The sequence below is a fragment of the Nicotiana tomentosiformis genome, chromosome 7 (genome assembly GCF_000390325.3).
Source record: "Nicotiana tomentosiformis chromosome 7, ASM39032v3, whole genome shotgun sequence".
Lineage (NCBI taxonomy): Eukaryota > Viridiplantae > Streptophyta > Magnoliopsida > Solanales > Solanaceae > Nicotiana > Nicotiana tomentosiformis.
The window spans coordinates 6702211-6774299 of record NC_090818.1 but is presented as its reverse complement, the minus strand read 5'-3'; the positions used below and the strand labels follow the sequence as shown (position 1 = coordinate 6774299).

Below are 72089 nucleotides of genomic sequence, written 5' to 3'. Positions count from 1 at the left end.
ATATCTATATGCCAACTAATTATTTGCATTTTTTCATATAATAACAACTATAACCATTAAATATGCTATTTTTAATAATAATTAACATGATGCATACATGATATATTTTGAGGTAATCGCTTTTATGAGATATTTACCCTATCATTCATAGAATTTAAGACTTCACAAGAAAATAATAGGCCCGTAATAGAGAAACAAATAATAAATAAAGTTAAGAAAGTAGAACCCGGTATAACGACATCAAATATATTCAAGCTCTCCAAATTTTGCGTCGTCGCCTTGACTTTGTCTCTTTGATTACCTCAATAATCAAAACTGCTCTAATCTGAAGGAACGGATCAAGCAGACAAAATATATTTTCAAAACAGGTTTAGAAAACGCAAGAATCAAAGATTAAAGTCCCACTTACCTCGCTAACGGAAAGTTAACGTATAAAAAACACCAACTAAATCTCCAATGACCTCAATCTATCCAAAATATAAATTAAATATTTAAAAGATTAAAGAAACTAATAACATAACGGTGCACAAACCAAATATATCAGCAATTAAAAAATGAGAAGTGGTTAAGACTATCTTCTTCCTTAGTGTCACGACCCAAAACCTAACCCGTCATGATGGCGTCTATCGTGATACTAGGCAAGCCGACATTTCCAAAACACTTTCAACATTTAACAGAAATGAATTAATATATTTAAAATAACCGGAGTCTTTCATAAAAATGGGGTAAAACCCAAAGCATAAGTGCAGAAAAATAGCCCGACATCGGGGTGTCACTGAGTACATGAGCATCTATACCAGGAGCAGTCTAATATAACATCTAAAGAATAAGAACTGGAATGCGAATAAGATAATGAAGGAGAGCCAAGGCTTGCGGACGCTATGCAACTACCTCGATAGTATCTGGAATCAGTTGCTCAAATATAAACACCTGCTACGACCAGGAATACCTGGGTCTACACACGAAGTGCAGGGTGTAGCGTGAGTACAACCAACTCAGTAAGTAACAAAAATAAATAAGGAACTGAGAAGGTAGTGATGAGCTATACAATTACAGTTCATTTTCAATAATTCCAGCAAAGAATAGACATGTTTTCAAATCCGGCAGTTCAAGTCAAATCAGTTTATACAGTTACAGTGCAGGTAATCCGGATATAGAATCTTTCAGAAATTTCACAACAATGACAGATAGCAACTAAGTGCATCAACAAATGAAAAAAAACAAGAACAGCCTCTCAGGGCAATAGACACTCAACTCATCATAACAGCTCAATCACTCGGCTCTCAACCCTCAGTACTCACACTCAATAGGTACCTGCGCTCACTGGGGGTGTGCAGACTCCGGAGGGGCTCCTTTAAGCCAAAGAGCTATAATCCACACAGACAACTCACGTGCTGCATGGACAACTCACGTACTATAGTATCAAATCAAGATCCGCACGGACAACTCACGTGCTATAGTATCATATCAGAATTCACACGGACAACTCACATGCTGCATGGACAACTCACGTGATACCGTATCATATACCTCACAAACAGGCTCCCGGCCTCACTCAGTCGTGAACCTCTCTAGTCTCTCGGGCTCTCAGAAATCATAAAGATTAGCCCAAATAATAATAATATGATGCATCAATAATAAACAATAGAGACTGAGGTAAAGAAAAAAAAAATTGTGACTGAGTACAAAACAACAATTAAGCAGATAGTTCAACAGGTACGCGACCTCTGTGGGTCCCAACATTACCATCACGTAGCTTAAGCATGATTTCTAACATGATTTGCAATAAAATTTCTATAACACAGGGAAACCATATAGGTAGCAATAAGTTATTCAACTTTACAATTCCACGGAATGGACCAAGTCCCAATTCCTACGGTGCACTCCCACACGTCCGTCACCTAGCATGTGAGTCACCTCCAACATACTCACATAATCTAATAAATTCGAGGTTTCATACCCTCAGGACCATATTAAAACTGTTACTTACCACAAACCGTGCAAAATCCTACTCCGAAATGCCTTTGCCCCTCGAATCACTATCCAAACGCCCCGAATCTAGACACAAGCATTACGATAAAATTAATATAAGCTAAATGAATCAATTCCACAAGAAAAATACGAAACTATAAGCCAAAATTCGAAATAGGCTCAAACATGCCCCTGGGCCCACGTCTTGAAATCCAACAAAATCACAAAAATGTGAACACCCATCCACTCACGATTCTAACCATATTAAATTTATAAAAATCCGACATCATTTGGTCCTCCAAATCCCCAAAAGCCACTCCAATTCCCAAGCCTTAATCTCCCAAATCTCACCTCAAAAACTCACCAACTAAGTGTAAAATCAGTGGGTAAACACCATTATTGAAGATAAATAGGCACAATAAACTTACCTCAGCAAACACTTCAAAATCCTCCTCAAAATCCTATAAAATACGAGTTCCAAAATGTGAAAATGGTGAAAAAATCTCGAAGTCTTCTATTTATAGGTTCTGCCCAGCAAAAACTGCACCTGCAGACCTCCTGTCTCATCTGCGACACCGCACCTGCAGAAATTCCATCGCAGGTGCGGATCCCACTTAAGCTCCCATATTTTGCATCTGCGGTCACATATTCGCACCTGCGGGCCCTGCCCACTTCTGCGATCCTTCCCACTCAGGCCTTTTTACCGCATCTGCGCCTCTCCTTCCGCATCTGCGGTTTTGCAGATGCGCTCCTAACCTCGCACCTGCGCTTCCAGTGCAACCCAGCCTTGCCCGCATCTGCGTCCTCCTCTTCACTTCTGCGAGGCCGCACCTACGGGCTTCCACCGCAGGTGCGAAACACCAGAACACCAGAAGAAACCAGCAATGCCTAAGTCTAAATTTCCTTCCGATGGGCATCCGAAACACCCCCGAGGCCCCCGGGACCTCAACCAAACATACCAACAAGTCATATAACCACATGCGAACTTAGTCGAACCTTCGATTCACTCAAAACAATATCAAAACATCAATTACACCCGGATTCAATCCTAAAGAACTTCTAAACTTCTAAATTCCACAAACGACGCCGAAAGCTATCAAACCACATCCGATTGACCTCAAATTTTGCACACAAGTCCTAAATGACCCCACGAACCTACTGCAATTTCCGAAATCAGAATCCAACCCCGATATCAAAAGGTCAACCCCCCAGTCAAATTTTCCAAAATTCGACTTTCGCCATTTCAAGCCTATTTTCACTACGGACCTCCAAATAACTTTCCAGACACGTTCCTAAGTCCAATATCACTATGCGAATCTATTGGAATCATCAGAATTCAAATCTGAGGTCGTTTACACATAAATCGACATCCGGTCGGCTTTTCCAACTTAAGCTTTCCATTATGAGACTAAGTGTCTCAATTCATTCCGAAATCTCTCCGGGCCCGAACCAACTAACCCGATAAGTCATACAACAGCTATAAATCATAAATTGAGAAGTAAACGGGGGAACGAGGCTGTAATACTCAAAACGGCCGGCCAGGTCCTTACGTTCTCCCCCACTTAAACATACGTTCGTCCTCGAACGTGCCAAGAGTTGTTTCCAAGCCATCAAATCACTATTCCATCTTACCACACACGCACCCGGGGGTGATACCACGCCACTCTATTCCATATAGGCCTGACAACACAATACAACTGAAAATTCTTAATTTAATCCTTAGCCCAAAAATCTTGGAATTCATTTCCCAGCCTTCAGAAATTTCTTTTCAAGACACGAATCTTACATTTACACACTGTATGAGTCTGAACAAGCTGCATCGAGCTATAACTATAACCACGGATATAATCACCCAGCATATTACACAACTCGCATGCCCGTAGCACCATTCCTGATCAAAGTGACTACTCCAAAACCAACCAAATATTAGTATTAAACCCATATCGAACTAAAGCTCATCGCAAAACCTTCGTACACTGTTGATAATAAAGGGAACACGCGAAATTTCATGACCACTTAATAGATCAACAAGTCACGGAGCTTTCCCTCGTTCAACAAGTACCATAGCCAATTATTTAAGCCGCATTCTAAATTATTCTTCCAACCCGCTGTAATCAAATATGATAGTATCCATTCTAGGTCCAATGAACTCATCTCATCCAACACAACCACTCTAGTGAGATGCCACATCAATACAATCTAAAGCCACAACCCGTGCAATCTGTGCACCAATAAGCAACATCTTAGTCATGGAAAATGACCCAAACGAGAGAATCATCCCGCAAGTTCAACAAGAACCACTACAACCGAAATGCTACGAACCCATTATACCTAGTAAAACCAAGACACACGAATCTAACACAAAGGATCATCTCCCGACATAACCCAGCTGCAATGCGTGACCCTATCCAAGTACTGGTCTATATGAAATACCTCAAGCAACAATGCTCAAAATCAACAACCACATGCAATTTGACATCAAGTACACAAAGTGCATGACCATATCCATGGAGAAGCAAATAACATAATATACCACAATCCAGAAAGACCATAACTAAGGCGCAATCAACCATTCCGCACCCCAATCACCATCTCACTCAAATTCCGCTATAAGGCCCAAACAGAACCGCACCATGTGTGAATATAACCAATGAATCTCAACCTTTCGTAGCATGAAAGAGTAACACATAGAACATATTCGATACGAATAAAAATCAATTCTAACCGAATGGCACATCCCTCAACAATAGCAGTTTGGAGTCAGCAAATGCAACCCAGAGTAGAATACACATCCTCATTGGGCCTATCAATGGGCCCCCAAATCAACTCCGTCCATCCCCGAATGGAAAAATAGCCCTCCAAAAATCCACAAAGACCTAACCATAACACATGCTATTATCTGACTAGGTTGGCCACATCTTCACAGTCCACAACCACGAAACAGCCTGCTTATGAGAAATCCCAGTCTCCAACTCCACATAGCAACTCCACCGCATGAATGTCTAACACATCTCTCATACATGATCATCCTGCAAGGAATACTTCTCCCATTCTTTCGTGCCACATAGCAAAACTCTGAATATTAGCAGTCTATCAACTAGGTAAGTACCACAATTCCAATGAACATCCGTAAATCAAAACACTATGCACTTTTTGTAATGCACACCCTTCTCGAGGGATTACCGAGCGTATATAACATTCATCTAAATATTTGAGAATGACCATTATGTCCAAAATTCGTGATCTTCTTTTGAAGAATAAACTGCCACCTTGCACATGTAATCTAAAACCCGCACAACATCCATATCTATCATGCCATCCTATGAAAAATACGAGAGCCTCATAATCATTCTGAGTCACAAGTAGAATACCAATCCGATTAGCCCGAAGCCTTCTATTTGATCCCATCCGGTAGAAAATCACAATACTCAATATGCTCCTCAGGTCGGTAGGAAAATACCCATCTCAAACTGTGGTAGAAATCCTCGAGAATTACTTGGAAATCTATTTGCACGTAATCAAGCCATCAGATTTAAATCACTCTAACTCACCCAAGCCACGCAGGTCGCCAAACCCAAGAGTATTGCTACAAAGCACCTGTAGAAAACCCCCCACATCATAAGCACCCAAAGAACCGATCAAATCCATTACCATACTGATCCAACCTGTTACCAAGTTGTCCTATTTCTCCGAGTCCCTTCCGAATTTGTCTTCAGATTGATACTTCTCCTTGCTAAAATGCCACGATCTTTAACCACAACTCACCCCACAAACCTTAGTATAGAATCACAATGCCCTACAGCCCATAAACAACTTTATTCTTCTTAAGCACCTTCATAAATACCACAACTGTAACACTCACTCTGAAAATACCTTATGTGAATTTAAAATTGTTCTTCTTACCTTCCTTATACTAAAATGTAGGATCCATAGTCAAAATTTCCGCAAGTCCAGGCACCATCAAATGCAAATCTCAGATTTTATCCACACACAAGTCCGGAGAAATTCTCAATTGCTATATATAAACCTCGAACTCATTAGAACTTTCTCGAGAGTCACCCCCTTTGTTCAAATCCAAATTACACCGCCCAAATGGGCCAAAAGACACGTGCCCCATTAGTACCACAACACTCAAAGAAGTAACTCTGCTTTAATACCACTGATCAAATTCATACTCCGTGCATATTACATATTTCGCAAATAACAACTCACTCATCCCATGATTTTCACATACTCATAAAGTACAATATACCCTGTATCCAAGAATTTGTTTACTCGAGTCATCCTCGATCTCAACCTCTGCAAGTCATATCTGATTCACAAATATGCCTCAGACCAACACCAATACAATACATAATCGTGCAGTCAAATCATAGATAGCAAATTTTCCCACTTGTCTTAAAGCCATAAATCAAAACATTCAATAACTCACAATACCCATACTCTATTATTTTGTCATAATCCCGCTGTCGATTCAACGAAAATGCTTCACGAGTTCAGGTAACACAAACCATAAAGTACCTCAATCAACCGCTAAGCTCGCATTTATTATCTTGACAGTCAAGTCAACTCTCTCACCCAAATTCAAGTTCAAATCTCAACACATACACTCCGTGGGTAGAATAGAAACTCCCCCACTCAACATTATAAGGAACACACCTACATAGATTACTCTGCAAGAGATAATCCCCTGCTTAGCCTCAAACTGGCATCTTGTTATCCCCTTTTGCAGCCATAATTACTACATAAGTACTTAATCTTCCTGAGTCCAAACTCATTAACAAGACATGGGAATTTAATTCGTTCCACAATTAAACAACGTTAAAGATCCTTAATACACTCACAACTTGAGACTATACGTCAAATCAAGACAGAAATCAAATACCCCATAGCAAAGTCTTGAGTCACAAGTAAACTTTATTCATCATATTCAACCCACCTGAACACATCCAGGAGTCATGTCATACTCATCATATAGCCATTCGACCACTCATCGAGCCACAATTTAGGGACACTACCGGTCGCATGAGTCCAAACTCAAAAGTTCTCATAACCGAAATTACCGAGCTTAAGTTGCGGTCTAACTCTGGCCTCAAGTCCTCCAGACTAGCCCATCACCAAAACACAGAATACTCCTCTCGAACCTCGTTCATGAAATCACAAGCCGACGATGCACAACTGATACCGAGCGCTTACATGCGCACAAGAATGTGTGGAAGGAATTCAAAGAGTTATGTTTCAAGCTGAATTAATTCTGCACGATAGAACACAAGAAAGTGAAATTTTTCCTAACGGTTCGGCAGCCCCTCGAAGATAAGTACAGACGTCTCCGTACAGATCCGCAAGACTCTACTAAACCTGCTCAAGACTATGAGACCTATGTAACCTAGGCTCTGATACCAACTTGTCACGACCCAAAACCTATCCCGTCGTGATGGCGCCTATCGTGATACTAGGCAAGCCGACATCTCCAAAATACTTTCAACATTTAATAAAAATGAATTAATATATTTAAAATAACTAGAGCCTTTTATAAAAACGGGGTAAACCCAAAGCATAAGTACGGAAAAATAGCCCGACATCGGGTTATCACTGAGTACATAAGCATCTATACCAGGAGCAGTCTAATATAACATCTAAAGAATAAGAAATGAAATGCGAATAAGATAATGAAGGAGAGCCAAGGCCTGTGGACGCCATGTAGCTACCTCGATAGTCTCTGGAATCAGTTGCTCAAATATAAACACCCGCTATGACCGGGAACACCTGAGTTTGCACACGAAGTACAAGGTATAGCGTGAGTACAACCAACTCAGTAAGTAATAAAAATAAATACGGAACTGAGAAGGTAGTGACGAGCTATACAATTACAGTTCATTTTCAATAATTCCAGCAAAGAATAGATATGTTTTCAAATCCGGCAGTTCAAGTCAAATTAGATTATACAGTTATAGTGCAGGTAATCCGAATATAGAATCTTTTAGAAATTTCACAACAATGACAGATAGAAACTAAGTACATCAACAAATGGAAAAAAACAAGTACATCCTCTCAGGGCAACATACACTCAACTCGTCACAACAGCTCAATCACTCGGCTCTTAGCCCTCAGTACTCTCACTCAATAGGTACCTGCTCTTACTGGAGGAGTGCAGACTCCGGAGGGGCTTCTTTCAGCCGAAGCGCTATAATTCGCACGGACAACTCACGTGCTATAGTATCATATCAAGATCCGCACGGACAACTCACATATTAACGTATCATATACCTCACAAACAGGCCCCCGACCTCACTCAATCGTGAACCTCTCCAGTCTCTCGGGCTCTTAGAAATCATAAAGATTAGCCCAGACAACCATAATATGATGCATCAATAATAAACAATAGAGACTGAGGTAAAATAAATAAGTAAACTGTGACTGAGTACAAAACAACAATTAAGCAGATAGTTCAACAGGTACGCGACTTCTGCGGGTCCTAATAGTACCATCACGTAGCCTAAGCATGAATTCTAACATAATTTGCAGTCAAATTTCTATAACGCAAGGAGAGCAAATAGCTAGCAACAAGTTATTTAACTTTACAGTTTCACGGAATGGACCAAGTCCCAATTCCTACAGTGCACTCCTATACGCCTGTCACCTAGCATGTGTATCACCTACAAAATACTCAGATAATCCAATAAATCAGGGGTTTCATACCCTCATGACCAGATTAAAACTGTTACTTACCTCAAACCGCGTAAAATCCTACTTCGAAATGCCTTTGCCCCTCAAATCACTATCCAAACGCTCCGAATCTAATCACAAGCAGTACGATATAATTAATATAGGCTAAAAGAATTAATTTCACAAGAAAAATACGAAATTATAAGCCAAAATCCGAAATAGGATAAACCGGCCACCGGGCCAATGTCTTGAAATCTGACAAAATCACAAAAATGTGAACACCCATCCACTCACGAGTCTAACTATACTAAATTCATCAAAATCCCACATCATTTGGTCCTCCAAATCCCCAAAATCCACTCTCCAATTCCCAAGCCCTAATCTCCCAAATCTCACCTCAAAAACTCACCAACTAGGTGTAAAATCAGTGAGTAAACCCCATTATTGAAGATAAATAGGCACAAGGAACTTACCTCGGCAAACACTTCAAAATCCTCCTCAAAATCTTCCAAAATCCGAGTTTCAAAATGTGAAAATGGTGAAAAAAATCTCGAAGTCTTATATTTATAGGTTCTGCCCAGCAAAAACCGCACCTGCGGACCTCCTATCGCATCTGCGATGCCGCACCTACGGAAATTCCATCGCAGGTGTGGATCCTACTTAAGCTCCCAGATTCCGCATCTGCGGTCACATATTCGCACCTGCGAGTGCGCACCTGTGGGCCCTGCTCGCTTCTGTGATCCTTCTCACTCAAGCCTTTTTCCGCATCTACGCCTCTCCTTCCGCATCTGCGGTTTCGCAGATGCGCTCCTAACCTTGCACCTACGCTTCCAGTCCAACCCAGCCTTGCCCGCATCTGCGTCCTCCTCTTCGCTTCTGCGGGGCCGCACCTGCGGACTCCCACCGCTGGTTCGAAACACCAGAACACCAGAAGAAACCAACAATGCCTAAGTCTAAATTTCCTTCCGATGGGCATCCGAAACACCCCCAAGGCCTCTGGGACCTCAACCAAACATACCAACAATTCATATAACCCCATGCGAACTTAGTCGAACCTTCGAATCACATAAAACAACATCAAAACACCAATTACACCAGGATTCAAGCCTAAAAAACTTCTAAACTTCTAAATTCCACAAACGACGCCGAAACCTATCAAACCACATCCGATTGACCTCAAATTTTGTATACAAGTCCTAAATAACCCCATGAACCTACTGCAATTTCGAGAATCGGAATCCGATCCCGATATCAAAAAGTCAATCCCTGGTCAAACTTCCCAAAATTTGACTTTTGCTATTTCAAGCCTATTTCCATTACGGACCTCCAAATAGCTTTTCGGATACGCTCCTAAGTCCAAAATCACCATGCGGAGCTATTGGAATCATCAGAATTCAAATATGAGGTTGTTTACACATAAATCGATATTCGATCAACTTTTCCAACTTAAGCTTTCCATTATGAGACTAAGTGTCTCAATTCATTCCGAAATCTCTCCGGGCCCGAACCAACTAACCTGATAAGTCATACAACAACTATAAATCATAAATTGAGAAGTAAACAGGGAACGAGGCTGTAATACTCAAAACGGCCGGGCAGGTCGTTACACTTAGTATCGACAATAAAAACTACTGCCGGTCCTTTATTTCAGTGTTTCATATTCACTAAATTAACCCGTTAAACCTTCACATGTAAAAGAAGATAAGTAGACTAATATGCATATGTAATGAGTATGTAGAATTTCACTGCATAAACTTCTCACCCAGTAATCCTTCTGACTTGGAAGATCTTTATCCGGAATTTTTTCTTTAATGTCACGAGTTTTTCAAAACAAATTAAGAATATATAATTTATACTATGATGGGTGAATTCGTTGAGAAAATTGGATGATTACATGTCAACCATGCATTTTTCCAGAGTTTTTTGTTACGTCATAATGTAAAACTCCTAGAGGAAGGAAATAAAATTAATACGTCAAATGCAATCCACATAGATCTCTATCCTTTTCTTAAATCAAGATAAAATTCACAATAATAATAATTAGATGTAAACCAAGCTAATCCCTGCTACTGACTTTCTTTTTTGCTAAAAGCAAAATAATTTGTTTAGTGGCATCATTTATATGTTCAATAAGCAGTCATAAGTATATGACAAAATGTCATCTCCATCAATTTTCCCATGTCTTCATGTACTGGAAAGTTGCGCTTCTATTCTTCCAATTTTTCTGCAATGAGATAATATAATTCAATAGGGGTATTAGTTGAAAAGCAGGCCCTAAACGTGTTGTTTTGGAAAAGCAACGGTTCTTTTCTAGCGGCAAAATGGTTTATTTTAAAAAAAAATTAGTTAGTAATGAAAGAACACAAGTATTTAGAAAAGGCACAATATAAATATATATTTTTAAATATTTCTTTAATTATTATTATAAAATATGAAATATAAATATATATTTTTAAAAAGGGTATAATGATAGTTTAACTTTTTGATTTGGGCTTCCCACTCGGCTCTAAACAGAATCAATGTGAACTTAATTGTGGGTAGTTCAATAAAAACAACTAGCATACTAGGGCGAAACATTGATGCCCACCACGACAAATTGTGAGACTCCAAACAGTGGAGATTTTCCAGCTCATGCTCTTCATCTTCGCAAAGATTCAGAACATTTCAATGCCCCAATCGCACACAAAGAAGACTTACAATTATCCAACAAGAAACAGCTAAACGGAGAAGTGGTAATCCAACTAGCTCAAGACCATAAGCAGACTGCTACAAACATTTCACATCCACACTCTTCTGAGGCAAACTACAAAACAATACAAAAAGAGGTTCCCGCTGATTTGAGCCTGCCAGCTATTCGACAAAATGTCAAAGCCAACGCTACAGTGCCTCTAGGGGATAAAGCCATCCCGTATGTTGTCCAGGGGCATCAGGAGATTAATCGTCAAGTCGCATTTCAAGGTTTAGCTCACAACTGTGGTGAACAATTTCTACCAAAATATGCAGTTATCGACAATGTTGCTCAGGTCCCTCAACCCAACATACAAACCCAAATCACCAAGTCATCACTTGCATCCACATACCTAAATATCTCAACCAATTTTGATAAACCAAAGAACCCACAAACTGTTAAAACATCTGTAATTTCTAGCCAAAGTACCCAGCTCCAGATAAACAAATTACCAGCTCCACTAAACTAGCCTTCAACAACCATCGCCCCAACTACTACGACCACAAACAACAAATCCCCGCCCTTAGATTATAGTAACATTTTGAAACCAGCTCAACAAAACAGTCCCAAGCACTTGAACAATTATTCAACACCCACGGTTTATCCTATCCCAATGCGACGGGTTACTATTTTAAATGGAGACCCTGTTGTCCGATTTACAGAAGCTGAGGTTGATCGCATGAATATAATCGAAGGGTTACAATATGCAATGGTCGGAAAATTGTCGTATGGTTGGCCAGACATCCAGGAGTTACGTACAAGCATTCCAAGCCAATGTGGAATCAAAGGGGAATGTAGTGTTGGCCTCCTAAGAGATCGACATGTCTTGATTAGATTGACATTATGGGAAGATTTCATTAATTTTACGTCCAAAAATGCCTACTATGTTAAAGCTAAAGATGGGTGTGAGTACCAATTGCGACCTTTGATCTATGATGCAAAATTCAAAGTTGGGGAAGAAACTCCAATGGCTAGGGTGTGGATTTCGTTTCCAGGTTTACTGCCGACTTATTTTGTCAAAGAAAGTTTATTATCTTTAGCTTCAGCAGTGGGGAAGCCCCTGTATCTGGATAGGGCTACTATCAACAAGACGAGACCCAGCTGTGCGAGGGTTAAGTTCCTTATTGATCTTTTAGCTGAGTTACCTCAAAAAGTTCGAATGGATATTTTTAATAAGACAACTGGGGAGATAAGGACTGAGTGGGTTAAAATTCAATACGATAAGCTTCCTAAGTATTACAAAGAATGTAAATTACAAGGGCATGATCAAATTGAATGTTGGCATATTCATCCAGAATTAATGGACCACAATGATAAAGGAAAACGCGCTGTGCAAACTGTTCATGGTGGGGAAGGTGCTGAGCAAAATGGAAGGAAGAAGACAAGTAATAACCGTCCAATTAAGATCTTGTCAAGTGGTAAGGTTGTTGGTAACATAGGGGAACAATGGAAAGAAGTAAGAGATAATCGGATAAAAAATGATACAAAGCAGACGGAGGATCAGAGAAAGACTGGCAGGCAAATACTAGAAGTTGATCGATCTGGAAGGGAAACAGATGCATCTAACAAAAAACTAATCCAAGTTGCTAACAAATATGCAGCACTTGAGATGAAAGAAAGTGACCTGGCTGAGAACAACCAGCAACTTTTAAAAGAGAGTACTGGAGAAGGGTTAAAAGAGAATACTACGGCAGCGGCTTCAATAAGCAAAGGGAGTATTGGAGAAGGTTTAAAAGAGACTACTGCACAATAGGTGAATAGAACTTTTAATGGGAACTTACCTACCACTAATAAATCCTGGCCAGAAACTCAGTCGCACACCACAGTTGCAAACTATGTTACTCGGATTCTTCAAAAATGTTGTTGGGTGCGTGTCGGATCCTCCAAATTTAGTGCATTTTTGGAGGATCCGACACGGGTGCGGCAACCCTTTTGGAGAGTCCAAGCAACATAGGTTGCAAATAAAAAATATGAGATGCCTAAGGAGAATGATAAGAACAAATTGAGAGGATCTGTTGCATCAAAGGAGAATACTGACAGTGTCAACAGGGAGAAACAACAAACTTATTGTCACGACCCAAACTGATGGGCCACGACGGGCACCCGGTGCCTTACTCAACCGAGTACCAACGTAACATATCTTTCTTATCGTATTATCATTGGCAAATGGGCCAAACGGGCCGTCATGGGCTAACCAGAATAAACATAAGGGAATACTCAATACAAGGCGACTCAATCTGACATAAAAACTTATACATGTAACATAGGGCCTATAAGACCAAAATTACACTGAACATAGGCCGACAAGGCCGTACAATCTTTCATGTACACGACATATGTCTACAAGCCTCTAAGGATACATAAATATCATAAAGGTCGAGACAGGGCCCCGCCATACTAATCAATACATATCCTAATCATACTGACCACATAAGCAACTCCGAAATAAATGGAGCGCACCAACACCTTCCGCTGAGCTGATAACCTACTTGGAGGACTCTCAACCTTTCTATCAGGACATGCGGGCATGAATGCAGAGTCCCCAACAAAAGGATGCCAGTACGAATAATGTACCGAGTATGTAAGGCGTAACTGAAACATAACAATAAGTCAACATTAATTAAAAACATATAAGAATCAACCTGAATCTCTGAAGTGCCACCGTATATAAATACTTAGTATACTTATATATATAATGCTTCTCTTTGAGATTATTATTCATATCGTATAATGCATGACTGCCCAACTGATCAGTGGTAACTGCCCGATCGGCTGTAGCGCGGTGGTAAATGCATGACTGCCCGACCGGCCGTAGCTCGATGGTAAATGTGTAACTGCCTAACCGGTCGTAGCTCGGTGGTAAATGCATGATTGCCTGACCGGCCGTAGCTCGGTGGTAAATGCATAAAGATACATGTATCACTATATTATAAACATTAACATCTTTATCATATAGCTCAATAGAAACTTAGGAACGTACTTAGACATACTTGAATATAACTTTACTGGAATGAATAACATAGACATCCTTAACTGCTAAGAGTAGAACCATTTATGGAATAACATTATGTTTACGTATCGTTACTTGGATCATGCCAAAAGAAAATAAGGGATAGCCTTAACATACCTGAGCCGGTTCTCTTGACAATCCCTCTAACACACGACAATCGCGACAAAACACGTGACGGCAAGATCGGAGTAGGAAAAACTCCGTATGATATTCTTGAGAAAGATTGCACTGTATTCCTTTAAGATTGTAATTCTCACGTTGCTAAGCATTGTAAGGGATCATATAAATCCTTGAATTCCATCTGTGACTTTGTAGTCTTGTATGAATTTGATGAAGTACGCATGTTGCCATGCCAAAATTTGTATCATACTTGATGATGCTTTCTTTCCTCACTTTGTAAAAGATTCATATGAAATTTTGTTTGAGACTTTCACCCGTTGCTTAGCAACATAAGTGTCTTACTTACAAGATATATGAAATTCTATCCAAAATAGAATTTTGTGGGCCCCACTTTTGGGGATTATTTTATCCAAAAGTTCCCTGCACATACCACATAATTATCAAGACCAAAGAGTCACAGTGACCTAAGGCCTTGCTACCACGTTGAAGCTTATCCAAATGTCTAAATAATTAACTTGCTAATCTCTCATTAAATTGATAATTATCCAATTATTCACATAATGAGAATTATCCCATATTACTTAAAATACTACTATTAAAATATTAATAAATTATGGTACCATATAAAATCAATGCATACACTATTATTTCATTAAAACATCCATGTAAAAATATATATATTTTCTCAACTTCTAATTTTTTTAGTCTCATATAAAGAGTACAAATTTCGGTACGCTTAATTCTTAAAATGGTAAAACAATAACCTTCTTTTCTTGTGAAAAAATAATTTCTATCTTTACAATAAAGAAAATCTCATAAACTTTCTCATATTATGTGTATAATTTAAAGCATATTCAAAAGTAGTAATATTAATAACTATATAAAATTATATTTTTCAAACCTTCTTTTACAAAAATGTTCCATTCAAAATACCATATCAAATGTATATAACGGTATCAAGGTTGTTAAACTTACGGGGTCTTACAATAACATAGTCACAAATCCTCTATAATCTCATGAATGGTCTTAATCCCTTCAAGCTCATATGGATTACTACGACTCATCCTAATATCAAAGTACGGGATGTAACATCCTTCCCCCATTTAGAAATATTCATCCTCGAATGTTAACTCTTAGAGATTTACAAAACTTTTGCTAGGGTATCCTCTGTAAACTAATCTAAAATCCAACCTCTATCTGATGTCTCGACTATTCACAACCTTTTGTATTTGAGTATCTCGTACCTTCTTCACCTTTACGTTACTCACTTTTCAATCTCGCGTCGTATCTTTTGTTTCTTTCATAACCTCCCTTTCACATAGGTGGAAATTACGCCTTAAAGCTCTACTGTGATACCTGCACCTCTGGTGCATACTTGTGAGCATCTAATTTTTGACTATATTTGAATTTTTATCACCTTCTACTATGTAAATATTTTCAGAATTTAATATATATTTTTTAGCTTTGTTACACTTTATATATATATATATATATATATATATTATTAATAATTTAAAAGGTCAATTATTACTATTAGTATTATTTTTATCTTTATTTTTAAATAAAATGAATTAAAAACCGAAAATAAATAAATAAGTAAATTTTAAAACAAATTTCGGATGGGAATTAAAAAATAGGAAAAGTAAAAATATAAAATTAAAAAGTAAAAGTAAAAGTAAAAGTAGGTAAAAATTGTTTAATAAAAAAAGTAAAAGAAAGTGAAAAATTAAAAAAAAATAAAAGTAAAAGAATGTAGAAATTTAAAAATATGAAAAGTAAAATAAATCTGGAATTAAAAAATAAAAGTAAGGGTATCTAATTTTGTTTTTAAAAAAAAGTAAAAGTAAGTGGGAAATAAAAAAAAGAAAAGTAAAATAAGTGGAAAATAAAAAAAAAAGTAAAAAACTGGGATTTTAAATATATTAAAAATAAAAAAAAGTGAGAAATTAAAAAATAAAAGTAAAGTAAAGTGGGGAATTATTTTTTTAAAAAAATAAGAAAAATGGAAAGTGGAAATTCTTTTTAATTAAAAAAATAAAAATCTGAAAATTCCGAAAATATTTTCTATAAATAGAAAAGAAATGTAATGAAAAAGGGGGGAGAGAAAGGAAAAAAGAGAGGAGGGAATTGAGAGAAATATTTTTGTTTATTCTACACTAAGGGAATTTCTATTCGTGTCATTCTTTCTTCGGTTTTCTTTCGAAAAATCTAGCAATCCATCACCAAACTCTAACCCCGAGACCAACTGGAAACCAAGCTAAAAAGAACAAAAAATACGAGCCGAAAACCCAGCAAAACAGTCCCATTTTGTACAGAAAATAACAGCTCTAAAGTTGAGTCGTCGAGTTCGAGCTTCGTTTATCGATTTTGGTTGAGGCTCCATTTGCATCCTTGTCCATTATTCGAGCTTCAAAACAGTCTTGTAAAGGTCCATTTCTCCCATCATTGTTTTGTTAAGATATTGTGCTTGAATATATAATTTGATCTTATTTAGCTTCATGAATATTGATTTTTTTTTTCTGTATTAATTGTTAGGTCTCATTAGCTTTGTTAAATGTTGTTACTTTCTTGTTTGATTAACATGAAGATTTATGAAAAATATGATTTTTGGGTACGTAGTGAATGTTTGAACTTTGGGGATAAAATCCATGTCTGCTAGTTGAAATTGAAAAATGAGGTTTGGACTTTTAAAAAAAAATGATGATTGGGCCCGGTGGTTGGGCTTTGCTTAATGAAACATGTACTACTGCAATTGACTAATGGATAATTGAGTAGCTTGATGAACTAATAACTGGGCATACTCATTAATTAGCTTTTAAAAGCCAATTGTGCTATGATCAATTTTAAATTATCTGGGCTAGAATAATTAAGAGCAAAAGTTGATCCTTTTCCACAATTGATTTCATAATTCATGGCCTCACTAATCTCTAATCTTAGGAGAATAAATAATATCTGAACCTCGCAGCTTGCTTTAGGCGCGATTAATAATAAATCATCGTGACTATGGGTACGGTTCCCGTGGCATAGTCACGATATGTAAACCCCAACTCAAGTGCGCATTTCACGCGACTTGACTTCAACTTTGAATAATAATAAAAATAAGCATGTTGTAAATCGCGGGTGCGTTTCACGTGACGCGATTCGCAATATGTACAAAAATAAATGAGTGTGCGACATCGCGACTTGTTCAAATAAGTTTCATAAATAATTAAAAGCGGTTAAAAGTTAAAAATGCACAATAGATTTTAAGCATGTATTAAATCAGATAATTAGGCCAATCATTAATAGTTAAGCGACTGTGCTAAAACCACAGAACTCGGGAGTGCCTCACACCTTCTCCCGGATTAACAGAATTTCTTACCCGTTCTTTTGTATTCGCGGATCATAAATAGAGTTAATTTCCTTGATTTGGGATTTTAAAATAAATCGGTGACTTGGGACACCATAACTTATTCCAAGTGGCGACTCTGAATTAAAAATATAATCTCACTTCGATTAATGTCACTTTAATTGGAAAAGCTCCCTACCCCCTCGGAAAAAAGGGGGTGTGACAGCTCTGGCGACTCTGCTGGGGAAACGAACCCAGAACTTCTGGTTCAGGGTTCAGAATTCGAGCTTAGATGACTTTTATACTTGGTTTTTATTTATTATCTGATTTTTACGTGTTTGAGCCTAATGTGCTAATTGCTGCTCTTTACCGCTTTGATATTGCCGTGAACTGTATATAAACTGTTACGAAAACCTATTCTCTTTGAGTTTTCTAAATCTTCTGGGAAGCGTGCGCTTCGCGTGGCTTCTTTTCTGTTAGAGTCATACCTTAATTTTAGAACGAGGATCGGACAAGTTGCAAAACTGGTGAAACTTCTGTATTCCCGATACGCTGCCCCACTTCGGCTCGAGTTATCCGTTCGGGTAAGCCAGGTCTAGAATAATACACCCAGGATTTAAACTTAGAATGACATAACCTCATGCCGGATCCCTAGTTAGGTACGTTTGTTTGCATCACGTGCATTTGATTTTGGGGACTCAACACATGGGTTGTGTCCGTCTAGGATAGGTGCACCCAATATAAAAGACCATCCTGATGCATTTTTACGTGCTACTTGTGCATATGTTTGTTTCGGCTTGCATGTTGACCGGTTTCTAGAATAAGGAAAGAAAATAAAAAAAAAAGTGTTAAAGGTAGGTATTTGAAAAATTCTGAAACTCTGCCGAATTGTTTTTTATATAAAAAAGAGCCAATGTTTACAAAAGTCATGTTTTCTTGTTGTGTCAAAAGTGACCGAACTATGCGGGTCTAATTCTTACCGGATGTGAGATACGTAGGCAAACCTCATCGGTTCCGACCCCAATTTTCAAAAATCTAAAAAATATTTTCAGTTAATTTCTTTTTTAGAAGTCTTTCCTTAGAAAATCCAAAAAAAAAAAATTAAAACCAAAAATAATAATAATTCTTTCTTTATATAAGTCTTTCATTTGAAAAAAGAAACAAGTCAAATCAAAATCCAAAAATATTTTTTACCGTTTTTTTAGAAGTCTTTCTCCCAAAAAATTCAAAAACAAATCCAAAACAATATTTTCTTTCTTTTCAAAAATTCTCAAAAAAAACATAGAAATCGAAATCAAAAAATATTTTCTTTCTTCTTTATTAGTATTTCTTTCGGAAATTAAACAAAAAATAAAAAGAAAAAAAAATTCAAAATCCAAAAAAAGAAAAGAAAAGAGTTTGTTTATTTACTTTATTCCTAATCTTCCTAAACTACGCAAGATCTGATTCATGCGGCGTCATGATACGTAGGCAATCCCCATCGAATTTGATCATAAGCATAAACAAATTGAGTGAAAAAATAAACCGAAAAAAATGAGTGAAAAAGAAAGAAAAGAGTGACAAAAATAACAAAAAAAAAAAGAGCGAAAAAAAAAGCAAGAGTGAAAAATCCAAAAAGGAGAACTCTGTGTCGAGATTGACAAAGAAAACCGCGGAATATTTTTGTGAATATGCTGTCATATGGCGCGAGCAAGCCGCTAGAGGAAAGCCTCCAATGGACGAAACAGAAATGGTTACGATCTTCCTACAGGCCCAAGAGGCGAACTACTTCCAGAACATGATGTTTGTTATGGGTAATCGGTTTGCTGAGGCTATCAAAATTGGGGAGATGGTCGAAAATGGTTCAAAAATGGGCCAAATTTTGAGTCATGCTGCCTTTAAGGCCACATCACATGCCGTTCAGAGTGGTTCGGAGGGTTTGATGAACAGAAATTGGAGAGATGAGGAATTTGATACTGCACTGAAGGCCCTTACAGCCCTTGCCGAGACAGAGGAAAAGCCAAAAATGGTCGCCAAGCCTGAAAGTTCCCTATCAGACGGGAGTCTCAGTAGCCAGTCTTGCTATCCTTTCTGCGTCGGGATTATCTTAGGGTGTGATCCGGATGTTTTACTTTATTGTCTTACTTTCCGGTGTAAACCCATCTATCTTTAAAATTCAAAAAACAAAACCAATCGAAATCCAAAAAAAAAAAAAAAATGAAATTAATATTTCATTGTCCAGGAATGTCACTTTTCTTAATTTTGTCACTTCTCTTATTCTTTTTTCAGTTCTGTTAAATGCAGATTTCAATAACCTGGCATGCTTGCGGACTTCATGCCCCGATTCTAAAATGCTATCAGACTTCGAAATAATGAATCAAGAATCAGAATGCAATGAAGATAGGTTTAAGGAAATAAAATAAAGAATCGGAACAACTAAAGAAAAATTGGCTTCAGGTTGGAAAGATCCATACATTACACAAGAGTACTGCCAAAAGAGAGCGGTGTACTTGAGACACATCGAAGAAAATATCCCTGAAACAACTGTCAATGCAAGTGCAGTCAAAAGGTACTATGTTGGGTCCTCTATATAGCATTAATGTTCTCCGGTTTGGATGAAGAAGGCTTTCTTTCTCACTATCCAAACATTTAACCCTTTGCAAACCCTTTTGAACCGGCTCTCATTCTTTGATTACCCTCATTGGAACCCGAAAGTCATTATTGAAAAATAAAATGAATGAAAAAAAAAATGAAAAGAGAAGAAAAAGAAATATACAAAAAAAAAGGAAGAAAAGACAAAGAAAATGAAATGAAAAATGAAAAAGAAAAGAGAAAAAGGAGAGGAAAAAGAAAGAGAAGAAACCAAAACAGAAAAGAAAACCAAAACAAAAGAGAATCAAAAACAAAGTTCTCGTCCTTGAACTATGTTCGACTTGATTCCGAAAGGATACATAGGCAGCCTCTCACCATATTATAATGGTTGGGCTTTGCTTAATGAAATATGTACTACTGTAATTGACTAATGGATAGTGGAGTAGCTTGATGAACTAGTAACTGGACATACTCATTAATTGGCTTTTAAAAGCCAATTGTGCTATGATCAATTTTAAATTATCTGGGCCAGAATAATTAAGAGCAAAAGTTGATCCTTTTCCACAATTGATTTCATAATTTATGGCCTCACTAATCTCTAATCTTAGGAGAATAAATAATATCTGAACCTCGTAGCTTGCTTTAGGCGTGATTAATAATAAATTATCGTGATTATGGTTACGGTTCCCGTGGCATAGTCACGATATGTAAACCCCAACTCAAGTGCGCGTTTCACGCGACTTGACTTCAACTTCGAATAATAATAAAAATAAGCATGTTGTAAATTGCGGGTGCATTTCGCGTGACGCGATTCACAATATGTACAAAAACAAATGAGTGTGCGACATCACGACTTGTTCAAATAAGTTTCATAAATAATTAAATGCGGTTAAAAGTTAAAAATGCATAATAGATTTTAAGCATGTATTAAATCAGATAATTACGCCAATCATTAATAGTTGAGCGACCACGCTAAAATCACGGAACTCGGGAGTGCCTCACACCTTCTTCCGGATTAACAGAATTTCTTACCCGGTCTTCTGTGTTCGCGGACCATAAATAAAGTCAATTTCCTTGATTTAGGATTTTAAAATAAACTAGTGACTTGGGATACCATAACTTATTCCAAGTGGCGACTCTGAATTAAATAAATAATCTCATTTCGATTAATGTCACTTTAATTGGAAAATCTCCCTACCCCTACCCCTTCGGGAAAAAGGAGGTGTGACAATACTGAATATGGTGAAAGCTTCATATTGACTTCTTACGATTCAGCTCTATGGCACGATCTGGAAATAAAAGAAGGGTAATATTTCCTAAATGCCCTATAGCCTCTCAATGATAAATGTGGCGCACAACACACCCATAACTGAGACTCTACTAGGCACGACTTTGTAGACTCTCTAGGACACGACTTGCTCTGATACCACTTTTATCATGACCCAAGCCGATGGGCCGCGATGGGCACCCAGTGCCTTACTCAACCGAGTACCAACGTAACATATCTTTCTTATCGTACTATCATTGAAAAATGGGCCAAACAGGCCATAATGGGCTAACCAGAACAAACATAAGGGAATACTCAATATAAGGCGACCCAATCTGACATAAAAACTTATACATGTGACATAGGGCCTATAAGACCAAAATTATACTGAACATAGGCCGACAAGGCCGTACAATCTTTTACGTACACGACATATGTCTACAAGCCTCTAAGGATATATAAATGTCATAAAGATCGGGACAGGGCCCCGCCATACTAATCAATACATATCCTAATCATACTGACCACATAAGCAACTCCGAAACAAATGGAGCGCATCAACACCTTCTGCTGAGCTGATAACCTACTTGGAGGACTCTCAACCTGTCTATCAGGACCTGCGGGCATGAATGTAGCGTCCTCAATAAAAGGACGTCAGTACGAATAATGTACCGAGAATGTAAGGCGGAACTGAAACATAACAATAAGTCAACATTAATTAAAGACATACAAGAATCAACCTGAATCTCTGAAATGCCACCGTATATGCATACTTAGTATACTTATATATATAATACTTCTCTTTGAGACTATTATTTATATCGTATGATGCATGACTACCCAAATGATCAGTGGTAACTGCCCGATCGGCCGTAGCGCGGTGGTAAATGTATGACTGCCCGACCGGCCATAGCTCGGTGGTAAATGTATAACTGCCCAACCGGTCGTAGCTCGGTGGTAAATGCATGACTGTCCAACTGGGCGTAGCTCGGTGGTAAATGTATAAAGATGCATGTATCACTATATTATAAATATTAACATCTTTATCATATACCTCAATAGAGACTTAGGAACGTACTTAGACATACTTGAATATAACTTTACCGAAACGAATAACATAGACATCCTTAACTGCTAAGAGTAGAACCATTTATGGAATAACATTATGTTTACGTATCGTTACTTAGATCATGCCAAAAGGAAATAAGGGATAGCCTTATATACCTGAGTCGGTTCTCTTGACAATCCCTCTAACATACGACAATCGCGACAAAATACGTGATGACAAGATCAGAGAAGGAAAAAATCTGTATAATATTCTTGAGAAAGATTGCACCGTATTCCCTTAAGATTGCAATTCTCACGTTGCTAAGCATGGTAAGGGATCATATAAATCCTTGAATTCCATCCGTGACTTTGTAGTCTTGTATGAATTTGATGAAGTACCCACGTTGCCATGCCAAAATTTGTATCATACTTGCTGAAGCTTTCTTTCCTCACTTTGTAAAAGATTCATATGAAATCTTGTTTTAGACTTTCACTCGTTGCTTAGCAACATAAGTGTCTTACTTACAAGATATATGAAAATCTCTTACTTTAAGATTTGTGGGCCCTACTTTTGGAGATTATTTTATCCAAAAGTTCCCTACATATGCCACATAATTATCAAGACCAAAAAGTCACAATGACCTAAGGCCTTGCTACCACGTTGAAGCTTATCCAAATGTCTTAATTAAGCTTATCCATAAATTTCTTAATTAACTTGCTAATCTTTCATTAAACTAATAATTATCCAATTATCCACATAATGAGAATTATCCCAAATTACTTAAAATACTACTATTAAAATATTAATAAATCATGGTACCATATAAAATCAATATATACACTATTATTTCATTAAAACATCCATGTAAAAATACATATATTTTCTCAACTTCTAATTTTCTTAGTCTAATATAAAGAGTACAAAGTTCCGTACGCTTAATTCTTAAAATGGTAAAAAAACATAACCTTCTTTTCTTGTGAGAAAATAATTTCTATCTTTACAATAAAGAAAATCTCATAAACTTTTTCATATTATGTGTATAATTTAAAGCATATTCGAAAGTAGTAATATTAATAACTATATAAAATTATATTTTTCAAACCTTCTTTTATAAAAATGTTTCATTCAAAATACCATATCAAATGTATATAACGGTATCAAGGTTGTTAAACTTACAGGGTCTTACAATAACATAGTCACAAATCCTTTATAATCTCATGAATGGTCTTAATCCCTTCAAGCTCATATGGATTACTACGACTCATCCTAATATCAAAGTACGGGATGTAACACTTACTTGCAACAATGTCAATTCAACAAGTCCTCTCACTGCATACCTGACAAAGATGATTCCAGGAACATGAATGTTAGAAATGAATCTGACAATAACAAAGGAGACGTAGACGGATAGGATGCGCAATTCATGATGTTGGAGCTAGAGAATGAAGGGGCTTTGGTACAGATGGAGCTTGAGAATGAGGTACAGACAAACACAGTAAATCCAAATATGTGTTCCATATACGATCTTCTAGTGTTGAAGGGGAATGAGGGAGACATGGAGAGGCACTCTGAAATGCTAAAGGAGGTAACAAAGAGGGATAATGATGAAATTGAACAATCCATAATACCAAAGGAATCAAATGTAATTGAGGCAATGCCTTTGGCATGGTCCTCAAGTGATGGACACCCAATGCAAATACAGATCAGTATGCCATCAAAATCTCCTGAGCAGGTGTTGCATGATATAATCACCCACAAGGTTATGCCTGTGGAAAGTCACATTGCAATGGTGGAACAGCAACAACAATAATATGAGGGAGATGATGAATCTACTACTGGGAATTTTAAAGCAGTAGCTAGAGAAGGAGGATTATCACCTAGAGTATCAGCTAGAAGTGGTAAGAAGAGTAAGAAACAATAGAATAAAGAAGCTCTGCACCCTACAAGAATCTTGCCCAAAAGGGCAGTCTCAATGACTAAATGATGATCAAAACGTTGATATGGAACATAAGGTCTGTTAAGACACAACAAGACTTTCAGAGAGTCATCAACATACAAAAGGAACATGGTTTTTCATCGTAGCACTTATGGAGCCATTTCAAAAGAAAAGACTAATTCAGAAATACAGGAGAAAACTAGGCATGGAAAATGCTATATAAAATGTCAATGTGAAAATATGGTTATTCTTAGATACATCGGTGGAATGGGATTTATTGGTTGATATTGAGCAGCAGCTGACCATCAAGGTGTATTATCATGATATAGGTAACCACATCATGATCACTTTTGTATATGTAAAATGTTCATCATTGAAAATATTAAAACTGTGGGATAACCTATATTATCTTGCAAGTGACATGGACTTGCCTTGGGTAGTTGGAGGATATTTTAATGTGATTCTTAGTGAAGAGGAGAAGATAGGAGGACTGTCGGTACATCCTCCAAAATATGAAGACTTTTCTTTTTGTGTTAACTCATGTGGATTGTTTGATCTTGGATATACAAGCAGTCTCTTCACTTGGTGGAATGGGAGGGCAAATGCAGAGTGTATCTTCAAATGGTTGGACAGGATATTTATTAATCAGCCTTTCCAAACTCTGTTTCCTAGCATTGAGGTAGACCATCTGATAAGAACTGGCTCAGATCATGCACCTTTATTGATGAATTGTGGAAAGAATGCAGCACAATTTCTGAAGCCTTTCAGATTCCTAAATTTCTGGGCAAAGCATGAGACATTCAAAGATGTAGTCAGATAGAATTGGTTTGCAGACTTCCTAGGAGATCTATTCCTGATGTTCAAGCAAAAATTGAAAAGAGTGAAGATTGCACTATCTAAATTGAGTAAGCTCACATTTTGAGATATATTTAAGCAACTGGCAATTTGAAAAGATATTGTTAGAATCAAGGAGATGCTATTTGAGGAGGAACCAACAATTGACAACAGAATTGTCCTCCAAAAAGCATATGCAGAAATAAAGAAATACTTGAGCTTAGAGGAACACTACTAGAAACAAAAGGCAGGTATGACATGGCTCTCAGAAGGGGATAGAAATACTAGTTTCTTTCATAATCATGTCAATGGCAAGAGGCAGAAACTATAACTTAAGAGGATCCAAAATGAAGATAGTATGTGGATTGAAACACATGACCAATTGGCCAAGGCAGCTATAGAATTCTTCCAAAGATAGTTTAGTCATGAAAGTGATCCATCAAACTTTGATCTTCTGAATAATGTTCCTACTATGGCATCTCTGGATAAAAACATGGAGCTATATAGTATGCCAACTATAGAGGAGGTTAAGGGAGCAGTCTTGGCTCTGATTGGAAACAGTGCAAGTGGACCTGATGATTTCATTGGAGTGTTTTATCAAGAGTGCTGGGATATAGTAGGTAAAGATATGGTTAACATGCTGCAGAGTTTTTACAATGGACCTCACTTCCAAAATCAGTTACTCACACCAATCTAGTACTAATACATAAGAAGCAGTTGGTTCATACATTCTCAGACTTAAGACTAATAAGTCTAAGTAATTTCATAAACAAGGTGATCTCAAGGGTAATACATATTAGATTAGAAAAGATTCTATCTTCTTTGATCTCCTCTAATCAATCTGGATTTGTCAAAGGAAGGAGTATATTTTAGAATATCCTGCTTACACAAGAGATTGTAACAGATATAAGATTGAGGGGTAAACCTGTCAATGTTGTTATCAAATTGGATATGGCCAAGGCTTATGATAGGGTGTCATGGAAATACTTACTTCATGTGTTGAGAAAGATGAGATTTGTTGAGCACTTCATTAACATGATATGGAATCTGATATCAAACAATTGGTATTCAGTGATTGTTAATGGCCAAGCCTCAGGTTTTTTCAAGTCAACAAGAGGTATCAAATAAGGTGATCCTTTATCTCTAGCTTTGTTCATACTATCAGCTGAGGTACTATCAAGATCATTGAATATGTTATTTGAAGATAACAACTTCAAAGGATTTGGGATGCCAAAGTGGACAAATCCATTGAACCATTTGGCTTATGCTGATGATACAATCATCTTTGTATCTACTGATCCTTACTCTCTAAAGAAGGTGGTTGATGTCCTCGCATAGTATGAACAAACCTCTGGAGAGCTTATTAACAAGACAAAGAGTTCATACTATATGCATGCTAAGATAGCAGGATCTATTGTCTCCTCTGTAGGTGCAATTACTGGTTTTCATAAAGGTGAGATGCCATTTACTTACCTAGGATGTCCTATTTTCTATACAAGAAGGAGGAAGGATTATTATAATGAGGTGATCAAGAAGGTGAAATCAAGGCTGCATTCCTGGAAAGGAAAGCTACTATCTTATGGTGGTAAGAAAATTCTTATAACTAGTGTTCTTCAAAGTACGCCAACACATATACTATCAGTACTGGATCCCCTTAATAATGTGTTGGAACACTTGCACAACACCTTTGCTAGATTATTTTGGAGTAACAAAGAAGAAGGAAGAAGTAGGCATTGGACAAAATGGCTTAACTTACCTACCAAAAGAGGAAGGTGGCCTAGGTTTTAGGTCACTGTTTGATGTATCTAAGGCTCTATTTTCCAAGCAATGGTGGATTTTCAAAACATCAAAGTCACTATGGTCAAACTACATGTGGAACAAGTACTGTAAGAAAGAGATACCTACAGTAGTTCAATTTAGAAAAAGGTTCACATCTATGGAGAAAAATGTTAGAGGCAAGGGAAGAGGTGGAATATGAGATATTATGGGAGATGAATAGGGGGTTCTACCAATGTATGGAATGCAAATTGGATAGTATTAGGTGCATTGTATCATGTTGTGCCTCCAGAATTTCCTATAAATAAAGAACTAGAGGAAGTGGCTGATTTGAGAAATCCCGACAGCTGGAAAGAGCATCTGTTGGAGCAATCTTTTCCAGATGATATTGCAGATCACATAAGGCAAGAGATACATTTTGATGGCAGTGATAAATACTGGGATACTCCTAAGTGGATGCCAACAACATTAGGTAGATTTACAGTGGATAGTACATGGTAGATTCTAAGGCAAAGAGATCATACAAATAAAGAATACAAGATGTTATGGATCAAAGGCATGCCTTTCAGAATTTTATTTTTCTTATGGAGATTGTGGAAAGGTAAGATCCCTACTGATAACCTTTGAAGGAGATATGGCTATATGGTAGTGTCTAAATGTTGGTGCTGCTTTTCACCAAAAGAAGATACATTTCAACACCTATTCCTCACAAGTGATACTGCAACAAGGGTGTGGAAAATATTTCTTCAAGCAACATGTATAATAGTTAACTTAGTGTAAGTACATCAACTTATACAGACATGCTGGAATACTCAATGCTGTCCAAAGCTTAAGCCATTGATTCAGGCAATACCGGTAGTGATTACATGGGAGTTTTGGAAGAGAAGAAATACAAGGAAGAATGGTGGATCAGTATCTTACAATAGGGTGATTCATGAGATAAATAGAACATTACACTACATAGCAAAGGTGAGATATCCTTAGTTGCCAAATATCCCATTATTATGGTCGGATATGATTAAATTCTTTGAAGATTATAAACCTTATGTTATGACCAAGACAGTAGTCTGGCAGTTACCATATGGTGGATGGTTCAAGTGTAACAAAAATGGTACTTCTAGAGGCAATCCAGGATCTAGTTCTTATGGCTTTTGTGTGCATGATTGTAAAGGAGATTGGTATATGTTGAAGCTAAATAAATTGATGACACAACCAATATTGTGGCTGAAGCTAAAGCAATTGGTAAAAGATTAGTTCACTGTGTAGAGCAACAACTTCACCCTCTCATCATTGGGACTGACTATTTGGTTATGAAAAGGATCATTGATGGGGAGTGTGATCCACCCTGGTGCATTAGGGCAGAAGTAAAGAAGATAAAGGGATTGAAGGATCAATACAATATGATCTTTAAACATGTACTAAAAGAAGGAAATACAGTAGCAAATTATTTAGCTAACCTGGATTTTTCTGTTGCAGGTACAATATCATTTCACTAATTATCTGATTTACCAAGTGCAGGAAGGAAATTAATTAATCTAGACAAATCTCAAATGCCTAATCTTAGGATAGAGTAACAAAAAGAAAGGCTCCACATTAAGGACCATAACATTATTTGACATTGTTTCAGCTGGACTGATGGTTGTGTGTGCTGGAAGATCACTCTAGTTTTATATTGCTTCAACTGGAGTGATGGTTCTATGTGCTGGAAGACAATAGTTTTTATGTTTTGGAAGATCACTCCTCAGTGGTATTAGCATGTGATCATGCTCAGCTTGGGGGTGATTTGACAGCAGACAGAATTTGGTAAGGCAAGCAGGCATTACAGATGCTACAACAAAATTGTAGCAAAAGAAAAGGCAAGCAAAAAGAAAGGATACTGATTGATTGCCACAACACTTGATGCAATGCCTGAACACGCTGCTCTCTTGTGAACTTCTGAGTGTTGGTAAAACACCTCCTAGTGGTATTAGCATGTAATCATACTCAGCCTGGGGGTGCTTTAACATCATACAGAATTGACAAGACAAGCAGGTATAAAAAAGGCTACAACAAAATCTCACAAGCTACTGCTAAGAGCTTCAGGCAGTTTTTCTCTCACATCTGAAGACGAGACCACTATGACAATTTAATGATCTTAATCAGTGAATGTTGAAACTTCAAAGATGGAACAACAAACAAAATCCCTCAGTGCAGAACAAGATAACATCATTGGTGGAATATCATGAATGCACCAGTATAATGCTGAGGCCATTTTTCAGTGGTATTAACATGCTATCATGCTCATTCTGGTGGTGCTCTTAAGTGGTGTGCTAACATGCCCAGTATGAAGGTGTTGTTGCAGTGTATATTGGTTGTTCTCGATGCAGCAATGGTGCTTATGCACAGGTTTCACCAGCAATCTATTGGTTCATCCCTTGATCCAGAAGATAGGAGCAATCCTCATGTGTGTTTCTGGGATGAATTCAATGATATAAGGGAGAGAGGCAGATCACTTTCTACACTGTTAATTGCAGGTTGGATGGCTATACTCAGACGCAGCTTATTTGGTCATTCCCAGAACTTGTTAGTGTTGCATGGAGATTCACAGATGCTTTGTCCTTTGGAATGCAAAACTTGGCGCCCGATGAGAGCTTTGGAGGTGCTACATAACGGTTTTGCGCTTGGCATGTGGATACACTCAACACCTTATGTTGGGATTTGGCTATTCTATCTACTGTAATAACTAGATTTTATATTGTAGCTAGTTGTAACTTTGCAAATTTTAGATTTGGTTGTTGGATAAATTGTAAACGTTTGATTCCTGTTTTTGGATTACTATATATAAATATTTTAACCAAAAAAAAAAACACAATTGTGGGTAGTTGCTGAAATAGATTCCATTGATCAAGACTTTTTCAACCAATTAAACTTTTTACTCCAAAGTAACTAATTTTTATCGGATTATCTACTTAGATGAAAGTAAATTCTTAGGAGTAATTCTTTAATTGGCTTCCTCTCCGTTAGGACTTCTACGCTACGACAGCAAGAGACAACCATTTAAATATGCAAATTCTTTTTACCTTTAAGGCAACGGTTGAATAAGGTCGTTTCAAAGTCAAATGTTAAACTAATTTTGAAAGACTTAGTTGTTAACAGGAACAAACACAACTTTTAAGAAAAGACACTTAAATTAAATCAGTTTTTTACGATTATTTAAATGATGTTTTATTATATTATTAAATAATTTTACAAAATAGGGTATTTAGAATTTTTAGAAGGGTTTTTATATAATTTGACTTTTTAGTTAAGGGTTTTCCACTTTTAATATAACTAGTCTCTATGTACGTGCCTCGCACGTAAAACCTTAGAACTAAGAAGAGAGAGATGAGAAAATAAAAAGGCAGCGTGACATAGTAAATATTAGAGATATATAGAAATAAACTCGACTAACTCTTATTACAAAAAAAAAGTTGATTTCATGCAGCTTATGAAAATGTTAAAAATGCAATTGTTTAGCTAATATATTCACACCATGAATATTTCATTATGACTTTTATTTATTGATCAAAGATCCCCTCCCTTGATAAACCTTGTAATTGTCAACTTTCATATGGAGGCCAATAGCTCGTTAGAAAATTTTGATGAGAACCTTTATCAGTTTCTTCATTTATAATATTTAGTCCAACCATCAGACTAATTAGAACATGCAATAATAAAGTCAATTCACCATATCATCCAAGTTATATTTTGAACCGCAAACTAATAAATTAAGATAAGCAAACTTTATAACAACCAACATGATGAGATCACATTGTCAATGTGACATAAAAAATTAAAGCCAGAACGACAAAATATAAATAATAGATCTTGTTTTCATACACCAATGGCAAGAGATCTCTTAACATATTTTAGGTAGACGGATGAATTGAGTACAACTGGTTTGCGGAAATTTAGTGACAAAGCTCAATATTCCTAACCCTTTGGAACTTAGCGCTCTTTGAGAAAGAAGTTAATTTTGTATTTATTTGTTTTACGTATAGAATGCCAAAGTGGATTGATATTAGAAGTCCATATAATTTCATGTTAGTCTGAATTTTAGTTCAATTCAACGTCTATTTAGGCAAAGACTATATATTACTATTTTGTCCGATATCTTCTAATAAATTATTTAATTATTTAAGAGCATAAAAGTCAGTCAATATTTTAAGGATATTTTTCACTACTAGAAATTCAGCAAAAACCGACCAACGTTGGTCGGTAATGGCAAAAAAACCGACCAAAACGCGACCATTTACACGTGGACGGTATTTTTGTGGTCGGAAAGGAATACCGACCAAAGTTGGTCGGAAATTACCGACCAATTTTGGTCGGTCAATTAAATTCAAAAAAAAATATTGCAAAAAAAAAACCGACCAAAGTTAGTCGGTATTTTAATTATGTAATAAAAAGATTCACCATCTGGGAATCGAACCGGGGTCTGTATTGTGGCAGGATACTATTCTACCACTAGACCATTGGTACATTTTATTTTAAGACTATCTTTTATTTGATTTATACTCTTTAATCGTATTTTCGCACGAAAATAACTGACCAAAGTTGGTCGGTTTTATTAAAAAGTAAAATTACCGACCAAAGTTGGTCGGTTTTTTTAAATGACCCGCCGAATTAACTGACCAATTTTGGTCGGTTTTTTTAATATTAATTTTTATTTATTTTAATTGAAAAACCGACCAAAGTTAGTCGGTTTCTTGAAACATAAATTTCGTGGGACTCAAAAATAGTTTTCCGCATTTTTGCGCCAAAGAAAACCGACCAACTTTGGTCGGTTTTTTGGTCGGTTTTTTGACCGACCAAAGTTGGTCGGTAGACCTTGGTCGGTTTTTGCCGAATTTCTAGTAGTGTTTGTCATCCAACATTTAGCGTGGAATATTCGTGCTTTTATAATAATATAGATAGATATAGATTATTTCACATTAGTGGAAAAACATATCTAGCCCACGTATGTTTTGGATTGTTGATAAGAGTGGGTTGCTATAGTGGTAAGCATCCTCCACTTTCAACCAAGAGGTTGTGAGTTCGAGTCACCCCAAGAGCAAGGTGGAGAGTTCTTGGAGGGAGGGAGCCGAGGGCCTATCGAAAACAGTCTCTCTACCCCAGGGTAGGGGTAAGGTCTACGTACACACTACCCATTATTGTTGAATCATTTGGAATATTTGGGAATGTGGAGAAGTTGACTGCCTACCATTGCAGGGAGAAGTGAGAGATTTGTTGCTATCAGTCTTCATATATATGCACATTAAATGGATATAAAGGAAGCAACCTTTATTTTTTATGCAGAGGATGTCACTACTCTGCAGACTGAAAAGGGAGTGGCAGTAGAGCCAGCCTTTTCATGTTGATCTTCATTTGTTTTGATATAGAGGGCACTGCCACCATACATCAAAATTAACCAAAATAAAATAAAAAAAATTAGAAATACATAAACTTGTGCATAGGATAATTTGGTTCCAACGGATACACCATTGGACAAAACAAAAGGATTGACACGTGCGAGCTTATAATTAAGTTATTCAACATTGGAATCATACATTTTAACATTACTTATTCAAGATTATTCAAACAAAAGAGACTTTGTAACACCATCTTCAAAAATGACCAGTTAATTATCTGGCGATGTGAGCGATGAAAGACTCCGTTTGCTTCTTAGTTGCGCCGCCATCTTTCACAGACATCTTGATAGCTTGGCTCAACTCTATCGCTCTCTGCCTCATCTCTTCTCCTTCAGTTGAAGTCATCAAATCCCTCACCCCATTTTCGATTGTATTTGCTCTCACCAATTCATCTCTGTGTTCCCAATCCTTCACTACTAGCCCAACTTTCAACACCTTTGTTATAAGCACGTCGTTGAATGGGTTATCGGAATGGATTGGCCAAGTTGCCATTGGCACTCCCATTATTAGGCTTTCCAAGAAGGAGTTCCAACCCGAATGGAATAAGTAACCACCTGTAGAAGGGTGTGCTAGAATTTCCATTTGAGGTACAAAGTCTCTTGCTATTATTCCTCTCTCTGCTACTCTGTCTTCAAACCCTATTGGCAACTCAATCTTCGGAACGTCTGTTGTAAAATCATTCCCCTTTTTATCTGCTTCTCTTAGAACCCATATGAATTTTTGTTCTGACCTCTCTAAACCAAGGGCAAGCTCAATAATTTGTTCAAGCGAGAAGGTTCTTGCTGTTCCAAATGAAACATAGATGACAGAATTCTTGGGTTGTTTATCAAGCCACTCAATACATCTGTGGCTTACTATTTTAGGTGAAGCAGAGTACTCGTCGTTTTGTAAATAGACAGGATTGATCAAAGGACCAAGACCCCACAATGGCTTCTCGCTTTGTTTAGCGAGTGCATCTAGATACAGACCTTCTATATCTCTACAGGTATTGAAGATTTCTCCAGATTTGAACGTCCAATCGCGTAACATCTCTATGAATTCCAGCATCTCCGGTGGATAACAACTTTGGAATGAAGGAATGTGGGGTTGCAAAGGTAAGAACAAGTCATAGTTTTCAGCTGAACCGCTAACTTGCTGGAACAACGAACAAACAGTGAAAGCAGAGATGACATGAAAAATGTATGTCTCGACATTGGTTATTGAAATCACACCTTGAACAACTGATAGCATTATGGAGTCATGGATTATCACCACTCTTTTACAAGTGTTTAAAAGTTCATGACAAATTGAACATAGGGGCTCGCCTAGTAGTTCCAAGGATGCAAAGTACGACATATAGTCGTCTTCATCTTCCTCTTCCTCCTCCTCCTCCGCTTCCTTTTCAGCTTTAGTTGAAGGAATTGAAAGGTCATGGAATTGTATGTTAGGGAATTGATCAAGATTTGATCCTTGTAACCGACGTTTGAGTTCTTGATTTCGTGCACCAATACTAAAATAGTGGACTGGAATATCATAGGAAGAGATAAGACGAGAAAGGTGAAGAAATGGAGTTTGGTGCCCATATTCAGGAAAGGGCACCATAACCACAGCTACATTACTAGAGTTTGCAGCCATTGAAGAGACACAAAAAATGGAGCTACCTATATGTAGGAGCACTATATATGAGAAAGAAATAATGTTACAAATCTGACAAATTCAAAACTATGATATTTTTTGATGAATTAAATACTTCTACCGAACTTACTTGTTTGAAGGAGCATTTTTGCGGTAGTAAATGTAAAAGAAACGTTACAATATGGAAAATTAAAAGCATAAAATGACAAGGAAAATAATTAAGAGTTATGAAATTAATGAAGACAGTAAGGTGAATAACGGCAAAAAACCTGAGGAAAAAAAATACTCTTTCCGTCTCAAATTATCTGTCGTGCTTTCAAAAAATAGTTATCTCAAATTATTTGTCATTTTAAAAGTTCAAGATAAAATAAATTATATTTTTCCCATTTTATACTTAATAATAATTATTCTTGAAGATAGAGATAACACATAAATATGATATATACTCAATTAAAAAATTATATCTTAAGATATAAATAAAAATAAAATAATCTAACCTCGTTCTAGTTAAATGTTTTTTAAAGAAAAACACATACTTTAAAATAATTTAAAGAAGAGATATTGCTATGGTGCTCTACTATTGAAGCTAATTAAATATACTATGTTCCATAAAACAAGGACCAAACTTAGAAAAAGACATTGCGTTTTGGACCCCCCACTTAAAAGACATCTTCACGGTCTTCGGCATGGGGACTCTTGAAGTTGAGATAAATGCATGGCCAGACTTTACATTTAAGATGACTTTCTTTGTGGGTTAGTTGGCATAGAATATTAATGTATACAGGTAGATGATATTCTGTATACTGGATGCATATGTAATTATGTCAAATGTGAAGGTCAATAACAACAACAAACTAAGTGGAATCTTCACAAGTGGAGTACGAGAAGGGTGTTAGAAAAATAATAATTGAAAAACGCGATTGAGAAGGATTGAGGCGTGAGAACGACTTTCCTTAAAGAAGTTATTGCCCGTATACAGATTTGGAAAAAATAGATACAATCTTCTTCAGAATACAACAAGTCATTATTTGATACTTGCATATTTTTTTTAATCTCTTTGTAGGGAATCTCACGTTTATTTATAGAGCAAAAGTCAGGCATTTTCTAAAAAGTAAATTTATTTCATTAACAGATGTCTGTTTATTTGAATTTTAAATTCAAATAAAACTGATTTTCTATTTTAGAAATAAAAAATAAAAATGTTAATTTAATACACACTTAATAGTGTGTAATAGTGTGTATTCTTAAGCAAATATATAAAATGGACAAGAACTTAAAAGGCCCATAAAGTAGCTTTAGGCTACTGATGTGGGAAAGTCTCACATTCCCCACAAGAATAACAAACTACTTCTTACAAAAGGTGTGTATGTAATAATCGGCTTAATGTACGCATATTTTAATATATATCGCCTCACATTTTGCTCATGTCTCGACGATTTGAGATGTTTAATATGATTATTTATGCTAAATTTTGGTATTTCTATGTGTACGGATCATTCAGATGCAATTTGGGATGAAAAGGCGCGAATTGGAGCGAAATTGGGACAAAAATGCAAAAAGTGAGATTTGAGGGCCACAGCCAGCGTGTGGCACTGGCTGTGGCGCAATTTACAGTAGCCAAAATATTTGAGCGCCAGGGCCAGCGCCCCACGCTGCCCCGGACGCTCAAGACGGGAAAGTGTCCTTTTTCGACTAGGACTCGGTTATTTCGACCCCTAGACACCCCCAACTCATATAAAAGCCAACATAAACCTATTTTAAAAGAGAGAGGACGTTTTTGAGAGAAAAAACACAAGCACAGAGCCGCCGTGGAGGCTGGAATTCATCAATTTCCATCTTTCTCCCCCCAAACTTAGTAATTTTTATGTTTCTTTGTATGATTTGTAGTTTGGCTACCATGTCTATGTGGAGCTAAACTTCACATTCTAGGGTTGTGGTTCTTTCATGAATATTATTATTCGGATATTGATTTTGCCTTCTTGATTTATCATATTGATTTATTTATTCAATCTTGCGCTTAATTATTTAATTGCTTGATCACCAATTGAATACTATCTACGAATCTAGAATTGAACTCGAAAGTGGGAATTCTATATTGCATATAGGATTGAGTAGAGCAAGTTCTTGAACTCGGGCATCGAGGAACGGATTCGTGGTTAGGATAGACATATACCTAATTGCATTGCTTGGTTGATTTACAGGAATTATAAATGCGTTCTTGTTGATTCTAACTCCATAGACATATAGGCGTTAGGTTAGCTTGAATAGGCGGGCAAGAACTCGACAGATTCTTATGAGCAATATTAACCGTGTCAACCAATAAGCTAGATAAATTAGTCGGTCAATTCAATTAAAGAATACAATAGGATTGTTAGATAGCCCATAACCCTAGATCGTTTTCGTTACATTGATATCATAAAAATCTACTCTTTCTCTGTTCAAAGTTCATTATTTATATTTTTTTATTTAATTAGTTTAGAATCAAATATTTTTAGGTTTAATTCTTGTTTAGATAATTAGGATAGTCTAATTTAGTTAATAGTTAATCACAAGTCCTCGTGGGTTCGACATCCGACTTTTAGTCACTTTATTACTTGACGACCGTGTATACTTGCGTGTGCGTTTGGCTGCAATAGTATGCAACCTTACCTTATCTTGATAAAGATAAAGAGGTGGTTTCCGAGATTCTCGGCTCAAGCAAAACACAGTCATCTCAATTATAAAAAGAAAAATACAGTAGTAGAAAAACCATGGCAAGAGATCAAATGTGTAGATGTTGTCATTTAATTAACTACATACAGTTGAGTCCACTGATCATCTATTTATTTTCAATCCTGTTGCATAGCTATCTGTTTGGGATTACTTCACTAGTACTGCAGTAGGTGTGATAATTCAAGGGTGGACCATGCAATAATTAATGCATGCTCGAGCTGGTGGAATATGAGATGACATAGTCCTCTTCTCTTCATTTACTACTGAAGGATATTCTTGCAATTGCATGCTAGCATGCATCTCTAGTTAAGAAGAAACAAAATGTAACATGGGGTAAGGACGTTCTCTGTTGCAGAAGTGAAAGAGCTAGCGAGAAAACAACAACATTATAATTGAGATAGCATAGGCCCTTTGAATGGATTTGTTCATAAATGGCTATTATCAAAGCTATCTTCCAAACTTTGTGCTCATAAACTCTAGAAAAAAGATACCAGTTCAAAATTGTATTTGTGATTAATTTTGCTTGAATATCGAAAAGAAGATACACCATTGCACAAAACAAAAAGATTGACACACGCGAGCTTAATTATCTATTGATATAAAATGTAAATTTCAGGACTTGTTCCATATCATTATGAGTCGTAGAAACATGCAAAATAGGAAATGGTGCTGACTAAAGGATTGCGGAATTCAATGAGCATTAATATGTTTTTATTTTTCAGAAGAAAGTTTCGATCTCAACTACTATGTATGATCGTTGTCGTTTGTAACTTATTATACAAGTATTATTCTAAGCAGTTATTGAAATATCTTTCCCCAACAATGACAACGCAACCTCATAAGATTTCGAAAATGAAGCTCCAGATATCAAGATTCAATCACTGCTCTGAAGTACGTAAATAACTGATGCTAATATAATAAGTTACAAAACAACAAAATCATAATAAGTCCGTAAATAAAAGAAGTCAAACCTAAAGTGAAGTTAATACCCTCAAATCTCCCTAAACTATACAATATTTGTCACTTTCCTACCTAAACTATCGTATGTCCCCGAAAACCCCTTGAACTATATCCCCTTTATAATAAATCCTCACCGTTTTATTCTTACTAGTGCGTGTCATACACACTCAAAATAATTTTTAAACCTGCCATGTGGCAATCCACATGGATATTTAATTATGTTAATCTTAAAAATAGGCTTAATTAATATATGTTAATCTAATTACGTGAAAAAAAAGGGAATTTTGTTACACTAGTCCGTCATTTACTCCTCTCAAAGTATGGTCTCTTTGCTCTCATCCGAAAAATTCTCTCATCGGAGATGAGAGACACCTTCTCTAAGTAGCGATTCTCTTCATTAATCAGGGTTTCTACCATCGATTTCTCTGTCAATTATTGCTTTCGAAATTGGGATTAAATCTAGGGTTTTGTCATTGTTTGTTGAGATTTATAATTTTTGTGGGTAAACAAAGATAGAGAAGAAAAAGCTGAACAGAACATAGAAGATGAGTAAGTATTAAAATATATTGAATTCTTTATTCTAACTCTCTTCTTGTCTTGTTATTAGTAATTTGTTTGTTCGGAGCTACTTTGAATTTGTCTTTTGTGTTCCTTGTTTCAAATAAATTTGAGTAAGAATGAAGGATGGATAAAACGAGAAAAATAAGAAATAAACTCAATAATAACAAGAGAGAGAATTTCTAATGGATTAAGATGAAGAAATTGAGAAGAAAGGTGAAAAAATGGAGAAGAAAGGTGTAATATAAAGAAAAAGAGGAGAAAATATAAGTTTTTTAAAAAAGGGGCTAATTAGCCGTTAGTTGCTGTCAGGTGCGACCATTTTAATGGTTATTGTCACCCTCGATTTATTTTACACAATATGCCACATAAGCAGCATGAGGTTTTATTATGAATGGGGATATAGCTTAGGGGGTTTTCAGGGACATACGATAGTTTAGGTAGGAAACTGACAAATATTGTATAGTTTAGGCGGGTTTGAGAATATTAACTCCCTAAAGTGCCACGCTAAACGGAGAAAATCTGGTGTTGATGGTGTGACGAAAGATATGATTATGACACGCTCTGAGTAACTGAGTAGGTAACTCTGTCCACCAAGATTTTGACAAATAGAAAAAAACAGAGGCGGAGGGAGTATATAAGGTACGGGTTGGGACGAACCCATTAACTTTTGCTTAAACCCTATATTTGTATTTGGTAATTCAATAAAATTGTATAAAATTCAATTGTGAACCCGGGAACTATAACGAGCTATGGATTCAGCCGCAAGTTTAGCACCCATAAACTTCAAATTCTGGCTCCGCCTTTGAAAAATAACAACAACAACAACCCAGTAAAATCTCATTAATGGGGTCTGGGGAGGGTAGTGTATACGCAGACCTTACCCCTACCCCGAAAGAGTAGAGAGGCTATTTCTGAAAGACCCTCGGCTCAAAAAAACAAAAGGAAAAAAGGACAAAAAGGAGACAATATTAGTATCACAATAGCAATCATAGGAAAAATAGGAACACCATGAAATTCAGAAGAAAGATGCAAAGCAAAGGGAGACAATATTAGTATCACCACAACAATCATAAGAAAAATAAGAACACCATGAAATCTAGAAGAAAGAAGCAAAGCAAAAGCGATAGCTAGTAAATAGGACCTGCACTGAAAAGCAAAATAGTAAGACACAACATTACCACTAGCTATCTTCGACAAAAATCCTACATGGCTAGTCCCACAATGGTACGAAGTAAGGCACGACTCAACTATCTCCTAACCTACAACCGTAATACTCGACCTCCACATCTTCCTATCAAGTGTCATGTCCTCGAAAATCTGGAGCCTCGCCATATCCTGCCTGATCACCTCTCCCCAATACTTCTTAGGCCGCCCTCTACCTCTTCTTGTGCCCTCCACAACCAGCCGCTCACACCTCCGTACCGGAACATCTGGGCTTCTCCTCTGAACATGTCCGAACCATCTAAGCCTCGCTTCCTGCATCTTGTCATCAATGGGAGCCACGTGCACCTTCTCCCGAATATCATTATTCCTAATCTTGTCTATCCTAGTGTGCCCGCACATTCACCGCAACATCCTCATTTCTGCTACTTTCATCTTCTGGATATGTGAGTTCTTAACAGGCCAACACTCAGCCCCATATATCATGGCTGGTCTAACCACCGCTTTATAGAACTTACCTTTGAGTATCGCTGGCACTCTCTTGTCACACATGACTCCAGATGCTAACCTCCACTTCATCCATCCAATCCCAATACGGTGTGTGACATCCTCGTCAATCTCCCCTCCCCCTGGATAACCGAACCAAGGTACTTGAAGCTCCCTCTACTCGGGATGACCTGCAAATCAAGCCTCACATCCATGCCCACTTCCCCCTGGCTCAGCCCTGAACTTACACTCCAGGTATTCCGTCTTCGACCTGCTCAGCTTGAAACCCTTAGACTCAAGAGCCTGTCTCCAAACTTCGAGCCTCTCGTTAACACCGGCTCGCGACTCATCAATTAAAACTATGTCATCGGCGAATAGCATGCACCATAGCACATCCCCTTGAATATGGTGTGTTAACGCGTCTATCACCAAGGCGAATAAGAACGGACTGAGTACAGAACCTTGGTGTAAATCCATTACAACCGGAAAATGCTCAGAGTCACCTCCTATTGTCCTAACCCGAGTCTTAGCCCCATCATACATGTCCTTAATCGCCATAATATAGGGAACCGATACACCTTTTGCCTCCAGGCATCTCTAGAAAACTTCTCTAGGAACCTTGCCATACGCTTTCTCTAGGTCAATAAACACCATGTGCAGATCCTTCTTCCTCTCTCTGTACAGTTCCACCAACCTTCTAACAAGGGCTCCGCCTTTGGAAAAGAATAACGTAATGTGTTTTTATCTCCGTTGAGATTTGAACATGATAATACGCTTACTCAAGCATCTAAAATTACCAATGGAGAATGACCCGTGCTGAGCCCGGGCCCGAACTTAATAAGTTAGTGCTTTGTATTATTTTATAGAAGAAGCGGACAACTTTTCATAGAAGTAACTTGTTCGATGGTCAATTTGTGGACTTGAGCTATATCAGTTTCAGGTACTCCATGATTTGTTATACGACATATAGCTCTACGAGTCTACATTTATGAGCTCATTGAAGAGATCTTGTGAGAAGTTTAAAATCTAGGCTTTTCTCTACATGAAAAATGGTCTTCAATGTAAAATTAGTGTATACACAAACTATAGACCGATAAGTATAGTATCTATGTTTTTCGATCAAATTAAAGAGGGATCTCTGCTCAAGTTGGTACACTTCTATTTATATCCTTTTATTTCTTTTTTCTGAGAAAGAAAATTCTACTAAAAATAATACAACTTATTGAAATACTGCTTGCAGTTGAATGGCAGAATTATGTCAAATTAGTTCTTCCAAGTGACATAACAAAATTAAAACAAAGGAATTGTGACGTAGTTATATTAAAGTCACTGCAGGTTTTCTGCTCCTGATAGCATTTGAACTAATCCTCAGTTGGCGAAGTTGCGTTAAGCATCCCTAGCAGTACGAAAAGAGAGGTTGTGATTATATCATCTACGTTTGTACCGCTCCTCGTGGAACAGATCTCGCATCCAACCAAGTCTTTGACCAGGGAACGGAAGAATTCCCACTACTGTTGGTAGGCCAGCCGGGTCGTGAGCACGGTGGGAACGGGCTTCCCAAGAAGCCAGCCCGGGCCGGGGTCAACATAGAATGAAGGGGACGACCCTAATCTTGTGTTGGCTTTGCCAACTTATTGGGTTGCGGGCGGAGAAAAGCGGACGTGGGGACTCGAGTCGGGGCGTAGCGTAACTAAGAGAGCCATTCTATTTAGGGCGAGACAAAATGGGCGGGCAGAAGGATGTAGCTATTCTAGGATGTGGCGTTCCAAAAAGACTGACTTAAGACTTTATTATTCACACCAACCAGCTAGTGCGCTCTTACTTGGTATCGGATCTTTTCTAAATGAATCATTTTGCCCATCGTCGGGAACTCCTACGACTTCTATCTACCTGCATCATTCTTTCTTTCATAAATCAAGCGATAATTACGAAATCATTTATTCAATTAGGGATTGTTTGGTAAATGCCACGAGCAATCATTTATTCATAGTATCCCCCTAGTCGTGATTTTTTGGCTATTTTCACACATATTAAGAAATTTATCTTTTAGCATTAATTAACAACGAAATTAACCATATTAACCTTCATTTGCTCGTTGGAAATATAATAAACTACTCCTAGACTCTTTACTCCAAGGGAAACTTTGGAAACAAGAAGTTAATTCCTTCTTAATATCTGAAAAAATCAAATATTGTGGACCATAAAAAAAATACCAAAATTACTTAATAAGGACCGGAAAGAATAGTGAATAATAATATAAAGATTGTTCTACGGTGAGAATAATACTTTTATGCGTTGTGATACAATGAACAATAATTCATTATAGCTCTCTTCTATATGTGTGTGCAGTATCACTAAATCTAGTGCTAACAATTATAGCATTTTCTTTCTCAAGAATGCATATTAATATAAATATCGGTTGAACCAGAAAATATATATTATTATTATTATTATTATTATTATTACTATTACTATTATTATTATTATTATTATTATTATTATTATTATTATTATTATTATTATTATTATTATTATTATTATTATTATTATTATTATTTCTGTTTACCCGAAAAATCCGATAACATTAAATTTATGTATGGTTCTAAGGATACGTGATACCCTTTGATACAAATTGTATAGAGAGATAGAAATACGAATATTCTTGACTATAAAAATGGGAATAATGAACAGAAAGAATGAATAAAATGAAGTAAAACAAGCACAAGGAGATATTTTTTGTTCTAGTCTATTCAGTATGTCCATAGTTTACAAGGATCCCCTTTTATAGTAGATGGTCATTACTTTATTTATAACAAAAAATAATAAAATAAAGTATATAGTGGAGGACCCATGATGATTTGTCTCTTCCTCGATTCCCGCCAAGATTCTCTCTCTTGGTGCGGTTGCAACGGCTCTTGTCTGTGAGCTCGATACTGGCTCGAACTCGTTACTGGGTCGAGTCCTTCGGTCTTGACTCGAATTCGACCTTCGGGATGGGCATCGCGTATTTCCGACCTCGAAGAAATGCCTTGTGGATCGATTTGTTCACGGGCTTGATAAGGTTATCGAGCCGACTCCTCGAGCAGCCTTAGGACTCGAGGCTTGTTAGTACTGTCTTCGGAGCTCACTCCCAAAATCCCACTCTGATTTCTTACCACTTGAACTCGATCAAACATAGGAAGGCCGAAATCTATTTCGACCATATACAGATAGTCCCATCGTTTCTCACGAAGAATGCGGTGAGAATCGATATGATTTTCGACGGTTCGATCGGGTTATAATTTGACGTTTTAACAGGGATCGATTATGACGTATGTGATAGTTGTCCCATCAATTTAGTCTTTCAAGGTATTTAATGCTTGTCAGATGGCGGTCGGCCACCTTTGATGTTAAACCATCATGATGCGAGCCTATAAATAACCCTTCCATCTAACATTTACCATTTTTATGCATTCACTCTTCCAAATTTTCTTATCTTTTCTCTCTATCTCGTCGCTTGCAGAGCCATCTACACCAGAGTTTTGGTGTCATCAATTTTTCACTTTCCTTTGCCTTTCTTCCTCTCATATCAATGGCCAAAACTTCGAAAATTGTACCTCAGAAGGAGAAAGGTTCTTCTTCACGGCCGTCCGGCGACAAGGCGCCGGTGGAGCCGTCCACCTATGACTATGTTCCCAGCCCGTGTACTCTGAAGATCGATTTTAAGATTGAGAATCCTTCATCTGTTCGGGGTTGATGCTAGCACATGTTGATGTACATGTGCTCTATAACAGAGGGTCATCTCGAGGTAGTTAGGAAAGACTGCAACTGGGGTTCCGAGGTTGTGTTACAAATTCCATCCCCCGAAGAGAGCGTTATCACCCATGTGGAGGGGTTTTTAAGTGTTTACACTTATCCCTTCACATTGGGTCCCGTCGACCCGATGATCATTGATTTTAGCAAAAGATATCAGGTCACCCTCGGTCAAATTCATCCCTCTCTATGGCATATAGTAATCCTACTTCGCTTCTTCTCCATCAAAGCCCGGGGGCTGGATTTTTCCCTGAATCACCTCATACGATTGTATCGGTGTCAAATCTTTCAAGGACTAATCAAACTTCATCGTTGGGCATCGAAGGCTTTGATATCGAGCATCGACGAAGACAAGGATCGGGGTTGGATGGGCCGTTATATTCGGGTGAGGACCCGTGACCTTATTCCGGAAGAGAAGATGATGTTCCCCGAGAAATGGAATTTCGACTGTAAGTGGTTCTCATAAGACGTTGCTTTTCGTATCTTTTCCCGATTTTTTCTGATGTCTTTCTCCGATATACAGCTGCCCCTTGGATGCCACAAGCGGTGCCCGACCTCGAGGATTGGGTTCGAAAGTTAGCCTCGACTTCCTCTTATGCCGAACGCGCTTGGCGTGATTCGGCAAAAGGTAGATGGGAGGCCAAGAATCATGGTAAGGTTTTACTTCTCGTTTCCTTCGAAGTGTTCTTTATGCTCCATTCGTTACCGATTTCCTTTCATGCAGGTGTAACCAAGGACGCCGCATTGAGGCCTTCGAGCGGTAAAGAAGGAACCAAGTCCCCTGTCCAAAAATCGAGGAAAGATAAGAAGCGAAAAGCTGCCTCTTGGTCAGAGGACCCCAAGCCCAAAACTCGAAGGGTGAGGAGGAAGGCAATTGCTCTTCTGATTGACTCGGTCCAATGACTGAGAGAAGAAGAAGAAGAAGAAGAAGAAGAAGAAGGCGGTGCCTCAGCTTTGGTGATCCGATCTGTGAGAGCTATCGAGGTCACCAAAGCTCCTGAGCTGATGGCTGTTGTACCGATCGGGGTTGGCCCCGAGATCCCGAGTCTTGATCGGAGCACCCCGAGTGATTCTCTTGGGGCTATGACAGTGGGTCATTTGCCTTCCCTTCCAACCTTTTCTGAGGAGGCGTTAAAGAAAGCTCGAGAATTGAAGACCCCCGATATGGGCGGAGGCTCTAGTGTAGAGGATCCCTTTCGGGATTGCTTTACTGGAGTTGATGATGCTTCCGATATTGGTGACGCTTCTCTTCTACTAGAAGAGGCCCAACGTTTACTTACTCGGGTAATGATTTTAATATACTTGGTTTCTTTGTTCTTTTCCAAACTTGACTTATGTTCTTTCCCTACTGTGGAGGCCATATAAAGGACCTCCAAGCGGATTTGGCTAAGGCTCTTGAAGAAGAGGCCGAACTCGATAAGCAGGTGAGCCTCGTTCTGTTAAAGTATGGGTTTGACTCAACCTTGGAAGTTAATCCTTCGTTGTCTCTGCAGCAAAAGGTTAAAAAGATCGGGTCACTTCGGGAAGAAGTTGATCAAATCAAAGCTGAATGTAATCGGTGGAAGGAGACTATCGACTGCCTGGCTGCGGAAAAAGAGACCATTTTGACCAACTTATTATCGGCCGATGTTCAGCATTGAAACGTCAAACAAAAGGGTTCGGCTCAAGCTAAGAGGATCGAGGAGCTTGAAGCTCGGCTTGCTGAGGCCAAGGCGGAGGTTGAGTCGTCGAAAATCTTGGCAGATAAGTCCATTGCCGTGTATCGAGCTAATGCCGAGGCTGCTCAGATGGAGGCACGAGAAGCGGCAAATACTACCGACACTCGAGCACATTGGGTTGCCGAACTTGCTAAATGTAGGTCTCGGAGGGAGACCCTCGAGGAGATACACGCTCATGGTTTCGACCTTACTGAAGAAATAAAAAAGGCTAAAGAGCTCAAAGCTGAAGCTGAATCCTTAGCTTCTGATGGCGATGATGATGATGATGACGGTAGCAAGAGCGGATCCGAGGACGGGGAAGAGCCTGACAGAGAAGCAAATGCCCCTGAGCTTAGTTCTTAATTTTTTACGTTTGTAATCAATCATGTTGAAATTTTTATATATAGACAACTTGGTCAACTTGTGAAGACTTTATACGTGACTTACAAATGTTTTCACAAGGATCTTAACAATTTAATCAAATTTGGACTTCGTAGTCTCTATGATTGATTGTTTTTTTAGACTCGAAGTGACGTAGCCCTTAGGCTTACTAGTTGAGTCAATGATTCGAACTCGAAGAAATATAACCCGTAGGCGTAATAGTCGAGTGAGTGCTCGCTTGAACTCGAAATGAAAGTAGCCAGTAGGATTTAGTCGTCAAGTGAATGATTCGAACTCGAAGTAATGTAGCCCGTGGGCGTAATGGTCAAGTGAGTGCTTGCTCGAACTCTAAATAGAAGTAGCCCGTAGGCTTAGTCGTCGAGTGAATGATTCGAACTCGAAGTATTGTAGCCCGTGTGCATAATGGTCGAGTGAGTGCTTGCTCGAACTCAAAATAAAAGTAGCCCGTAGGCTTTAGTCGTCGAGTAAATGATTCGAACTCGAAGTAATGTATCCCGTGGGCGTAATGGTCGAGTGAGTGCTTGCTCGAACTCGAAATAAAAGTAGCCCGTAGGATTTAGTCGTCGAGTGAATGATTCGAACTCGAAGTAATGTAGCCCGTGGGCGTAATGGTCGAGCGAGTGCTTGCTCGAACTCGAAATGAAAGTAGCCCGTAGGCTTTAGTCATCGAGTGAATGATTCGAACTCGAAGTAATGTAGCCCGTGGGCGTAATGGTCGAGTGAGTGCTTGCTCGAACTCGAAATAAAAGTAGCCCGTAGGCATAATGATCGAGTTTATCTTAATTCTGATTGCATAATAAATCTCAAAATAGAGGAATGTTTCTTGGATATAAGATATCGGTAAAGAGGAGGACTTTTTTTGCAAGTCATTATACATATGTTCATGTTTCGCATCTGGGTTCGGGCCAACTACATGATCATGGTTTTTTTGACCATTTTGGCTCTTACAACTTTTCCTACTGGAACCCCGTTGTTGCAAAATAACTTTCTTGTATCAGAACTTGATATATTTGAGGGCTAATGCCCCCCTCCCCCAGTATTCGAGGTCGGTTGTACAAAGGCCTCGGATACTTGTTGTAAGTGCAGCACTATCATTGGTTGCCTCATTAAAAACCTTGCCGAAAAACCCATTTGGGATAAAATCGGTCTAAGGAAAAAAGAGTGCAACGCGTGCTTTCAAGCGAAGGGTCTATCTTAGCTATTGTTCGGACTTCTGCAGGGGTCAGTTTTGAAATGTAAATGAATATGGAAGGGTCGTACCTTAGCAGTAGTATCGTTTTAGATGTGACACTGTCACGACCCAAAATCTAACCATGGTCGTGATGGCGCCTATCGTATTACAAGGCAAGCCTATTTCCCAAAATATTACTACTAAATCGATTATAAGAATTTAATAAAATATTTAAATTTTTTTCATAAACTAAATCAACTCTAAATATAATTATAGAAAATACGGAAACGAGCCCCAAACATCGGGGTGTCACAAATGCCATAAAGAAGTTTAATAGATAAATGCAGCAACATCACAAATAAATACAACCTCACAGCAGTGTCACTCTATCACTCATCACTCGCACTCAGCACTCAACACTCAACACTCAAAACACTCAACACTATGCGCTCACTGGGGGTGTGTACAGACTCCAGAGGGGCTCCCAAAGTCCAAGAGCTAAGCACGGACAATTCACGTGCCATCATATCAATACCTGGATCCGCACGGTCAACTCACATGCTTCGCGGACAACTCACGCGCTATGGTATCAATACCTGGACCCGCACGGTCAACTCACGTGCTACGCAGACAACCCACGCGCTATGGTATTAATATCCTCAAAACCAGACTCTCGGCCTCACTCAATCATGTACCTCACTAGCCTCACCATCATCAACAAATAAGCAAACACATCCTACATCAAGTATCACAACAGATTAGCAAATAATAGAGACTGAGGTAAACATATACAATAATTTCTATGACTGATTACAAATAATGTGAGCATGAATAAAGCCTAAGCATGATCTCTAACATGAAGGCAGACAAGTTCAATAACAAGTAACTACGTAAACACAGATGATGGACATGAGGCCTCATGGGACGGACCAAGTCTCAATCCCTCGAGGTATACACCCACATGCCCGTCACCTAGCGTGGGTATCACCTCCAAACAGTCACACAATATCAAATTCTTCGAGTTTATACCCTCAAAGCCAGAGTTAAAACTGTTACTTACCTTAACAGCATAAAATCCTACTCTGGGATGCCCTCGTCTCTGGACTCGATCTCCAAAAGCTCCAAATCTAACCATAATCAGATCAATACCATTAACATAGGCTAACGAATCGAATTCCACAATAAAAACTAAAAAATATGCCAAAAATCCGAAATCGGCCAAAACCCGACCCCGGGCCCACATCTCGAAATCAGTCAAAAATGGAAGAATAATAAACCTCGTCCTCTCCCAAGTCTAACCATATAAATTCATCAAAATCGGACTCCGTTTGGTTCCTCAAATCCCCACTTAAACTCTCCAAAACTCAAACCTTAACTTCCTCAATTTCACTTTGAAATCATCAATTAAATCCCAAAAACGAAGATGGATTCATGAAATATAACCAAAACTGAGTAGAGAACACTTACCCCAATCCTTATGATGAAAATCACCTCCAAAATCGCCCCAATCCGAGCTCCCCAACTCAAAATATGACCGAATAACAAACCCTTATGTTATATATTTTTCTACCAGCTATTCTGCCTCGTTTCTCATGCCAAACGATCCCGAAACTCGCTTTTTATGCCTCCAATGGATTCCTTGTAAAATTCTAGTCAAGTTAGGCTTTTGAATCACTCAATTGAACCTTATAATGAAGGAGATATATTGGTTTCAATATTTGCAAATAGTGCAGACTTTTTAAATACGCTGTCAGTGGCAATGTCGTAATTAATCTGACAAATCTAGCAACCTAATTCTTAGTAAAATGACCATAAAATCCTCATACAATGTCCAAATTCGACGATTCTTTTTGCTACGGGTCCGTAATTACGATACGGATCTAATGCTTCAATCAAAAAAGAAATCGGGGCTTATTTGTTCAATATGATATCATTTATGCTTGAAGAAACGACGTCGAAATATAAGAAAAACGAGCGCAACACAACCCAAACCTATCCGAAACTCACCCGAGGCCCTCGGAACCTCAATCAATAATTCCAACAAGTCATATATCACTACCCGAACTTAGTCGAACCTTCGGAACGCCCAAAACAACACCAAAACACTAAATCAACTTCGGATTCAAGCCTAAGAACTTCTAAACTTCCAACTTTCGCCAATTCAAGCCTAATTCTATCACGGACCTCCAAATTATATTCCGGACACACTCCTAAGTCTAAAATCACCCAACGAAGCTAATCAAATCATTAAAATCTACATCCGGATTCGTTTACTCATAAGTCAACTTCCAGGTGACTTTTCTAACTTAACTTTCTAACTAAGAGACTAAATGTTCATTTCACTCCAAAACTACTCCGGACCCAAACCTACCAACTCGATACAACTCAACACCGCTGAACAACACATAAAAAAGCAAGAATGGGTAAACAGGGCTATAACTCTCGGAACGACTGGCCGGGTCGTTACAGACACATTCCAACTGCTTGATAGTTGTTTGCCGTTTATAATGTCGAGCCTGTACGATCCCTTTCCGACGTTCTTGAGAACCTGATATGGTCCTTTCCAATTTGGTCCTAGTTTTCCTTCGTTCGAATTTCGGGTATTGGTGGTGACTTTTCTTAACACTAAGTCCCAGGGCTTGAAATGGCGGAGCTTGGTTCTTCGATTATAATATCTTTTGATTCGCTGCTTTTGGGCGGCCAATCGGACAAGAGCAGCTTCTCGCCTTTCATCCGATAATTCGAGGCTGGTATTCATAGCCTTGTTATTTGATTCTTCCATCGTGAATCGAAATCTGGTACTGGATTCACCGACTTCGACTGGTATCAATGCTTCAAACCCATATACTAAGGAGAATGAGGTTGCCCCCGTACTGGATTTTGACGTTGTCCGATATGCCCAAAGGACTTCGGGCAGGATTTATCTCCATTTTCCTTTAGCGTCGTTCAACCTCTTCTTTAGGTTTTGAATGATAGTTTTGTTCGTTCATTCGGCCTGTCCGTTCCCACTTGGGTAGTATGGTGTTGATAGTATCCTTCTTATTTTGTGATCTTCGAGGAATTTTGTTACTTTGCTGCCAACGAATTGTTTTCCATTGTCACATACTATTTCGGCCGGTATCCCGAATCGGCATACGATATGATCCCAAATAAAATCTATAACTTCTTTCTCTCTTATTTTCTCAAACGCCTGCACTTCAACCCATTTAGAAAAATAGTCTGTCATAAATAAAATGAATTTGGCTTTACCTGGGGTCGATGGTAGAGGGCCGACGATATCCATTCCCTATTTCATGAACGGCCATGGGGATAGGACTGAGTGAAGTTGCTCTCCGGGTTGATGGATCATTGGCGGAAACCTTTGACATTTGTCACATTTACGAACAAATTCCTTCGCATCTTTGCCCATATCTGGCAAAACAATCAATGTTATCGATAAGAAATTGAACAAGTTTCTTCCTGAGTTCGGGGCTCAACCCCGTTCCCAAGTATACCTTTCGCTCAGGCCAGTGCTCGATTAGTGTGATTTGCTCTAGTTCTTCAATTATTGATTTGTTGGCGTCGGAGTCATCGGGAATCATGAAAGATCGAGGGACCCTTTGACCATCATCTTCTTCGATCTTCTGGTTATCTAGCTGGGTCGAAGCCGACATCTGTGATTGCTATTTGGTGTCCCGTTCTCCTTCTGAGCCTGATCCCTTAATCGACGAAGGCGAGGATATTGATTTCGCTTCCTCGACGACGAACATTTTTTTTGCGGCCAGTTGTTCTCCGTACACTATTTTGACACCTCTCGATGTTGGGAATTTGAGGATCTGGTGTAGGGTCGAAGGTACAGCTCTCATGTTATGGATCCATGGCCTTCCGAAAAGGGAATTGTACCTCATGTCGCCTTCGATCACGTGAAATTTTGTTTCCTGGATGGTTCCGGCCACGTTTATTGGTAGGATTATCTCGCCTTTGGTGGTTTCACATGCCATATTGAATCTATTTAGAACTAGAGTTTCGGGTACGATCTGGTCCTGCAGGCCGAGCTGTTCTACGACCTTCAATCTGATGATGTTGGCCGAGCTACGTGAATCGATTAACACACGCTTAATTTTAATTTTATTCATGAGTACTGATATTACTAATGTATCGTTATGAGGTTGGATGACTCCTTCTGCATCTTCATCATCGAAGGACAAAGTCTCTATGGGTGCATAATCTTGAGTCTAAGATCGCTTTTTCCTCACAATCGTTGTTTTAGTGTGTTTAAGCATTGGTCCCTGAGGGGTATCGGCGCCGTCGATAATTATGTGAATGACGTGCTGCGGTTCTTCTTGCGCATTTTGCTTGCCGAAATCCCTTTTTTTAAAAAGGTTCTTCGCCATATCACTCAGAAATTCTCGAAGGTGCCCTTTGTTAAATAAGCGGTCTACTTCCTCTCTTAGTTGCCTGCAATCTTCCGTTCTGTGACCATGGGTGCCATGATATTCTCACATTTGATTGGGATTCCTTTGGGCAGGATCAGTCTGCATGGGTCGAGGCCACTTGGTGTCTTTGATGCGTCCGATAGCCGACACGATGTCGGATGCACCAACACTAAAGTTATACTCTGATAATCGAGGTGCTTCTATAAGATCGACATATTTATCAAAGCCGCTCTTGCTCATAAGTCCCCGAGAATTTTGCCCTCGATCAATCCTTTGATTGTTCTAAACTGTATTGCATGTTGAACCGTTGTTCATCCGATCTGCGACGTACGGTTGATATCGGTCTCTGTTTGACCATTGTTCTCTGTCGATCTCCTTTTGGTTTTTAGCAGCTGTCCTGTTCTGATGCACGGGTCCATACGGAGCTCCCAACTGGTCATCTTCGACCCTAATTTTTAATTGATATCGGTTGTGTATATCTGCCCAAGTTATTGCTGGATACTCGATCAAATTTTGCTTCAGCCGACGTGATGCTGTCAAACTTAGCTCGTTCAACCCTTGGGTGAAAGCTTGTACGGCCCAATCGTCTATGACCGGTCGCAATTCCATGCGTTCCATTTGAAATCGGGATACGAATTCCCTCAGCATTTCATTACCCCTTTGCTTTACTTTGAAGAGGTCCGATTTCCTTGTTGCAACCTTTATGGCACCAGCATATGCCTTTACGAACGAATCTGCTAACATGGCAAAAGAATCGATGGAATTTGGGAGTAAATTGTGATACCAGATCATTGCTCCCTTCGAGAGGGTCTCCCCGAACTTTTTCAACAACACGGATTCGATCTCATCGTCCCCAAATCGTTACCTTTGATGGCACATGTGTAAGAGGTGACGTGTTCGTTAGGATCGGTCGTACCGTTATATTTGGAAATTTTGGGCATACGGAATTTTTTGGGGATTGGTTTTGGGGCCGTACTTGAGGGAAAAGGTTTTTGTATGAATTTTTTCGAATCAAGCCCTTTTATCATTGGTGTAGCCCCCGGGATTTGATCGACCCTGGCATTGTACGTTTTCACTCTCTTGTCATTGTCTTCGACTCATTTTGTGAGTTCCTCGAGCAATTTAGTAATTTCGGGAGTGGTCCTCGATTCTTGCTCGTTTGATTTCACTATGGCGGGCTCCGTTCTGGGGGTGATTTCTCGAAGTGGATTGGGATCCGGCCTGCTTTATATATGAGTTTGGCTCTGTAACTGGTCTATCGCTACTTGTTGGGCTTGTAGCATCTCGAAGATCATATGTAAGCTGGCTCCAATTTCCCCCGCGTTATGGGTATCTCGGGCTACGGATCGAGTATAGCCCTGAATGCTTTTTTCCGGTTCGGAACGCTGATTCGCCTCCAGAGCTATTTGTGAATTGACATGTAATGGTACTTCGGCTCGAATTTCGGGTACTTCGATTCGAGCCTCAGTGCCGTCATCAAGTGGCTTTCCGCCCCCGGGTGCCAAGTTGTTGGTTTCATCTTGAAGGCCGGCTTCATGGTCGATAGGTAAAGCCATTACTGATTTGAAGTTGTAAACTGGTGTGTACTGCAGATTTATGTCAAACAATTACTGTTATCCTTAGCCCCACGGTGGGCGCCAAACTGTTTACCCGAAAAATCGGATAACGTTAAATTTATGTATGGTTCTAAGGATACGTGATACCCTTTGATACAAATCGTATAGAGAGATAGCAATATGAATATTCTTGACTATGAAAATGGGAATAATGATTAGAAAGAATGAATAAAATGAAGTAAAACAAGCACAAGGAGATATCTTTTCTTCCAGTCTATTCAGTATGTCCATAGCTTACAAGGATCCCCTTTTATAGTAGAGGGTCTTTACTTTATTTATAAAAAAAATAATAAAATAAAGTATATAGTGGAGGACCCATGATGATTTGTCTCTTCCTCGATTCCCGCCAAGATTCTCTCTTTTGGTGCGGTTGCAACAGTTCTTGTCTGTGAGCTCGATACTGGCTCAAACTCGTTACTGGGTCGAGCCCTTCGGTCTTGACTCGAGTTCGACCTTCGGGATGGGCGTCGCGCATTTCCGACCTCGAAGCAATGCCTTGCGAATCGATTTGGTCACGGGCTCGATAAGGTTATCGAGCCGACTCCTCGAGCAGCCTTCGGACTCGAGGCTCGTTAGTACTGTCTTCGGAGCTCACTCCCAAAATTCCACTCCAATTTCTTACCACTTGAACTCGATTGAACGTAAGAAGGTCGAAATCTATTTCGACCATATACAATTTCACACTAGTGGAAAAACATATGTAGCCCACGAATGTTTTAGATCGTAGCTACATTAATCAGGTTGCATTTACTACTTAGATTGAATCTGCTTACTTAAAGAATGAGCTTACAAGTAAGTTTCTTTGAAAAATAAAATACAGTCACATTAATTAATGTTATAGCTGAATCATTTGGAATATTTGGGAATGTGGAGAAGTTAACTGCGTATGCCATTGCACGGAGGAGTGAGAGATTTGTTGCTACTCCCTCCGTTAGTAAGTGATTTTTTTTTGAGTATTTTTACGTAGATTAATAAATTCATCTTTTAATATTAATTAGCAATGAAATTGATCATATTAATCTTTACTATCTCTTTACATAAACACCCCTAACACATACTCCAATATTATTTACTCCAAGGGCAATGTAGAAAAAAAATAATTAATTCATTCTTAAAATCTGAAAAAATCATTTATTTTTTATCACAAAAAAGGCTAAAAAATTATTTATTGTGGACCAGAGTGAGTATCAATCTTCATATGCACATTAAAATGGAGAATCTTTTTTTTTCCTGAGAGTTTGTGTCAGTATTTATTATTCTTTCTTTCAAGAGTTGAGCAAATGCATTGTCAAATCTAACACTTGTATGGATTAATATTTGTTACGTCAGGCGGATGTGTAGGTTTTAAGGTATGTTGTTAGTGCTAAAAGTGAATGAACAAACATATAATTCACGGGACAAGAGGGTTGCTAAGATGGTCAACACTCTCAGGTGAATAGTTCCAACAAAGGGGAATCAAAAGATAGGGAAATTACAATATATATATATATATATATATATATATAATTCACAGTAGAGGAATCTCTAGGCGGTGTATATTCTATTTATTTCAATGAAAAGATACACATTAATTTAATTCGAGAGATACGAAGTAAATTCTATTTTACGCAAAACTCAGATACTTGGGACCAGTTCTGCTTTTTCTTATTTGTTTCGAGGGAAATAATTTCGTTCTCAACGATGTATTTTGTCGTTTAAGATAATTACTTCCAAACACTTCGCCGACGTGTTATGCAGTTTTGTTCCCTATAAATGAGTCCTTTTATCCCCTGTAAGAAAACGTACAGAAAAAAGTAACAATCTGAAGTTTATTTTCCCAGGTTCGTCCTCTTTTTTTTCTCCTACGATCAGGCAAGGGATTGACATTTAACAAATTAGTAAATGTTTCTTTTCATTAAAGTCTTTAGTTATCATAAAACTTAGTTTGTTAGAAGGGGTATGATTCACCTATGAAATATATTGTTGCTTATTTTCTTATGTTTAGTAATTTTTATAGAAGATGTGTCCTCTATTAAGATGATACTTTTGGTTATGTTGTTGCTAGAATGGAGGGGATGTGATTCCACTATATATTTAAAATAAAGTTGCATTCCCTTTTCTATATCATAGGAATATGATTCCCTGTAAATGGAAAATTACTTGTGAAATTATGATACTTCGCTTCTAATACGAAAATTAAACCGAAAAAAATAAAGTGATCTCATTCTAATCGGGCTATCGTTTGTACCTATGTAGAATCTATGCTCAATGCTATAGTGGTGCACCGGGCGTCTTCAAATCCTAGGTCCGGTTTTGCTCCTGAGTTTTTCTATTCTTGGGTGGCTGTATATACCAGCTCTTTAAAACTTTATATATTCAGGTTTCCTTTTTGTTTTGGTTAGATTCATTCACAAAAAAAGGAGAACATGGCGGACCTCATCTCTAGCTGGTCTAATAAAGGCGAAACACTTCCTCAAAGTTATGTCTTACCAATGCATGAAAGGCCAGTTGATCCAGTTCCAATTGTTAAGGAAATTCCAGTCATTGATTTGGGAAAAGCTAAGGGCGAAGAACGAACTGTTGTCGTTCAACAACTTCTGAAAGCTTGTGAAGACTATGGTTTTTTCCAGGTTGATCCATTGTTTGTGCAGTACTAAGACAGGAAATATAACTACATTACATTTGCGATCATACTCTTCTTTTAAAGATTATCCAAATTTTAATAAGAGGCCTTATAATTTCTCAGCTGAATTGATAGCATGCATGCTGAAACAGGTAAACAATCATGGAATACCAGAAGATTTAATGGACGAGGCGATGAAAGTGTACCAGGAATTCTTCAGTTTGCCTGTGGAAGAGAAAGCGAATTACGCAAAAGCTGCAGCAAATGCAGCAAGAGGTGCAGCAACACTATATAGTAGTAGTGCCAGGCATTATGAAACAGAAGAGCATAAATACTGGAGGGATGTTCTCGAGCACACCTGCAACATTGACGGGGAAGATAAAAGCATTTGGCCTGATAAACCTCCAAGATATAGGTACCTAATTCTGTTCCTCAATTTTTTCTTTTGATTTCACCTTATGTATTATATCTTGGTAATTATTAGTAAGTTTTAAATCCGGAAGAAATTATTGGGGATTATATATTTTTATTTAGCAACTTATCGATGGATTTTATGTAATTTACAACCAATAGTGTCAAGAGAAATGTTTCAAGACATGATTGAAATAATCCGGCTTTCAAGACATTTTTCTGGTCAGCAAAAAATAACTTTATCGGTTGTAAATAGCTTCTCTATCTTCACAAGAGTAGGGGTAAGGTCTACGTAGACACTACCCTTCTCATAACCCACTATGTGAGATTACATTGGATATGTTGTTGCTGGCCAAAAATAATCACAGCCGCTAGTCAAATATACAAAAATATACACTAATTATGTATAACATATATGTATATTATCCATTAATATACAAAAAAAATATATTTTTGGTCTATTATTTTGGGGACAACTATACTATGTAAAAACTACTCGAAGTATAAAAGGACATTTCTTCAGGTTGTTTTCTTCCCCTGTATTTTCATGTCAAGGTAAAATATGAGAATGAAATTTCAGGGAGGTTATTGGTTCATATTCTGTTGAAGTAAGAAAGCTGAGCAAGATTATCTTGGGTCTGGTAAGTGAAGGATTAGGGTTGGAGGCAGGGTATTTTGACAAAGATCTTGGGCAGAGAATGCTTGCCAATCTTTACCCAGAGTGCCCAGATCCAAGTTTAACATTGGGAGTTGGTGGACATTGTGATCCTAATCTCATAACCATTATCCAACAAGACGCATATGGCCTTCAAATATTAAAGGATGAGAAATGGATTGGCATAGAACCTCTACCCCATGCACTTGTTGTCAATTCTGGTTTAGCTATGACGGTAAAGTTCCTTAACATTACTTGTTAATTTCGGATAGTTGAATTATCATTTAATTTGAGTAATGAACTCGTCGTATAAATGCAGGTGATTAGCAACGGGAAGCTAGGAAGTGTAGCACATAGAGTGGTGACCAACACAACTCAAGCACGGACATCTATTTGTACTTTCATTTGTCCAGAAGAGGTCATTGAGCCTGCAAAATCACTTGTTAATCCGTGCAATCCACCATTGTACAAATCCTTCAAATGGCGTACTGAATTTATGCCCCATTACCTCAGCAAGAAATCAGTGTATTACGCAGCGTTGGAGCCTTTTAAGATCGATGCTGAAGCATTGTATGTGTGACGGATCAGTGTTGCTGCTACCACTTATTCTGTTTTCTCAAATAAGAGGATGTGAGTTTAGAAGTCATATATAGAAGCAATGTGAACCACTCTAATGAATGGGTATTAGTTATTCCATTTGGTGCTTCTTCAATGTACTTTGTTAACGTTTGCCTTGAAATTTTTCGTTTTCTGTTTCTATCTATTACGAATACTATCTCCTGTCCATAAATAATGGTTCAATCTTGATGAGTACTGTTAGAATTTTTCTTTTACGTGTGGCTAAATAAAGTTAGCTTGTCATTAATATTTAACTAGAGAGCATATCTTATCCGTTCAACTGGTTACTTGGTGGACGAATCAGATTAAGACTCAATTTCTATAATTAAATTCGTCCTGCCTCCGCCCATTAGGGTTACCCCCAACACTTGTGTTTGACCTCATTAGCTCCATGCAATAATTAAACTTAACAGTTTTACTGGTTTCATTATACACATATATTTAACTTCAGGCTAGAATTATTCAATTAAGTGGGCGTTTGGACATAAGAATTATAAAATTCCGGAAAAAAGTAATTTTTTTTCAAGTGAAAATGGTATTTGAAAACTAAAGTTGTGTTTGGACATGAATATAATTTTGGGTTGTTTTTGAAGTTTTGTGAGTGATCTGAATGAAAATTTTGAAAAATAATTTTTTTGAAGTTTTTCAAATTTTCAAAAAATTTTAAAATCTATTTTCAAGTGAAAATTTAAAAGTTTATGCTCAAACACTGATTACGAAAAAAAGTAAAAACAATTCGAAAAAAATAAAATTTTTCTCATGTCCAAACTGGCTCTAAGTTTGCCTTAATTTTTAGGCGACGGGTCTTTATTTGTAAAACTTGGAATGCCTAAAACTTTAACAATTGCACAGTTCCCACGTTATGAGAATAAATAATATTATTTAATAATTGAAAGTGGAATTATACAACGACTGGAAGCGCATGTAGCACACCATAACGTAGTTGTTTGGTTATTTATACATAATAATCTTTTAGGGTGATACTTATTTCAATCCAAAATATTTTAGCGGGTAATAGAAAGATTGAATAAGTTGGCTATATTATCAATCGAGTAAGAATTATTAGAGAAAATCGATTATAAAAAATATTATTAACAACTTACTTCAAATAATTAAAAAAAAAACTTTATAACTTTTTAAAAAAAATTTAGACCTCATATTAAATTTTGGCTTTAGGCCCCGTATATGTTTGAGCGGCCCCTAAGTACATAACAACAAATTCAAGACAAATCTAGGGGTTCTTATGCATTTCCCTCAAATGGCTAGTTTATGCATCTCGTTGGTCTGACTTGCACACTTAGCTAATCGGAAATTAGAAAGAGTTTCCGTTAATGTAAAATCAATTGGACCATTTAAAAAGGAATTAGAGGTAATTTATACTCCCCCCCCCCCCCCCCAATTTACTTGTCTTATTTTTTTTAGTTTATTTAAAAAAGGCATGTCATTTCTATAGTTATTTTTTGGTAAGTCTTAGTGACGATATTAATGGTCTATTCAAGATAACAAGATTCAAAAGATATTTTTGATATGTTATACATATATAATGTTAGTTTAATATCAAAAGATTAAAAAGTCTTCTTTATATTACACTCTGTTTAGATTATTGTTATTCATCGTTTTATAATGTATTGTATTATATTTATTGTATCGTTTTATGGATACAATTGTGTGGACATATTATACCACTACTAGAAATCCGCTAAATACCGACCAAAAAAACTGACCGAAGTTGGTCGGTTATGGCCAATTACCGACCAAAACGCGACCATTTATGTGTGGACAGTATTTTAACGGTCGGAAAGGCATACCGACCAAAGTTGGTCGAAAATTATCGACCAATGTTGGTCGGTCAATTAGATTCAAAAAAAGAAATATTGGAAAAAAATCGACCAAAGTTGGTCGGTTTTTTAATTATGTAATTAAAAGATTCACCATCTGGGAATCGAACCGTGGTCTGTACTATGGTAGGATACTATTCTACCACTAGACCATTGGTGCATTTTGTTTTAAGATTGTCTTTTATTTGATTTATACTCTTTAATTATATTTTCGCACGAAAATAACTAACCAAAGTTGGTCGATTGTATTAAAAAATAAAATTACCGACTAAAGTTGGTCGATTTTTTAAAATGACCAGCCGAATTAACCGACCAATTTTTGTCGGTTTTTTTAATATTAATTTTTATTTATTTTAATTGATAACCGGCCAAAGTTAGTCGGTATTTTGAAAAATAAATTTCGCGGGGGCTCAAAAATAGTTTCCCGCATTTTTGCGCCAAAGAAAACTGACCAAAGTTGGTCGGTTTCGTAAAAAAAAAATTAAAAAATAAAATATTTCGAAAAACCGACCAACTTTGGTCGGTTTTTTGACTGACCAACGACCTTGGTCGATTTTTGCCGAATTTCTAGTAGCGTATTGTTTGCTAATATTAAATAATATTTTTATTTTTTTGGTTTGACTGTATCGTATTGTACTGTAACTAATAAGTTTACCAAAATTTCCTCAATTATTGTAAATATTAAATTTATATTTAAGAAAACCTATTTCTACTAACTTTATCGCTAATTATGTAGCATGGAAACAAGAGGAAAAGCCTCAAGAAAAAGGTTAACTATCATAGGCAAAAAGAAAAAAAATCATAAAACAATGGAAAGAGATAGATTCATTCATTTACTGCCTTATAACTAATGTGCAAGAAAAACCATAGGAGTACATGAAAAGGTGTTCAAAGAAACCAGCCAGAAATAGTGCTAAAGCTTTCGAACAATGACAGGGGCACCATACTGTGGTTGAAGAACCAAAGCGGTCATGGTCGGGCCATGAGCATAGGAGGGAGAGAGCTCAAACGAGTAATTCTGTAAGATTTTAGCCAAAACAAGTTTGACTTGAATCATAGCGAAATTCATTCCAAGGCATATACGAGAACCCCAACCAAAGGGAAAATACATCAAATCCTTGGCTGCTTTTGATACTCCTTCTGAGAACCTTTCTGGATTGAAAATAAGAGCATCTTCTCCCCATTGCTCTGTGTCGCGATGAATTATTTGCAAAGGCACCAAAAGCTGTGCGCCTGATGGAATTATATAGTCTCCAAGTTTTGTCTCTTCGTTTGTTTCTCTAACAAGAGAACCTGATGGATATAACCTCATAACTTCGTGCAAGATCATAGTCACCTACATATATAGTAGAATTAAATAAATCAGATACAGACAAACCTCTATCTAACAACATTCCCTATGTAACAGTCATTTACTATAAAAGCCAAGTTTTATTCGAAACCGAGTTTTATGTTATGATATAATATATGTCATCTATAACAGCATTTCATTGTAGCAGCCAAAAAGTATCGGAAGAAATGAAGTTGTTATAGAGAGGTTTAACCGTATGCTTTAGCATGGAGAGGAGCCTTGGAGCAATGGTAAATTTATCTCCATATGGCATTTAGGTCACGGATTCGAGCCGTGTAAGTAGCCACTAATGCTTGCATTAGGGTAAATATCTACATTGGTGTGGCCATCATAAGTGGAGAATCTTACAATCTTCAGCTGGTTCAGTTGATCAAACTTAGGCTCATTTTTTCCAATGATTTCAAGAACTTCATTCCTAGCTTTTTCTTGCCAATCTGGGTGCATAGTCAAAACAATTGCAGTCCATGTTAACAAAGTTGCAGTAGTCTCTTGACCCGCAAAATAGAAAGAGTTGCACTCTTCTATTACATCTTCTGTACTCATTCCCTTGTTCGAGTTCTTATTCCCTTGGTGTTCATCTTGATTAGATTTCATTAACAAACCCAAGAGATCTTCATTGTGTGCTTTTCCTGATTGTACCTCTTTCTCTCGCTTCTCTATTATCCCGTTTAGCGAACTACGGACTGTGTTATAGATGTACAATCTTCTTCTATTAGTTTTTGTTGGCACGAACCTATTACATAAACAAGAGCAATTGTCAAGAACTTTATTAACTCGATATGAACAGTGTAAAAGCAATTGTCACCGTTAGTATGTCTTATTTTCAAGATTATATATTTCATTTCGAAGTACCTTAACCAAGGGAAGACATTAATAGCAAGTTTTGCAGTGAAAACAAGTTCACATTGTTCCCTCAGAAGCGAAAATATTAACTTCCCTTCTCCAAAGTTACTACCAAAGGCTGCTTTTGATAGCATGTCTCCAGTTAAACTATGAAATTCTTGTGAAATATCCAATTCACAAGAACCCTTTGATTCAGTTAACTTGTCCCATCTGCTTATCATTTCTTCTGTACATTGAGTAAATGCTCCCAACATTAGCTGCATTTGCAAGGCCAAAATGAAAATGAACCTCTGAACAAAAAATGAAATTACAGAAAAGTAAGGTAACTACTTAATTGAAAAATACCTTCAATTTTTCCAAGTGGAAAGCTGGATTAAGAATTTTTCTATGTTTCGCCCATTTTTCACCATCGTAAGTCCCCAATCCTGTTACAAATAGCTTGAGGAAAGCACTGATTTTTGGTTTTCTGAACTCACCCGATTTATTTGACAGTACTTCCCGTATTAGCTTTGGATCCATTATGGTCACTCGAGGTATCGGTCCTAGCCAAAACAAGAAAAGTTTCTCTGCAAAGGACGAAAAATTATATTATGTATATAAGTCAAATATCATTTTTTACATTCACTGAAATTCTTGATTTTGCTATTGTTCTGCGTTGCTAAAGAAAATCTTGGAACTTAGTACGAATACATACTGTAAGTGGTGGCGAGCTCATAGAACAGTGGATTTAGTCGAGGGGTGTAGTCGTGGTTCAAAGGCATGGGTTTGGACTTAGCTATTTTATTCATTTCCATCATCTCCTTTAGATTTCCATAAAGAAATCTATATGGACGGCCATATACTCCTTGTTTCCTCAGCTCTCTTTCCACTGTTTTGGGCCGCCACCATATCAAATACAGCAATTTCAGGCACCAAAAGGAGAATGAAAGGCATATTGGTAGAGCAATTAAAACTGCAATACTCATGCTTTTTGCCTCTTAAGTTTGTGGTAAACTTTAGTTCTTTGGTTCTTGTCTACAATATAAAGGGCAAGGTGTATCTAGTGAAAGGTTAGGACGGATTTCAAATCACTGACCCAAAATTTAACTAGTCGTGATGGCACCTAATCTAACCCGCAAGGTAAGCCAATTATCAATTATCCAATAACAATTATTAAAGCAATTTAAGTAAAGAAAAATTATAATCTTATACAATCCCCATGAACTGGTAGTACAAATCATGAGCTTCTAAGAATAGAGTATACAAAGTTGGTATGAAGTAACACATCATCTGTTTGAAAAGTACATAAACAGAGTTTTATGAATCTAAGGCTACCATGAACAAGAGGCAGCTACAACTGGAACGCAGGTACATCTTCCGATCCAGCTCCCAATGAACACATCAACATCATCAGCCAACATCTGCATGCAAGGTGCAGAAGTATAGTATGAGTACAACCGACCTCATGTACTCAATAAGTAACAAACCTAACCTTAGGTTGAAAGTAGTGACGAGCTTGTACCAAGGTCGGGTCCGCCACCAATAACCAACAACAGTTCATAACAATATAAAGCAAGCAATAAAAGAATTAACTCAGAGATAAAATGCTCAACTTAATCATAATTTCTGAAAATAGTTCTGTCTTCTAAGTACATCAGTGAAAACCCAAATCGTTTACCTAAGTTGCCAAAATATGAATAAGTTTGAAAACAGTAATTTTTCCAAAAGTCCTTTCAATAATAATTAAGATATTTCATTTTCTTTCGAGATAACTAGTGTAAAACCAATACATCACTATGCCCATATGTCAACATATGTGAGAAGTCATAAATGACGTGATACCGTACAATATGAGGAAAAATACATCTCTATGCCTGTATGTCATGTGTGCATGTCCATGCAATGTATCTCAGAGATGAACTCATGTACTCACACTCTCAGAGTACTCAATCTCACTTTCTCACATATTTCACTCATCATGCCCAATCACTCGGTACTGTATATGGCCAATCCGGCCCACGGAAGATCCATCCCGGAATATACACATCAACTGATCATCAGTCACTTAGTACCGAGTAGGGCCAATCCAGCCTGTGGAGAAGATCCATCTCTAGGTATATAATGCTTCGGACAAGATCCATGTCCAGGGAAGATCCGTCCCTCAATAATATCAACCGCGCTCACCAAGAGTCTGCAGACTCCGGAGGGGCTCCTTCAGCCCAAGCGCTATAAACCGCACAGACAACTCACGTGCTGCACAGAAAACCCACGTGCAATAGTATCAATATCTGGATCAGCATGGACAACTCACGTGCTATATAAAGCCTATAAGGCCTGCTGCAGGCGGGCAGCCCCGATCCCATAATTATCCTTACAATCAGGCCTTCGGCCTCACTCAGTCATCAATCTCTCCAGTCTCTCGGGCTCACAATGTTATGAAACTAGCCCAAAATGATGATATGATGCATAAATAAATAACAATAGAGACTGAGATATGATATGCAATGAAATGAATATGACTGAGTATGAAATTTTAATTTAAACAAATAATTCGCAGTAATATGACCTCTGTGGGTCTTAATAATACTAGCACATAGCCTCAGCATGATTTTTAATATAATTCTCAGCTCAATTTCTTTAACACATAAAACTGCATGGAAAATGCCAAGATTACTTCACTACAGAATTCCACGGAAATAATTACATCACAATTTCTATGGTGCAAGCCCACACGCCCGTCACCTAGCATGTGCGTCACCTCCAAATAATTCACATAATACGTATATTCAGGGTTCATACCCTCAGCTCCAAGATTAGAAGAGTTACTTACCTCTAACAAGACGAATCCAATGCCGAGCAAGCTAAACAATGCTCCAGAAATCCCATTCTACGTATCAACTTCTGAACGGCTCGAATCTAACCACAATAAATTTGATTTAGTCCACACAATTATAGGAATTAATTTCATAACAAAATACTGATATTTTCCCACAAAATCCGAAATAACACTCCAAAAATAACCCGTGGGGCCCACATTTCGGAATCTGACAAAACTCACAAAATCCGATAACCCATCCAATTACAAGTTCAACCATACTAATTTTACTCAATTCTGACTCAAGATCGATGTTCATAATTCAAAATTGATATTATGAACTTTAGGCCAACACCCTCAATTTCCTCTTTAAATTCATCAACCAATTGCTAAAATGAATTGATTCATGGAATATAATCAAGGGAGTTAAGAACACTTACCCCAAGTTGTGTGAAAATATCCCTCTCCAAAATTGCCCAAAACGAGCTCCAAAATTCGAAAATGGTGAAAAGTCACGAACCCTCGAACTTAAAGGGTTCTGTCCAGCACTTTCGTAGATGCGGACAAGAGGTCGCACCTGCGACCCTCGCTTCTGCGTAACATAACTCGCTTCTGCGAGAATAGCTTGGCCAGCCTAGATCGCTTCTGCGATGCCTAGGACCGCACCTGCGATTGCGCTTTTGCGGAATAAGCACCGCACCTGCGAAGACCCTCACTTATGCGTGTGTATTGTCTCTTCTGCGACCATCGCACCTGTGACCTTTTTTGCATATGCGATAATACCAGAACCAACAAATCTTCAGCAATTCTTCAACTTCGAACCTTGGTCCGTTAACCACCCGAAATCAACCTGAGGTCCCCGGGACCTCAACCAAACATACCAACTGATGGTACCCCGAACTCATAATGACCATATCTGGTACGGAAGGTAGTCTTCGGAACATCTGAGTCCCGGATCTTCAACTGATGGTACCCCAATCTCAAGTCGATCTTAGAAAACACCCTGGCACCCTGCAATTGGTCGAACAAATCATCAATACGCGACAGCGGGTACCCGTTCTTGATGGTAACCTTGTTCAACTGGCGGTAATCAATACACATCCGCATAGTTCTATTTTTCTTCTTCACAAATAACACTGGTGCACCCCAAGGTGATACACTCGGTCTGACAAACCCCTTTGCCAATAACTCCTCATGCTGCTCCTTCAGCTCTTTCGGAGCCATCCGGTACAGTGGAATAGATATAGGTTGGGTACCTGGAGCCAAATCAATAAAGAAATCAATATCACGATCTAGCAGTATGCTGGAAGGTCAGAAGGAAACACATCGGCAAATTCCCGGACTACTGGCACTGAATCAATCGTCGGAGACTCTACGGTGGTATCCCGAACATATGCTAGATACGCCAAACAACCCTTCTCGACCAGATGTCAAGCCTTCAGAAAAGAGATAACCCGACTAGATGTACTAACGGAGGAACCCTTCCACTCCAATCTCGGCAACTCTGGAATAGCTAAAGTAACGGTCTTGGCGTGACAATCAAGGATGGCGTGATATGGGGATAACCAGTCCATGCCCAGGATGACCTCAAAGTCGATTATAGCAAGTAACAGAAGGTCCGATCTAGTCTCGTAACCACAGAATGTGACCACACAGGACCGATAGATCTAATCCACAACCATAGAATTGCCCACATGAGTGGACACATAAACATGAGTACCCAAGGACTCACGAGGAATAATCAGGAAATGAGCAAACAGAGATGACACGTATGAATAGGTAGCCCCTGGGTCAAATAATACCGAAGCATCCCTACCGCATACAGAAATAATACCTGTGATCACGACATCTGAGGCCACTACATCTAGTCTGGCCAGAAAAGCATAGAATCTAGCTGGAGCGCCGGCTTGCTGGCCTCCGCCTGGCTGAACAATAGCTGACTGACCTCCATCTACCTGGCTCTACCTCTAGGACGGCCCCTACCTGCCTGTCCTCCGTCTCTGGGCGGTCAGACGACTGGTGCTGAAATTATTGGCTGATGACCATGCTGTATTGCCTTGCCCCGAAGTCTGGGATAAAATCTCTTCATGTGACCCGGATCCCCACACTCGTAACAACCTTGTGGTGCCATATATTGTTGTCCCGAAGTCTGACCCAGATGGCCTGAATACCTACTAGACGAACCCTGGATGGCTGGTGGGCGGTATGAACTCTCTGGCATGGCACTGAAGTAGGCACTGGAGGAACCCTTATGAACTGGTGGGCGATAAGAACTCTCTGGCATAGCATTGAAGTAGGGTCGTGCTGGAGCACCCCGAGGAGGTGGTGGTCGTGCTGGATATGTGGGCCTGCTAGGCTGACCCCTCCCAAACTGACCTCTGCCCCTAGACGGGGCACCTCTAAACTCTCCCGAGAATCGGGTCCTCTTGTCCTGCTGCATCTGCTCTCTACCCCTCTGGCGGTAGCCCTCAATCCTTCGAGCAATCTCTACCACTAGCTGATAATTAGTACCCATCTCAACCTCCCTGGCCATGCTAGCCAGAATACTGGGGTGTAACCCCACAACAAATCTCCGCACTCTTTCTGCGTCTGTAGGAAGTATCATAAGTGCGTGGCGAGACAACTCAGAAAATCTCGCCTCATAATCGGTCACAGACATTTGACCTTGCTCGAGCTACTCAAACTGACACCGCAACTCTTCCCTCTGAGAGGGTGGAATATACCTGTCTAATAGAAGTCGTGTAAGCTGATCCCAAGTCATTGGAGGAGAACCCGCTGGTCTGCTAAGAAGGTAATACTGCCACCTTCTACAGGCCCTTCCCTCCAGCTGGAAAGCGATGAAATCTACTCCATGGGACTACAATATCCTCATGTTGTGCAGTCTGTCCCTGCACATATCAATGATGTCCTGGGGGTCCTCATGCCGCTCACCCCCGAAGACAGGAGGGTGTAGCCTAGTCCATCTGTCCAGTAGCTTCTGCGGATCGCCGCCCGCAGCTAGCATAGGATCAGGTACTGCTGCGGCAAATAGCTGGGCCCCGCCCATGGGTGGTGTACCTGAAGTCTGATATACTGCAGCTGCGTGCCCAAAAGCCTGAGCAGTAGGGGTCTGTGCTCCCCCTCCTTCCTGAGATGTGGCTGGGTCTGCTGGAAATAAACCAGCCTGAGTCATAGTGTCCACGAACCGCAACATACGAACCATGACCTCCTGAAATCCAGGTGTTGTCATGAAATCTACCAGAGCTGGCTCTGGAACAGGCACCTCGTCCTGCTCCTCCATGATGGGGTCCTCCACTGGATCCGCTGGTGGTGCTACAGTGGCAGCTCTAGGATGCCCTCGTCCCCTCCCTCGGGCCGGTGCCCTCCCCCGGCCTCTGCCTCGGCCTCTAACAACGGGGGGAGCAGAATAGAAGAAGAAACTTAGTATACCAGAAACTGCACAATAGGAGATGAATAAAGAGTAGTTTCCTAACACCCTATAGCATCTCGAAGATAAGTACGGACATCTCTGCACCGATCCGCAAGACTCTACTAGGCCGGCGCATAACTTGTGAGACCAACGTGAACCTAGTGCTTTAATACCATGTTGTCACGGTCCAATTCCATTATAGGCCGTGATGGCGCCTAGCACCATTGTTAGGCAATCCAACACTGATCTACTAGTGACTTCCCGCTTAGATAAATTGGTAAACGATAGCTTTTCCTTAATTTAAAAAAAAATAGATTTAGGAGTTTGCAAAATTTAATATAAATAAATAAAAGCAATCAGTACTAATCGTAATCATATGAGCAAACCAAAAGCATAAGTTCACTAGTATGTGCGTACCAAGACCTGGAGTCACGAGTAAGTGGGAAATCTAGTAGAATATACAAAACAATGCTAGCCTACTGTCTGAAAGGAAATAGACAGAAAATAGAAGAACATAAGAGAGACTCCAGCTGCTGCAGAACGGCTCAAGAGGGCAGCTCACCGGGAAGTCTCGAGCTGAGAAATCAGTCTACATGCTGGACTGGTGGCCAGGTGCACCTGCCTCAAATCCTGTACAGTCAAGTACAGAAGTGTGGCGTGAGTACATAAAAATATGTACCCAGTAAGTATCTAGTCTAACCTCGAAAAAGTAGTGGCGAGGGTTCGACTTCGACACTCACTAGGGCCAACAATATAATAATATGTGATTTTAAATAAGAATGATACACAGAACTGGCAATAAACTCAGAACAAGAAAATAACTATACAATTCTTCTATCATATTTAAGAAACTAAAATACTTCCTTCATTTTAAACAAATGATCTCTAAAACAGTAAATTTATACCAATTATAAAAGGGCTTCCGTTTCTATTATCACACACAAATTCCACCGAGGACGTTCGGTCCGATCCAACATAAAAATGTAAATTGTGCACTACCGAGGGTCGAACGGCGTGAACCATAGATGCATCTATTAACCTGCCGAGGTGAAAGGCCCGCTCTTATGAGAGTAGTGGAAATAGTCACCCCGCTCGCGGAATATACTTGCGACGCAGTTAAATATAAATATAATAAAATTTTTCTCAATTCTTTTCAAAATATTAATTTACTTGAAACCCTTGAAATCTTGAAATCTTGAAAACCTCAACTTAGTTCCATTCAATGCAAATAAACAATTATGTCGAGATAACGGTACCCACAAAGCATGGTGTAAGCCTAGAACTACCCGGACATAACAAGAATAGTAGCTACGTACGGACTCTCGTCACTTCATGCGTACGTAGCTCCCACAAATAATCACACATTAATTAAGTTCACCTATGGGAAAATTTCCCTCTTACAAGGTTAGAAAAGAGACTTACCTCGCTTTAAGGCCTATTTTCCGGTCCAAGCTTATGCCCAACCCTCAATTTGGTGTCGAACGATCCAAAACTATCCAAATAATGTAGAAAATAATCAATATAGGCTTAAACGTTCATATCCCTACTATTTAAGTAATTTCCAACTCTAAATTCAAGATTCCTAAAATCCTTCCCCAGGCCCACGTGCCCGGATTTCGGAATTATTTTTAAAGAAAGTTGTTACCCATAACCTTAGGAACATAAATATATAATTTTTACTAAATGCCGTAACGAATTTCGTATTTAAATCTCATTTTTATCAAAAACCTAGGTTTTCCTCTAAACCCATGATTTTCACTAATTTATATGTTATAATCTACCCATAAACTATGTATTAAACTCACATTAAGTAAAAATTACTTACCTCACAAAGCTAGGTCGAAATCCTCTCCTTCAAAGCTCTCAAATCGCCCAAGAGTGAGAGAAAATGTGATAAAAATAGCCTAAGTCCGTATTAAATGAGCCCTGACTGCCCAACGACTTACGCACCTGCAGTGCTTTGGGCCGTACTTGCGGCAAATGCCTCGTAGGTGCCCTTTTCCCTCATCTAGTCAGGCTCCGCATATGCGGACAAGAAGGGCCACTTCTGTGAGCCTAGCCGCACCTGCGACCATGTCTCTCGCACCTGCGCTCACGCAGGTGCGCCCAAACTTCTTCATCTGTGGATTCTGGGCTGCCCTCCATTCTCGCTTCTGCGGCTCATAGCTCGTACCTGTGAGCCCGCACCTGCGGCTGACCAAGCGCTGGTTTGATTATGACAGATCTGGGAGCTTCCGTTGTTGCTCCAAGCTCCCAACTTGGTCCGACCCTCGTCCGATTGACACTCGGGGCCCCTGGGTCCCCGCCCGAATATACCAACAAATTTAGTATCATAAAGCAGACTCGATCGAATTCTCGGAATGCCCGAAACGACATTAAAACTAAGAATCACACCTTAAAACCAATTGAATCAAACTTAAGAATTTCAAGTTCTTCAATTTACTTCCAATGAGCCGAAACGTACTTATACTACTTGGAATGACACTAAATTTTGCGTGCAAGCCCTAAATGACATTACGAAATTATTCCCAGTCTCGGAATTTCGTTTGGACCTCGATATCACCAAAACCCGCTCTAAACTAAATTTAAAGAACTTTAAAGTTCTTCAAGAACCAACTTTCACTATTAGGCGCCGAAACGCCCCGGGTCATCCAAAACCCAATCCAGACAGACGCCCAAGTCCGAAATCATCATACGAACCTATTGGAACCATCAAATCCCGATTCTGAGGTCGTTTACTCAAAATATTGATCGAAGTCAAACTTGACCCTTTTGAGCCAACCTTAAGGAACTAAGTGTTCCGATTTCAATCCAAACTCTGTCAAATCCCGAACCAACCGTCCCCGCAAGTCATAAATCAATAAAAGCAAGTATGGGAACCTTTTTTAGGGGAACGGGGTTCTAGCAAGTAAAAATGACCAGTCGGGTCGTTATACCAACCATATAAGAATTACTCGAATCCGACCTCAGATAACCTTTCAAAACTCGAAATTTTAGTTGGAGAACTTCTTCCCATTTTTCCTAATTTTTCAACCCCAAAACTGAAATTAAAGAATTAATTAATGATATTTTAGTGGGATATAATCAAAATGGAGTGTAGAATCATTACCCAATCGATGTCTCTGAAAATCCTTCAAAATCTCGTCCAAATCCGAGCTCTCAAACTCAAGTTTTGATAAAAATGGCCAAACCCTCGTTTTGAAATGATATAAGTCTGCCCAGTGATTCCTTAATTGCGATCGCGAAAATAGCCTCATGATCGCGAAGAACAACTTCATTACCCCAGGATTTAACCCTATGCGAACGCGTAAAACACCAAGCGAATGCGATGTACTGGCTCTCAGACTTACGCAATCGCGAACGTCCTCACGCGTTCGTGATGAGAAAAGTGTGTGGCCCAGCTTTAGCTTCCTTAACTCTATGTGAACACGACCTTGGCCACGCGTTTGCGAAGCACTAATTCATACCACTACGCGTTCGTATCCTTCTGTCAGCGAACATAAAGAACAAAACTTCCTCTGCCCAGCTAAGACTACGCGATCGCGGCCCCTCTCTCGCGATTATGTATAAGGAAACCAGATGCACGAGAACACAGAAATACAGCCATTTCTCTAAGTTCAAGACGCATCCGATAATGATCTGAAACACACCCGAGGCCCCCGGGACCTCAACCAAAGATACCAACAAGTCCTAAAACACCATACGAACTTAGTCGAGCCCTCAAATCACATCAAACAATGTTAAAAACACGAATCACCCTCCGATTCAAACTTTATGAACTTGAAACATCCAATTTCTACAACTGACGCCGAAACCTATCAAATCACGTCCGATTGACCTCACATTTTTCACACAAGTCATATTTGACATTACGGACCTACTCCAACTTTCAGAATCGGAATCCGACTCCGATATCAAAAAGTACACTACCAGTCAAAATCTCCAAAAAATCAACTTTCGCCATTTCAAGCATAAATCAGCTACAGACCTCAAATTCACAGTATGAACACGCTCTTAAGTCCAAAATCACCCAACGGAGCTAACGGAACCGACAGAACTCCATTCCAGAGTCATCTTCACACTGTTCCGACTACGATCAAAATCCTAAGGTTTAAGCTTCCGTTTAGAGTCTAAGTGTCCCAAAACATTCCGAAACCAAAAACAAAACTTCCCGACAAGTCACATAAGCAAAAAAAGAAATGGGGGAAGCAGTTAATAGGGGATCAAGGGTATTACTCTCAAAATAACCGGCCGAGTCATTACACTTACCAACCTCTAGTAATTAATCATACACTTA

General features: G+C 38.4%; 5 protein-coding genes and 1 long non-coding RNA gene across 6 annotated transcripts; 3 read left to right on the top strand and 3 right to left on the bottom strand.

Annotated features, from left to right (window-relative positions):
- Window positions 1-12403: 12403 nt before the first annotated feature.
- LOC138896409 (uncharacterized) lies at window positions 12404-13447 on the top strand. The gene is made up of 2 exons (XM_070181266.1): window positions 12404-13190; window positions 13320-13447. Exon 1 carries the CDS (start codon window positions 12525-12527, stop codon window positions 13116-13118), a length of 594 nt encoding a protein of 197 aa, XP_070037367.1. The 5' UTR covers window positions 12404-12524; the 3' UTR covers window positions 13119-13190; window positions 13320-13447.
- LOC138896410 (uncharacterized) lies at window positions 13360-14972 on the bottom strand. Its single transcript, XR_011409476.1, has 2 exons — window positions 14493-14972; window positions 13360-13957 (listed from the first exon to the last, which is right to left on the bottom strand). It is a non-coding gene; the product is annotated as an uncharacterized lncRNA (long non-coding RNA).
- Window positions 14973-32774: 17802 nt separating this feature from the next.
- LOC104090153 (zeatin O-xylosyltransferase-like) lies at window positions 32775-34376 on the bottom strand. The gene has a single exon (XM_009595206.4). The coding sequence runs from the start codon at window positions 34296-34298 to the stop codon at window positions 32898-32900; it is 1401 nt and encodes a 466-aa protein (XP_009593501.1). The 5' UTR covers window positions 34299-34376; the 3' UTR covers window positions 32775-32897.
- A 9373-nt stretch (window positions 34377-43749) lies between these two features.
- Window positions 43750-46030, top strand: LOC138895212 (protein gar2-like). Its single transcript, XM_070179878.1, has 4 exons — window positions 43750-43909; window positions 44695-44828; window positions 45464-45521; window positions 45639-46030. Exons 1-4 carry the CDS (start codon window positions 43750-43752, stop codon window positions 46028-46030), a joined length of 744 nt encoding a protein of 247 aa, XP_070035979.1.
- An 8927-nt stretch (window positions 46031-54957) lies between these two features.
- On the top strand, window positions 54958-57811 carry LOC104090152 (hyoscyamine 6-dioxygenase-like). Its single transcript, XM_009595204.4, has 6 exons — window positions 54958-55091; window positions 55507-55555; window positions 55653-55880; window positions 56026-56288; window positions 56865-57174; window positions 57259-57811. Exons 3-6 carry the CDS (start codon window positions 55677-55679, stop codon window positions 57517-57519), a joined length of 1038 nt encoding a protein of 345 aa, XP_009593499.1. The 5' UTR covers window positions 54958-55091; window positions 55507-55555; window positions 55653-55676; the 3' UTR covers window positions 57520-57811.
- A 2342-nt stretch (window positions 57812-60153) lies between these two features.
- On the bottom strand, window positions 60154-62600 carry LOC104090151 (cytochrome P450 CYP72A616-like). Its single transcript, XM_009595203.4, has 5 exons — window positions 62284-62600; window positions 61935-62155; window positions 61599-61846; window positions 61095-61479; window positions 60154-60731 (listed from the first exon to the last, which is right to left on the bottom strand). The coding sequence occupies exons 1-5, from the start codon at window positions 62552-62554 to the stop codon at window positions 60309-60311; spliced, it is 1548 nt and encodes a 515-aa protein (XP_009593498.1). The 5' UTR covers window positions 62555-62600; the 3' UTR covers window positions 60154-60308.
- Between the last annotated feature and the right edge of the window lie 9489 nt (window positions 62601-72089).

Bases quoted from the DNA above. Each gene is read 5' to 3' on its own strand.
- LOC138896409 (XM_070181266.1), top strand. From the start codon at position 12,525: ATGGATATTTTTAATAAGACAACTGGGGAGATAAGGACTGAGTGGGTT.
- LOC104090153 (XM_009595206.4), bottom strand. From the start codon at position 34,298: ATGGCTGCAAACTCTAGTAATGTAGCTGTGGTTATGGTGCCCTTTCCT.
- LOC138895212 (XM_070179878.1), top strand. From the start codon at position 43,750: ATGGCCAAAACTTCGAAAATTGTACCTCAGAAGGAGAAAGGTTCTTCT. The intron at 43,910-44,694 runs GTTGATGCTAGC...CCTTTCATGCAG, and splicing joins GAATCCTTCATCTGTTCGGG to GTGTAACCAAGGACGCCGCA. The intron at 44,829-45,463 runs GTGAGGAGGAAG...TTGTCTCTGCAG, and splicing joins CCAAGCCCAAAACTCGAAGG to CAAAAGGTTAAAAAGATCGG.
- LOC104090152 (XM_009595204.4), top strand. From the start codon at position 55,677: ATGGCGGACCTCATCTCTAGCTGGTCTAATAAAGGCGAAACACTTCCT. The intron at 55,881-56,025 runs GTTGATCCATTG...ATGCTGAAACAG, and splicing joins AAGACTATGGTTTTTTCCAG to GTAAACAATCATGGAATACC. The intron at 57,175-57,258 runs GTAAAGTTCCTT...GTATAAATGCAG, and splicing joins ATTCTGGTTTAGCTATGACG to GTGATTAGCAACGGGAAGCT.
- LOC104090151 (XM_009595203.4), bottom strand. From the start codon at position 62,554: ATGAGTATTGCAGTTTTAATTGCTCTACCAATATGCCTTTCATTCTCC. The intron at 61,847-61,934 runs GTATTTTTCAAT...TTGCAAATGCAG, and splicing joins TCCACTTGGAAAAATTGAAG to CTAATGTTGGGAGCATTTAC. The intron at 61,480-61,598 runs GTACTTCGAAAT...TTTATGTAATAG, and splicing joins AATGTCTTCCCTTGGTTAAG to GTTCGTGCCAACAAAAACTA.